We start from the raw sequence: 72,089 nt of genomic DNA on the forward strand, positions 1-72,089 counted from the left end.
TCACCTATGCAGAGCTGGACTGTGTCCTTCCGTCTCCTGCCAACTCGCTTTTTACTAATTTAAAGATATTGCCATAGCTCATGACAATGGCTTTTTAATATAGTTTATAAAACAAACACATAAAGTCAGGCCATTATCATTTAGAATGCCAATAGATACTATTACATTATTAATAGCAACGCAAACTGCTCACACTTCCCTAATGCGAGACCTATTGCATTGCAAATGCTTGTTAAGTCTTACATGTCACAGTAGGGTAAAACTCCTATCTCTGTCATTGGGTTACCTTATTACATTTAATATGTGCTAACATTTGATTGGGAACAGATAGGAAAGTCATGTTTGGACTCAAATTCCTCTTTAGTGGTATGGTCAGATTTTAAGTCACAATTCTGAAAATGACAATTCTAGAAAAGTTGGCATTTTCTTGTCCTAGCTATCTGGTGCCTGCTGCCTGTGTCCTGGGTCATATGACTGTGAATAGCTTTGCAAATGGGCTTTTTGTATTCCTCCCAGACAGTAAGACATAGGGGGACTAGGTGTTGGCAGGATGGGTGGGGCAGACCTGTTCTCTGCACCATTGACATTTCAAAGGGCTACCTCCTGCAAACACACAAAGGCACCTAAAACCAGTCTTTTGTTACCCCAGACTACCTGGAGTCTTGGCATGCGAAGGGAGGAACTTTCCAGAATCATATGTGAGTTTAGCCGGGATGTTCCCCCACTTCAAAGGCTGGCACCAGGTATAAATATTGGACCCTCCTGAGCCACTCTTGACTGCACTTCTGGGCCTGTGGACTATAGGGGAATGACTGTCTTGTTCCACAGAGGACTGGCCTGTTGCTTCAGGCCTGCCTTGTTCCTCAGAGGACTGCACTGCTACTACCAGAGGACTGCCCTGCTGCTTGAGGCCTTCCTTTTTATTCTGAGGACTGACCAGCTGCTTGAGGCATGCCCTGCTTCTTGAGAAGAAAGACTGGTCCTGCTCCCTTCTTCCCAGGCTACCTGAGTGACTCCAGTGGTCAGTTGGCTGATCTCCTGTCTGGAGCTACAGGGAAGCAACAGGCTCCAGAGGCCTCCCTGCAACTGTCCATTTGACCTGTTGCAACTGGACCTGCTGGCCCCTGCTACAGTGAGACCCTGATCCCCCAGTGGTCCCTTGATTAGCATCAGAGTGTACTCCTTTGGAAGAAATTGAGAAATCCTGAAGTTTGAGCTTTTCGTGGCTACGAACGGGCCCATTTGTGCTGAGATTCTTCCACCCATGATAACCGCCAACGCGAACCTCCAGTGAACCCGACTCTTCATGCTACAGGGACCGCCGGCGATGACCAGCAACGCGAGATCTGCACTTTGCTTTACAGCAATGACTGCCCAGGGTAATTCCCAACGCGAAGCTTAGCAACGCCTGCCTGCAACCCCTTACTGGAACTTCGAGCTACAACGGCGACCAACTGCAACACTCTCCCTGCTCCTCGCGGCCTCCTCCACTGCTAACTGGATTCCTCATTGCGGACTTTGAGACGGTAACTTTTTCAGCTGGACTAATCTGGTTTCCGTATCCGCCCCATGCTCCATCACTTTCAGCCTGAACTTGTTAAGTTTACCCCGGTGTAACATGACCAGGTGACAATGAGTAGCACTTTGTGATTTTAGGCGCTATATTTACTGGCTCTACTGATTGCGTTTTTTTCATTCTGGTATTATTTTATTTATTGAAATGTACTCTGTTTTTCTAAATTGTTGTGGGATTTTTCTTGTATTGTGTTCTCACTTTATTACAGTTTCTGTGCTGCATAAATACCTAAAACTTTGACTCTAAGTTAAGCCTGACTGCTTTTGTACCAAGGTCCCAATGGGTTAAGCCTAGAATAATTTGTTGACTTTTCTGGTTCACCCTGACAAGGATTGTGGTTGTTACTTGAGAAGGGCTCCCACTCCCCTCAAACACTATCACAACTTCTTACAAATATGAACTGGTGCCTGCAGGCAGAAGAAATGTGCACAGAGCATGGGGTGCTCGTTGAAATTTGCAAAGATTTTCAGTCCGTGGAAGGACTTTCAAGGTGATACATAAGGGGACTTGATTTGTGACTATGAGATGGATACCGGGAGAGCCCTATCCAGGCAATAAGGGGTGGGAGATGAGGAAAGGATTGGGAACGATCAGGTAGTTTAAAATTAAGCAGAGATTAATGTATGTACGTTTTAAGATTCACATCAGGGTGACATGTGCCACTGTAGACTCATGAGAGTGTACCTGGATACTGCTGCCTTCTGTTTGAAAATCAATAATATATATTTTAAAAGTCATTTGACTGTCATTTGTACTTAAACCTTAGCTACAATGTAGTGGTATGTTAAACACAAAGTAATTTCAATATATTTTTTTGAAAATGATATTAAGTAATTAAATTCTAGATTGATAAAGCATCATATAAACGTAAATATGTAAAAGATGTTCATCTTTTGTAGAGATATTCTATTTTTAGGCCTGGCGTTAGCCAAGAACTTTTGATATTACTAACATATGTACAATATACATACATTTAAAGGCTTTCAGGCACTTTCCTTCATTCATTTTTCTTTTGTTGTTTCATTCACATTTTGCTTCCGACGAACTACAGCATATACTATGGGGCAGTGGGTCAGCCTACTGAAGCCATTGGTTAACTTCACTTTGAGTGACTGCATTTTTCTCTCTAACAAAGAACACGTCCTCACTTAGGCTAGTTCCCTTCAGTGCCAGTGTTTTTGTTTTGACTTTATAATTAATTTAGTGTTGGCTTTGTGTTTAGAGCCTGATGTGATAGCACGATGCTTCTGATGCAGATTTCATCTTTATCATATCCCATCTCCTGCCAATGTTTTTGTAAACTCCTTCAAGAGTGTTTTTGCTTTTCTGACTGCTGCTATTTCAAAGCATACCAGATTGTGTCCATTTGAAACTATTCTGTAGCAAGTGACCCTCTATTTACTTTTTTCTCTGCTTATTTCTTTCTTTCCTAATTGCTTTACTTCCTTCTTTCTTTCTTTCTTTCTCCCTTGTTCCTTCTCTTTCTATATTTCCTTCTTTTTTCTATTTCCTTCTTTCTCTTTTCTTCTTGCTTTCTTTCTTTCTTTCTTTCCATCTTCCCTCGTCTCTTCCTTCCTCTTTCTTTCCTTTTCACTTTCCTTCAATTTTTATTTCCTTCTCTTTCATCCTTTACTTCTTTTTCTTGCCTTCTTTCACTTTCCTTCCTTTTCTGTTTCTTACTCTTTGCTTATTTCTTTCTTGCCTTCTTTTTTACCTGCCTGCCTTCATTCTTTCAGTCTCTTTCTTTCTTTCTTTCTTTCTTTCTTGCTTTCTTTCTTTCTCAAAGGCAAGAGGCTTGTAGCTAATGCCAGATAGATTGACTTTTTTAAATAGGTCCCGTCAATGCTAGGAAGTACTATGGAAATGTGTTCCTTTTTGAGACCAAAAATGTTTTTTGCTTTTTATACTTTCTTTCTCAAAGGCAAGAGACTTTTCAGATCCAGCAGCGGCCCATGCAGGTAAGAGCGGTGGGGCCAGGTTTGGGCGGGGAGTAATTTGTAAGACGACAACAGGTGAAAATGAATTATTTATTTAATTTTCCCTTGTGGTTGTCTGTCGAATCCCTTCCAACCTGGCCTCACCACTCTTACCTGCACAGGCCGCTCGTGGTCAGACCAATTGGTTTATAGGTCTGTGTTATCTAAGACCGTATGATTTTAGTTAAAGTATGTATAACCTAGTTACTTGCAGGGGTTTTCATCCAAACTTCATTTATTAGTCTTTGATTTTACAGACCATTAACATTTTCTACTTAGCCAATATCTTTTTTTGCCCAGAAGCTCCCTGAACAATAACGTTTTGTAAAATTTAAAAACAATGACAAAACAAAACAAGAATTTTTAAGTTCAAGAAAAGGTTTATTGGAAAGATTATTATGATCATAAAATCAATACTTCATATATGCAGTTATTTGTTAATACATAAATACATGAAGGTGTAATAAAGAATAACGATATATAATATCCATTAAAATAGTAAAAGGATAATATAGAAGATGATATGAATACAAGCAAAGGTTCACAGAAATCGTAAATAACAGTACATGTCAAAAATACACAATTAAAATTAAAAAAATAATATATATATAGATATATATAATAGAAAAAAAAAAAAACAAGAATTGCCAGGCCTATTGACTTTGCTTATGCCTGTTTAAATTGGCATAAAGAAAGCTAGATAAGTTGAAGAAATTACATAATTATTCAAATAGATATTAAAGGTCTTCTTCATTGTTATGCATTGTTATGCAGTTTTTGTGTATTACTTGAGAACAATCTTAAATTTTTATTTCTAAGGGGTGATTAATAAGTTGGCAGATGGCGATCGGCAGTTGGGGCAAGAGAGTAATTTACTACGTTGTCTTGACTGTACCTCTGCCTTCCAAATTATGAAATAACCTCCAAACTGGCGGTCAGCATTGCCAGGAACCACCGTCACAGTGGTTCCTGGCAATAAATTTAGCAGTTTGATGCACGGCTCCGTCAAGCATGATAGAGCCGTACGGCAAACTGTTTTCTTTTTTATTTGCAAAAAGAAAATCCTGAAGCGGTATTGTCTTTTTGAAAAAGAAAAAAGACAATGCTCTTCTCTCCATTGGAGTCATCTCCCATGGCAAGGGGGGCATTTCTTAGTTTTCCCTGCCCCTTACTGCTAGCGTTTTCCTGGCAGTGGTGGGCAGTGAAAGGTGACCACATATTCCGGTCATATAAATTAAATGGGCAGAATTAGAGGTCAATCTCTGATGCCCCTTCCACCATAGGGCCGTAGGAGGGTTTTAGTCACGGCAGAGATGGAATATTCTTCGCCATGATTAAACCAAATCTTCTCCCACATTAAATTCAGGCAGACCACAGGTTTGGGGGTATGGATATTTAGTCGCCGTTGCACTTGAGTATCCTTGCTGCCAAGATATAAGTCAGGCCTCAAGAGTGGAAAAATCAGAATGTAATATCAACCATTCAAAGCGCAGGGGAAGAGTGTGAATGTAGGAAGTGTATCTACATCATGGGATAAGGTTCAGCCACAGACATCAGGTTACATGCATTCAGTCATACGGTATGTAAATCCTACTGGGCATGGACAATACTATCAAATACCCTCTCGATGGCCACATATCATGAGGGCCAGTTACCTATTTTCATCCAACAATGCTGAGGCTTGTAATTTCTCTTTTCACAATCTAAGTATCTACATAGAAATCCCAATATCTTCAATGCAGTGATAGAAAGTCAAGACAGGATCAATGTCACTCTCACAAGATAGCTATTCTTGAGGTACAGTGATATACATCTTGGTTTTTTTCAAGGGCAAAGGAGTGATGTGCTTATGTAGTCTGTATCTGATGGCCTGTGTGATGATTGTTCTCTCTGTAAAGGGATCTCCGAGAGGGCCAACCAAACAGGACTAGGAGTGGGCAAACTACTCCTCCCCTGCCCTGCCCCGAGAGCAGAGCAGCCCCGCCCGCCCGCAAAGCAGCACAGACATAAAATGATAATAAGAGAAAGTTCTTATCATCTTATGCTTCTACTTCTCGCACTGCTTGAAGCAGAGGAGCCGCCTGAACCTGTGTGTAATGGAAGTGTGCCCTGCAGCAGCCTGTGCTGCGCCTACTACCTGCATGTAATAGAAGTCTGCCCTGCAGCTGCCTATGCTGTGCCTGTTACCTGTGTGTAATAGAAATCTGCCCTGCAGCTGCCTATGCTGTGCCTGTTACCTGTGTGTAATAGAAGTCTGCCCTGCAGCTGCCTATGCTGTGTCTGTTACCTGTGTGTAATAGAAGTCTGCCCTGCAGCTGCCTATGCTGTGCCTGTTACCTGTGTGTAATAGAAGTCTGCCCTGCAGCTGCCTATGCTGTGCCTGTTACCTGTGTGTAATAGAAGTCTGCCCTGCAGCTGCCTATGCTGTGCCTGTTACCTGTGTTTAATAGAAGTCTGCCCTGCAGCTGCCTATGCTGTGCCTGTTACCTGTGTGTAATAGAAGTCTGCCCTGCAGCTGCCTATGCTGTGCCTGTTACCTGTGTGTAATGGAAGCCTGCCCTGCAGCTGCCTATGCTGTGCCTGTTACCTGAGTAATGGAAGCCTGCCCTGCAGCTGCCTATGCTGTGCTTGTTACCTGCGTGTAATGGAAGTCTGCCCTGCAGCTGCCTATGCTGTGCCTGTTACCTGCGTGTAATGGAAGTCTGCCCTCCGGCTGCCTATGCTGTGCCTGTTACCTGCGTGTAATGGAAGTCTGCCCTGCAGCTGCCTATGCTGTGCTTGTTACCTGCGTGTAATGGAAGTCTGCCCTGCAGCTGCCTATGCTGTGCCTGTTACCTGCATGTAATGGAAGTCTGCCCTGCGGCTGCCTATGCTGTGCCGGTTACCTGCGTGTAATGGAAGTCTGCCCTGCAGCTGCCTATGCTGTGCCGGTTACCTGCGTGTAACAGCTCTATATCTGCCTGTTCTCTTTGTGTAGGAGACTCTGCAGCTGCATATAAGGTGCCTGATCTCTAGGTGTAAAAGCTGCTTGCATTGCAGTTGTATGAGTTGTTGCTGTTCTTGGCGTGTAAAGGAAGGAATCTATCTATGCTGAGCCTGTTACCTGTGTGTAATGGAAGCAGCTGCTGTAGCTCACTGTGTGAAAGGGAAGCTTGCACTGCAGCTGTGCTGTTCACTGTGCTGGCCCTGGTCGCAGTGTTTCAAGGCGCACAGCAGCTTTCTATGTTCTGCCTGTTTCGTATTTAAGGGAAGCTTGCACTGCAGCTGCTTGTGTTGTACTTGTTCTCTGAGTGTAAGGTAAGCTTCCATCCTGTCTCCTCTGTTGTGTTGCCTGTGTGTGAAGTCTGCACCGCTGCTGTCCATTTGGTACCTGTTCTGAGGGACTTTGTACAGCTCAGGCACACAATTCATTCTGAAAAAGAAAAACTGTTGACGTTGTCAATGCTTGTTCCTAAGGTACTGTCAAGGCGTGTGTAAGTATCTACATAGAAATCCCAATATCTTCAATGCAGTGATAGAAAGTCAAGACAGGATCAATGTCACTCTCACAAGATAGCTATTCTTGAGGTACAGTGATATACATCTTGGTTTCAAGGGCAAAGCAGTGATGTGCTAATGTAGTCTGTATCTGATGGCCTGTGTGATGATTGTTCTCTGTGTAAAGGGATCTCCGAGAGGGCCGACCAAACAGGACTAGGAGTGGGCAAACTACTCCTCCCCTGCCCTGCCCTGAGAGCAGAGCAGCCCCGCCCGCCCGCAAAGCAGCACAGACATAAAATGATAATAAGAGAAAGTTCTTATCATTTTATGAAAGGGAAGCTTGTACTGCAGCTGTGCTGTTCACTGTGCTGGCCCTGGTCGCAGTGTTTCAAGGCGCACAACAGCTTTCTATGTTGTGCCTGTTTCGTATTTAAGGGAAGCTTGCACTGCAGCTGCCTGTGTTGTACTTGTTCTCTGAGTGTAAGGTAAGCTTCCATCCTATCTGTCTCCTCTGTTGTCTTGCCTGTGTGTGAAGTCTGCACCGCTGCTGTCTATTTGGTACCTGTTCTGAGGGACTTTGTTCAGCTCAGGCACACAATTCATTCTGAAAAAGAAAAACTGTTGACGTTGTCAATGCTTGTTCCTAAGGTACTGTCAAGGCGTGTGTTTGTTTACTGTTAAGACAAGGGCACTTGGATGACCTAATGTATAATTGCCACATGCTAAAATCAGCTTTCAGTGTCTGAAGTTCAGAACAAGAGAAGAATGGAAGGGAGCGCATTTAATAACAGACCAGGTACCCATCCTGCAAACAATTGGCGGTGTAATTAGAACTATTTGTGCCTGGAGAGAGAACTTCCCCGTGTAATCCTATTTTCCACGTTGTTAGCGACGTCCACTGTATCCAAGCGAAAAGAAAGCAAACACTGCGAGGGTATATAAGACCAAGGGCCGGGGCAAGCAGCACCTCTGGAATCTCCCAGGATCCACTCAGCATGAAGGTGGTTCTCGTCTCCCTGCTGGTTGCTGCCCTCTACGTGGGGATAGGTATGAGGTGTGAGAGTAGTGGTAGGAGATGGTGTATGTGAGAGAAAGGGTGAGAGGTGGTATGAGGTGTGTGTGAAAGGAAGTGTGAGAGTAGTGGTAGGAGATGGTGTATGTGAGAGAAAGGGTGAGAGGTGGTATGAGGTGTGTAAGAGGAGGGGTGAGAGGTGGTATGAGGTGTGTGTGAGAGAAAGGATGTTTGTGAGAGGACGTGAGAGAGAGAGGTCTGGTAAGAGATGTGTATGGGGTGTTTGTGAGAGGAGAAGTGAGAGGTGTGAAGGTGGTTCTCATCTCCCTTCTGGCTGCAGCCCTCTGTGGGGATAGGTATGACGTGTGTGTGAAAGGACATGTGTGAGAGGAGTGGTAGGAGATGGTGGTATGGGATGTATGTAAGTTAACGTGTGAGAGAGGTGTGGTAGCAGATGGTGATATGGGTTGTGTGTGAGAGGAAGGGTGAGAGGTGTTTTATGAGATGGTGGTATGGGGTGTATGTGGAAGTAAGTGTGTGAGAGGAGTGGTAGGAGATGGTCGTATGGGTGTATGTGAGAGGATGTGAGAGACAGGAGTGTTAGGAAAATGGTGGTATGAAATGAGAGAGAGGTGTGGTAGGAAATATGTATGGGGTGTTTGCGAGGAGAGGGTGAGATATATGGTCGTAGATGGTGGTATGAGGTGTGTGTGAGAGGAAGGGTGAGAGGTGTGGTAGGTGAATGGTTGTATGGGGTGTATGTGAGAGGACGTGAGAGAGAGGTGTGATAGGAGATGGTAGTATGGGGTGTGTGTGAGAGGAAGGGTGATGGGTGTGGTAGGAGAATGGTGGTATGGGGTGTATGTGAGAGAGGTGTGGTTGGAGATGTGTATGGGGGTTTGCCAGAGGAGGGGTGAGAGGTGTGGTAGTAGATGGTGGTATGAGGTTAATGTGAGAGGAAGGGTGAGAGGTGTGGTAGTAGATGGTGGTATGAGGTGTGTGTGAGAGGAAGGGTGAGAGGTGTGGTAGGAGATGGTCGTATGGGGTGTATGTGAGAGGACGTGAGAGAGGTGTGGTAGGAGATGGTAGTATGGGGTGTGTGTGAGAGGAAGGGTGATGGGTGTGGTAGGAGAATGGTGGTATGGGGTGTATGTGAGAGAGAGGTGTGGTAGGAGGTGTGTATGGGGTGTTTGCTAGAGGAAGGGTGAGAGGTGTGGTAATAGATGGTAGTATGAGGTTTATGTGAGGAAGGGTAAGAGGTATGGTAGGAGAATGGTAGGAGAATGGTCGTATGGGGTGTATGTGAGAGGAAGTGAGAGAGAGGTGTGATAGCAGATGGGAGTATGGGGTATGTGAGGGGGTAGGGGTGATGGGTATGGTAGAATGGTGGTATGGGGTGTTTGTGAGAGAGAGGTGTGGTAGGAGGTGTGTATGAGGTGTTTGTGAGGGGAGGGGTGAGGGGTGTGTTAGTAGATGGTGGTTGAGGTTTATGTGAGAGGAAGGGTGAGATGTGTTGGATGATGGTAGAGGGTGTGTGTGAGAGGAAGGGTGTGAGTGAGAGGAAGGGTGTGAGAGGTGCAGTAGGAGATGGTGGTATTGGGGGTATGTGAGGATGTATGAGAGAGGTGTTGTAGGAGATGGTGGTATGGGGTGTATGTGAGGATGTATGAGAGAGGTGTTGTAGGAGATGGTGGTATGGGGTGTATGTGACAGGAAGGGTGAGAGGTGTGGTAGGAGAATGATCGTATGGGGTGTCTGAGAAGACGTGAGAGAGAGGTGTGGTAGGAGATGATAGTATGGGGTGTATGTGAGGAAGGGTGGGAGAGGTGTGGTAAGAGATGGTAGTATGAGGTGTGTGAGAGGAAGGGTGGGAGAGGTGTGGTAAGAGATGGTGGTATGAGATGCTTGGTAAGAGGTGCAGTGAAAGGAGGGCTGGGGAGGTGTCAGGATGAGGGATGAGGGAGGGATAGTGAAAAGAGGGATGAGACAAGAGCACGATAAGGCAAGAGAAGACAGAAGAGATGGCGAAGGTAGGTGTAGTGGATTGAGGGATGCTGAGAGGAGGGATGAGAAGGTGGAGAGGGTAGAGTGGTGGTAGGGGAGTATGGCGAGAGGAGGGCTGTGATGCGGGTGTTTAAAGTCCCGGTGAGTGGAAGGAACATTGAACTATGTTCATGGTTGTTCCAATTTAATACCTTCCATTCCATCACCACATTGAGTGACATTTATTAAAAGTGCAGGTCTCTAAACATGAACTTGGTGACATTCCAGACATCGTCATGAGCGAATCCAGGGAAATCAATGTAACATGTACATTGTATGGGGGCGGCAGAGCCACGTTGTAGTAAATTCGCCCCTGTACAAGAAGGCCCCGTTTGTTATGGGCGAAGTTGGAATCTGATAAGCCCCTTCCCCACGTGCACGTTGCTGCTGGAACAAAAGCAGACAAGGTGCAGGCGCTGCTGAAAGTGTCCCAGTGTCAGAAAGTTACACCGGGACGAGTTCAGCATATTCCTGTGAATTAGGAAAGGAACATTGCACTCCGCTGAAAGTGGCCAGCTTTCCAGTAGGGTAGGCAGCGTCTACCCTCTGAACACAGGCGGTAGACGGTATCTACCCTCGACTCGAGCACTGATCTACACTGAGAGGGGGAAAGTGAAATGGTGAAAGCGGATTTATTAGCCAAGACCTCGATGATGAGTAGAGGAATCCTTTTTTAAAAAAACCTTTCAAACAGGCGCGAGCCAGGACTGCACAGCTGCCAAGATTCCCAGGTCTCTGCGTAACTAGTTAGTAAGTCCCGTTTTTTTGGTAGAATTCTGGGACTTGTAGTCCTTGTTTTGTACTGGGTTAAGTAAGACTTTAGGTCCCAGAATTCTAAGAAAAAACTAGTACTGGCCTAACTAGTCACGCTGGGACCTGGGAATCTTGGCTTCTGTGGGCTGAGACAGATTAAGGGTTTCCCACTAGTTTCATACCACTGGCTTTGTGTGGATCCAGCTAAGCTTGGGTCCAGGTTGGCCCCACGTTTACCAACTTCCCCCACAGCTTCTAAGCTGCCCCATCACAAGTGTGGCAGCTGCAACCTCTACTGGCTTTATAGCCAAAAATACTTTACTTGCTGGAATTTTTGAGGCTATACTGGCAATATATATATATATATTGAACCCACTAGGCAGTTATGCCCCTCTCCGAATCAATGGATTACTACTCTTATAGGCAACACTGAGCATTGACTGAAATGGAACTATAGAAGTGCAGGTACTCCTTTACCAGAGCACCTGTGTGCTACTGAGAAGGCCCGGTTCTCTCCCATTGAATGAATGCTCTGTAGCGGATGTATGACGTAACAACGTGAGTCATTACAACGCGCGCAGTTACATTGCGGTTTTTACAACGACTGCGATGTTACTACGCTATGCCATTACAACGCAAGTCTTTACATCGACTTGCGCTAGATGGCGTGCTAACATTGGAAAAGCGTAATTTACTATTCCAACTCCAGTCCACTTAACAGTAGGGAAGGTGTTGGGATAGTAAACTACACTATTTGTAATGTTAGCACGCCATCTAGCACAAGTCGATGTAAAGACTTGCGTTGTAATGGCATTGCGTGGTAACATCGCGTTCGTTGTAACGACCGCGATGTAACAGCATCGCGGTGTACTGACTGCGATGTAAACGATGTTTCCCCTCTGTAGCAGTGCTGAGAAGTGCCGGTAGTGTCCCTTTGAAAATAAAAGAAGTGTAGGTACTGAGTACGTGTCCATTTAAAACTCTGGCACTGCCTGCAGACACACTTGAGAGTGCACTGAATCACTCAAGCCTCAACACCTCTTAGACCTCCTGCGTCATCATCCGCCATGAGAGATTTTATAAGCAACGAGTGCCCAACCACTCCTACCAGTCCATGCCAGGTTTTCAGGTTGACCCCTGGGTATGTGATTTTTATTCCATATCTCTATAGCCTGAAATTATGCGTGCATCTGAGCCTCTTGAACCCCCTTTGGACGCCCTGGTATATTGTAAAGGTAGCTATCAAGTTATTATATTGTTTTGGCAAAGTTCTGGGTTGTTTACGTACGAGAAGTAAGGTTGTGTGTCTGTTTAGATGATTTTTTTTCTTTCCAGTGCATTCCTTGCAATGTTACACATGCGAGAGTCAGAGTAGCAACAGCAACTGCATGACGACCACCACCTGCTCCTCAGACGCCAACGCGTGTCAAACGACTGTTTGGAAATATGTAGGTAAGTCCCGGCTCTACTGAGATGCGTAATCAGTCAGGTTCCCTGTGAATGACAGCATGTCAAGTGCACCCCGCAGCCTTGGTTCTACACTCTGCAATTTCCACATTACAGCCTCTATCCAGTTTCGAAGCGCTCCAATTTCATAAGACAATGGGATTTGGTGCTTTTTGAAGAATTTGCCCAGGATCACATGGTTTGGGCAGGGTGGAGGATGAGATTAGAACACGTGTATCCGTTAATATTTTTCACACCATGTCACTGCCCTGTAACTTTTCCTTCCTAAATGTTAAAGATACATCATTTCAGTGCTTTAAATGGAAAAAACTAAGTGCAGGTACTCACCAAAAGGAGCGGTGGACTGGGAGGTGGAGTGTGGGGCGGGACTAGGGGCGGAGCCAGGGGCGGGGCTAGGTTTTCAACATTTCCAGACTTCATATATAAGAAATCCAAGTGCAAAGTTAAAAAAATCTGAAGTATCTGTCCTATGGTAATGTCCCTAATAATAATAATATTGCCATCAAAGCTTTGCATGCTGGAATTTTTAGAAACCCTTACTTATATTGAGAAAGGAGAACTACGAGTCCCAGCATGCAAAAGCATTACCATCTAAAATCCATAACTGTCTGAAAGGTTAAAGCATTCCATGGAGCTGTCTGTCGCATTTGGCTTAAACATGGTTTCCCATATGAAACAAGCGGTTTAAATGCACCAAACCCCCAAAAAATTGTGTTGCCTTTAAAGTGTTTTTTTGTTTGAGGGAAATTGTAAAATTGGCAGCAAGGGCAGGGATTTACATTCAAGTAAAAATGCTTAATTTAAATTGCTGATGAACTAACATTTACAGTCATTTAAAACAATGGCATGCTGAAACGCTGTACTGCCCTAAAGAATGCGCCCCACACCATCTCCATTAGTTTTATGGTGGACTCTCAACTCCTACTGTGCCTGATCAAAGGGTAAACAGGACACCCTGCCACCTCACCCCTGCTGGAAGGGTGCAGAGAAGCAGGACAAGATTGCTGAGTCAAGGTGAGAAGAGCTGCTGTTCTGGCGTTCCTGTGCGAACTCGGCTCAGGATTGCAAAATCAGAGCTGGTCCTGTTTTAAGTGCTGCCGAGGCATGAGAATGTGAAGCGCACCACCTGTGTCAAAGCAAGGCCCCCCCATGAGTACCGCAGGGTCGGGCACTCCCAAACAAAGTGGCCCACTTTCCCAGATCGTCCCTTTCATGGATCACCATCTGGATATTCTCCTTAGACTCATTTTTTTGAGGAATGTTTGGTAAATTAAATATTTTAATGCTTCTAGAACCATTGAGATTGGCATAACTAGAAGCTCTGCATGCTGGTGAGGTGAAATAAAATAGCCTAATACCACAACACTTGATCTGGCTAGGGTTGCCACCTGGGCGGTACCAAATAGAAGAAAATCACCCAAATCTGGTATTTTTTCATTTGACAGGTATGTACTTTAAGTAGTAAATGTAAGGCGAAAGCACTTTAAAATGTGTTCTAAAGCTGGTTTAATACTCTGTGACTGATAGTTAAACTAAAAAAGAAAAGCTGAAAATGATATGTTACAATGGAATAGGGACTTTTTTTTATATAAAGAGTTCTCTTTAATTCTCATTGTCCAGCCTTTTCTGAATCTGTCTGTTTATTTCTTATTATTTTTATGCAGTGTGAACTCGGCCTGGAGTCATTAAAGTAATTTACATGACCACTAGTTACATTATTATTTTTTTTTTTTGAAAACCTTTATTGTGCACATTTATGCCATCTTACAACGCACATTCCCCGTCCATATGGCAAAGCAGTCAAATAAAGTGTACATTTCCAGAGATAAGAACACAGCCATTTAGCCGACAACCCGGAGGTCCGGCGGCATTATTCAAGATGACATGCGCGCGGAAGGGGGGGTGTGTGCGTTGTGAAGGGAGCAGGCGCGGAATGTTACGTATGTGCTTTTTAGTTTTAGAGGTGTCTCAGGTGCAGGCTATCAACGGTAGAGGATGGCGCTGTGATCTAGCCCACTCCACAGCTATGCCGGCTGCCACCCAGGCCCCAAGTCAGTGACCCAGCGGACGTCACCATGTCCCCAGAATGTAGAGGCCTCCGGGTGGACAAACGCCAGCAACGCGCTCAGAGTGCGGGCCGCAGCGCGGCAAGGATAACCCAGTATAGCTCACAGCTACACATATGGCAGCGCATAGAGTTGGCGAGCCTGGTATGCAGCATCATAGTCCTTATCTATCCCGTGTATGCATAGCAAGAGTATGTGCTAGGGTTAAGGTCATAAACTCAAACAGGGCTGAGGGGGAGTGAAGAGGGAGGGGGGGTGGAGATCGGTCTGCGGCAGAGCAGGAGGGTCATTGGCTGTCAGGTTGGGCTCGGCAGGACCGCGCGATGTGCGTGGGGGATCGCAAGTCAGGAGAGGGGAACAAAAGAGACAGAGGGCCTTCAGGGCAACATATCTCAGGGATTCAGGTTATCCCCCTATCCCGGCAAGCCCCCTGGAATGTCCCAAGGAGAGTGTCCCAGAGGTGTGCGATGGGGAACTTCCGGAGCCCTGCCGTTTCCTCGCGAAGGAGCACCGCGCTCTCCGCTTGCGCCCAATTAACAAAGGAGGCTCTCCAGTGGCGTACTTGCGGGGAAACTGCTGCTTTCCAGTGTTTGGTAATCATGCGTTTGGCCGTGATAAGACCCATGTCCCAAAAGCGTGCCTGCACCTTATTGTCTTTTGTGCGCCTGTAGAGTCCTAGAATGCAAGTTTCCCATGTGTGCGGGAGCCGCCCATCTGCACCGTGCGCGAGCAGTGACAGCACCGCGCCCCAGTAGGCCTGTATCTCCGGGCAGTGCCATAGCATGTGTAAAAGGTCCGCTCCCGGCAAGGAGCAGCGCGGGCAGGTTGCGTCTGTCCTCGCGAAATATCTGTTAATTGTATCAGGGGTGAGGTATGCGCGCTGCAGAATGTAGTACTGTATAAGCTTAAAGCGGGGGTTGCGTGGGATGTTTGTTGGGCCGGCCAGTATCATCACCCATTCCTTGTCCGTCCAGTCTCTTCCCCTGTCCGCCGCCCAGCGCTCCCTCAATGCTATTGTGGATGGCTGCGAGAGCGTCTGTAGCGCCTGCGCCAGCCAGTGTACGATGTGCGCGCCATGGCCCATAACGTGTAGGTATTGCATAAAGGTGTGTGTCGGAGGCTCATCTGTCATGTCACCCCAGGAAGCCGTGAGTGTGCGCAGAATGGAAGCATGTAGGAGGAACTGCCCCGCCGGGAGGGTCGAGTCTTCAGACAGGTTGGCGAACGTGAGCAGTGCGCCATCAGCATATAGATCGCTCAGCGTGTCCACCCCCGCTTGGTCCCAGCCAGCTAAGCGAGTCTCCGTGAGCTGCCCCGTCGGGCTGGGCATGCCCAAAAGTGGTATGCTAGGGGCATAAGGTTTCGTAGCGCGCGTGAGACGAAGGCTCCTCAGAAAGCATCTGCGCGCCACTGCCAGGTGGATCTGGGAGGGGCAGGGTGCGCGGGTTATCGGATGGAACAGCGCATTAACGCGCGTTTGTGTCCATGTAGCCATATGTGTGGCCGTGTCTTCGAGGTGTTTGCCGCTCAGCCATCCCGCCACCCATTGCATCTGCGCTGCGAGGTAGTACAGCTCCAGATTAGGAACCGCCAGACCCCCCGAGTCTGTGGGCATATATAATTTAGTCAGCGCCACTCGTGGCAGTCCCTTGTTCCAGATGAGCGAACGGAGCAGTGCCTCTAGGTCTCGAAAGAGCCTGACGGGCACATACAGAGGCATGTTCGCGAAGTAGTAGAGGAGGCGAGGTAGCACAATCATTTTGGCTAGCGCCACACGGCTGGGCACGTTCAGGGGTAGGGTATTCCAAAAGCTAATTTGCGCTCGGATAGAAGCGATCGCTCGGCAGATGTTCCCTTCCAAGACATCCGCCGGTGTGCGGTAGATTTGGATCCCGAGGTATCGGAAAGTGGTGGGATGCCACTGTAGTCTGTCTCCCCCCAGCCGGATGTCACATTCCTGTACATCAGGGTTAAAGGGGTACGCCCCCGACTTGGCCCAGTTAACCCTGAGGCCCGATATCTCTTCAAAAGTGCGGAAATCGCCAGCGAGGGAGGCAGGGATGGCGGTTATGTCCCTGACGTACAGTAGCAAATCGTCTGCATACAGTGACACAGCGTGTATTCCATCCGCCAGCGGGATTCCCCACTCCAGCCCGTGTGCTCTGAGGGTCGTGGCCAATGGCTCCATGGCCAGTGAGAACAGCAGTGGCGACAACGGGCAGCCCTGGCGGGTGCCCCTGCAGACCCGGATGGTGTCCGAGATGAGGCGACCCGTGCGAACCCGGACCGTCGGTCTGCCGTAGAGCAGGCCAATCATAGTCTGGTATCCCCCCCCCAGTCGAAATTTCTCTGTAACCGCCCGCAGGTACGGCCACTCCACAGAATCGAAGGCCTTCTCTAGATCCAATATGAGGCATCCCGCTCGCGGCCACTGCCGTGTAGCGTACTCCTGCACCCGGAAGAAGCGGCGTATGTTAAAGGAAGTGTGGCGCGTGGGGACGAAGCCGTTCTGGTCACGGTGTACTAAGGTGGGCACATGGGGGGCCAGTCGTCTAGCCAAGGTAGAAGCCAAGATTTTATAATCTGTGTTCAGGAGTGCCAATGGGCGATAAGAGCCCACCCGTGTGCCATCTTTGCCCGGTTTGAGAATAGAGACCAGCGTGGCTTCATTTAATGTGGGGTGACCACTAGTTACATTATATAAGATTATTCTAATACATTATACAAGATTAAATTCATTTTTAGGGTCGAACCTGTGAGAGCATGCCCTAGATATTGTTTACAAAAAGGGCTTGGAGCCCGGGCTTTGCTTACTATTTGTGCGTTTGATGTCGCTCTTCTTTACTGGCTCTATAAAGGGCTAGACCAGGCCAAACATAATTTCTGGTCATTTCTGTGGAGTAGGGACAGAGGTACAGATTGATTCAAGTTCATCTATACCCATCTGCTGCTCACGACTGATTGGGATACTATTTCTCTCCCCCTCCAACTTCCCCTGCCTGCTGCTCCCTCCATATCTTTTGCACTTTTTTTCTTGCTTTTCAAATTTTCTATATGGTCGAAGGTGGAGAGAGTTTTTTTTTTTAAAGTTTCAGTTGCGGCTCTGGACTTGGAAATATACGAAAACTCGGTAATAGTGTTATTCTCAAACAGTGGAAAGAAGTCCACTGACAACTTTCTCTCAGGTTTCCCCAGCGCTATAAGTGCTATAAGTGAGTACTGCTGGTGCACTCATATTTCTGGTGTAGCAATATCCCTGGACTGCTCAAGGCAGCAGAGAACAGAATCTGAAAATGTGCTAAGGGAAGCCCACCTCTGTGCCCCAATGTCTTCTTTATAAATACAAAGGGCTGATGTGTTATGTATTTGTACTTGACCTTCTCAGTGCCTCGATGTAGCCACTAATGTGTGTTGAGACTTAACAATGAGAAATCTGGATACACGTCAACACTCCCAGTTACCATTCTCTGATGTTATCCATGCCTGAACGTTCTTGAAACCCGCAAGCCTAAAAAAAGAATACATTTAAAAAAAAAACTGTACCCCACTTTTCAAGAAGTACAAATTGCACAGACCTTTCGCAAGCAATTATCACAAAGTTAGGAATACCCCTCCTTTGTTTGCATCCAATATCTTCTGAAAACACACTGGTTCGGGAAGGCCTTTCTGTGGCTGCATAACACCCTTTCTATCTGACAGTGGAGAAGTCTCTGATAATTAAATTTAGGAAGCTTGTCTTACAGGAGCTCATGGTTCACGGGTGACGCTCAGTTCATGATATAATACTCTCTTCAGTGGTCGAAGTGGGGGACAAAAAGTAGGGGAACTGTGGGCAGAGAACCAGAGGGCGGGAAAAACCCAAGGATTGGATCCCTGGGCCAAGCCAGAGGCATGGCCAGAATGCGTAAACATCCCAATTTTTTGTATTTGTTTGGCATTTCACTGCCCAGTTAAATCAATCAATGGATACAAATGATTATTTAAGGTTATAATGAGTTATTGACATTAAAATACATTCACAAAATGGGTTATGCTTCTAATCACCGAATGTCACAAATAAGGTAAAATGTGGAAGCACAAGCCATTTGTCTCCGAGCCTTGGAGTTTCTGCCTTCAGCACTTCTCCCTTTTTCCACAACAGCAGTTCAAACATGAATGGCAAAATATCCCGGCTCAATTCCCGGCTCGGCTGGGTCTTGAGTCCATAAATTGTCCATGGACTCGATAATTCTCGCTCCAGTGCATACTCGATTCATGGGTTCACACTCTGCAACTCTGGGCAATAGCTTGCTTAATCTCCACAATGGCCCCTCGCGGCGGGATGTCTGGCTTTCACCTTGTGGATGCCCTGCTGGGTTATCTCACAGGGGAATACCAGGACGGGTTCCCTAAGCAAGCGCTTAGAGACCGGTTGGTGATTTGCGCTATACAAATATCTGCACATTTACATTTACATTTACATGGCAAAATATCCTAGTTTGCAAATGTTCTCTATATAATTATGGCTCTGCCATATTTTCCTCATAATGAAAGTTCTGGTTGCATGATCTGACCATTTAAACTAATAAATTGTTTGTAACTCAAACTATCAAAAGCTAATAAAAAAAGTAACTTGTGTTGCCGCGAAGTTGAGGGCACCTTGCAAAGGTTGACTGATCACCTTTCTCACTGCTGCATGTGTATGTTACACTGGTACAAATAAGACAAAATCTTTCTAGGGACTGTTAGCATGTGTACAAATGTCATAATAAGAAAATATTAGAAAATATACTGCATTACGCTGCAGCCTTTTTTTAAATGCATAATTTAGTCAACACTGCGGCATAATTTTGTCCTCCTTTGCTGCATAATTGATTCCAGTGGCCCCACAGCAGGCAGCACATGTTAAAAGTGCTTGTGAATGAAGCAGAGAGACTGAAGTTTGCAAACTTAGTTTGGTGTGAGTGCAACTCCTGCATTACCAATCCCTGGTGAGTTGCACTCCTACTGCTGAAACCAGGCCAATGGAGGTACCTTTGGGTGAGGCAGACTGGCCCCAAGGGCAGGGCCGGCCTTAGCACTGGTGGTGCCCCGTGCATTAATGTTAGTGCCCCCCAATGACCACCTCTGCCATGGATTCCCTCACTACCACCCTTTAACAGTGCCCCTCAAGTCTCCATAACCACATTCTCTCTCAGATGCATTTAATTTGATTTACAGCACCACTCATACCATTGTAGGGTGTCAGAGCACTTTGCATCACACACATTACACAGAGACAATCAATATGTGTGTAAATCACTGTATAGAAAATGTTACATAATTCTAAGGACTACAGGGTGTTGGAGTCACATGACAACCATACTAGTAGGCCGTATAGTTTAATAGCGATTAGTCAGGAGAAACACAAACTCAGAATTTAAAACGTAATACCGTGGTTGGGGGTTCTCTTTAATAATCAGAACTGATTTCTGTCCAAAAGAACACTTTATGCAACATTAGGATAATCAAAGACTGGCGGAAAAAACATAACGCTGTAATTTATACCTTGCAGTTTGTATTCAGCTCTTAGCTGACAGTTAATAGCTCACTGTTCTATGTTAGGATTTTAACGTTTAAACTGCAAGTAACAAAAGGATCTCTCTGACAAAAGCAGTAGCCCACTGACCTATTTACATTATGTGCACTTTGTGATCTACATGGTACATGTTCTTTGCAGCAGGCACATTAACCCTCTGAGCTACCTTTCCATTAATCAAAACTTCCACTAAACAAAATTCTAGGAAGAACATTAATCACCAGAGTCATCATGACATTTTTATTGTTGCCGAAAATTGCTGGAGGCCAAGAAGGAGGCAGCAAGTGCTTTAAAATCTATAATATGCTAGCAAACATAATGCCTCCACCCAAAGTCAGCACCCAGTGCGGTCACACCGGTTGCACCGCCCTAGAGCTGGCCCTTCTCAAGGGTCCTGTGACTTAGTGACAGAGTAACTGTTGCTCTAGGGTCTGCTACTTCGTAGGCCTGCCCGCAAGACTGGAGGTGAACTTCAGTATGGATTGTGGTGGACAAGCCTTTAAGGTTAACCTACACTGGTCATGCTAGGGTCCACCTGCTGGTGCTAAAACACCAGGACTTCTAAGGTCTTGCAAAGCCTTCTAAGGTCTAGCATGGGATTGTGCTCCCTCAGGAGAGTGGTCTGGTGGACTGGTTATTAAGGCTGAACCTGGTTACCCCGTTCCAAATTCAGCAGCTCTGGCCATAGTGCCACATCCTCTCCCCCACTGAACACCATGCTGCCCCACTGAGAAAAACTCACACTGCCTTGAACTACAACCCAATTGTTGCCAGCTATAAACACCTGGATGCGGCTCAATTTAAATGACGCACTAGACAAGAGCAATATGCGGCCTACAAAAAAAAGTAACAACATCATGGAAAAAGAAAACACTCATAGGGAATGTAAAATTTTGCAAACCATGTGAAATGTAAGCAGGAACAACATGATTACCTTAACGCTTTTACACTCACTGTTCAGAAATCAGTGAGTGCTTTTGCCTGAAAAGTTTAGGACATGACTACAGAACCCTGAATGGACCCATTTCAATGTCCATTGCTTATATCCTTACAAAACGTAAGCAGTATGGTAAAAAGACCACATCCTTGGACGCAGAGCCACAGTACACATTTTGTTTTCCAATCCAGACTTTGCAGTACCTCCAGGGTTGGTGCACTAGTTGCAAGCCCAGGGAAAACAAAGACAAGAAAACAAAAATAGCGCTTCACTGGCAAACTGTAAAAGTGGCGCTAATGTGTTTGTGTGTGAATAAAATCCATCTGGCCAGTTTGCGCCCACTCTATCTTACTTTATTTAGTTATTTTTCTTATTTTTAACCTTTTATTCCTGATGCTGCACTTTGGAATTAAAATGGCGGAAAAATACGACATTTCCTGCAAAAGTGTTTTTCTTTTTTTGATTCATTTCACAGGGGAGCAAATAAAAGAAAGGAGAGGAAAGAGAGTGAGAACCCTGTCTTGAAGTCACGGTTTTCAGTAAGAGAAGAACTGCTAGACAAAAAGAGAGGGGAGAAGGAAAGAGTGGGGGGCAGGGGGCAGCTGAAGCGGCAGAGCATAAGTGGACACTGTCTTTTTCTTTTCTGGGCAAGAAGGAAAAGACAGCGTCCTGTTACTTCTCTGCCGTCCCGCCGAGCTTTATTTATAGGCGATGGCGAATTCTTGCGTCCTGGGACGCATTTTCAGAATAAAAAAGTAGGGGAACCGAATCCTTAAAATTAAAGAAGTAGGGGCACGCAGTGCCCTGCCGATCCCGCTCTCTTCGACCACTGACTTTATTCAGCTTTACTCAGTTACCTATCATCAGGGGCCCATCTGGTTTTGCCACATGTGTGCACTTGCTTTATGTTTCACTGACATCTTCCTGTACTACATTGTTCATTTAACTCTTGTAAATGTTCGTTTACAGCACTGACACTGTTCCACTCAGAGCTTTCTGTACTTTTATAGACATACATTTTGGCAAGTGCTTCAGGACTGGCCTTAATGCCATATCCAGGCTTTCAGCCCCGCACCCCCAACAAGGCCTAAAAGACACTAGGGCTGAGGTAACAACACCTGGCTGCTAGGAAGGCCGCTTCTCTTACCCCCCCTCCCAGCCCACCAAAGCCTGAGGTGATAATGGCACAAAGGCTACAAATCTTCTCCCCTCCCCCTTCACCCCCCTGCATATTCACACCCTCCCCATTGCCCCCATAACCTGAAGACCATGGCCCAGCAGGGGATGACACCTCTTCTGGACAGGCAGGCCCCACCAGGCAGGGAGCTGAGGCGAGAATGCCCTAAAGGCCAGTGCAACACCAGGCCTCCAGTCTCAAATTACAGCAGCTCAGGAGAGAGCGTGATGCTGGTGCCTCATTAGACAGCCATGGCCTGACGGGGATTAGGGAAGACTGAAAGTCTCTTGGGCCAGTTTGCAGAGGCCCTAAAAAAAGGCCCACAAGTGCCCCTGGAGCATCGGCCAATGCCCGAGTGCCCGCCTTCCTATTCCGACCTTGAGTACCGGTACTCTCCTTATCCTAGGAGAAGTTCCGGTACTCAAGAGGCGAAAATTAAAAAGTGCCGGTACTCCGTACCGGTGAGTACCGGCCCATTTAAAGCACTGCATAATTTTCATTACATTTTCAAGGAAGAAAGAATGACTTCAAGCGGGCGGATCAGCTTTACTCTTTCCCATTCAGCCTCCCACCCTGTCGTAGTTTCTCTCCTAGAATCACCTCCCCACTGGTGTTCCAACTTCTGCTTCTTGGTTCCCACCCTCCCACAGGTGGGCCCGGCGGCCCCCCAGTAAGACTACCATGACTAGAGGTTCAGTGTTGGAACAGGAAAAAATTACTCCAGGAACCTAAAAATTGGGGGTCAAAGTGTGGTAGAAGAAAGGGGAAGGAGCAACAATAGGTGGAGCTTGAAAATCAGAGTCTGACTGTCAACTTATACATTTCTTTTTTAAAAAATCTGCTGCAAGGAAATTGCAACTAGGACATATGTGAAAGGATTTCCGTCCGTTCTAATGCTCAGACCTATTACCGACTAGCAAAATAGGGTGCACGAGTCGCTATTAGTACGGGGTGTGTTAAGTGCATCCCTTCCTAATAGTGAGTCAAACTGGTATTTAGGAATGTCTTGTGCCCGGGAATCCGGTAGCAAAACATTAGCAGTTACCACCAACTTCAAGTTGGTGGTAACCCATTCGCAAACAGGAAGGGGTCTCCAAGGGACCCCTGCCCTTTTGTGAATGGGGGAGCCAACATTTTTTAAGAGCAGGCTGTGGTCCCACTGAACACTGCCTGCTCCTAAAAAATGAAAAGGTAACTTTTCATTTTCGATTTTGAGATGCATCCTGTTTTCCTTTAGAGGAAACGGGCTGCATTACAACAAAAACATTGCATTATTTAAAAAGCAGTCACAGACATGGTGGTCTGCTGACCCCAGAAGGCCACCATCGCTGTGAGTGCAGGCCATTCCCCATAGGTCACAAAGCAAGATCTACCTCATGAATATTAATGAGTTAGGTCTATTTGTGACCCACTCGCAAAATTTGTCTAAGGCACATTTGTACATGGGTATTTGTAATTTACTAATTGGGAATTGCAAAAAGTCGCAATTAGGAAATGGTAAACTGACTTTTTTGTACATTTGGCCCTAGATTACTTAATTGGTCACAAAGCGGCTGCATTTTAAAATATCTTACAGGGTTAAGATGGGAAACAGCCATAACATTGCATGCGTTACATTGCATGCTTTTACAACGCGGGCGTTACAACGATGGAGTTGTTACAATGCGAGCCATTACATCGCAAGTCGTTTCAACGACTTACTGTAGGGGGCGCACTGGTGTTGGATTTACAATCCGACACCTTCCCTGCTGTTGCGCAAACTGTAGTAGGAATAGTAAATTATACTATTCCTAAGTCCAGCGCGCCCCCTACAGCAAGTCGTTGAAACGACTTGCGACGTAATGGCTTGTGTTGTATCAACGGGGTGTTGTAATAACCGCGTTGTAATAGCATGCAATGTGACGCATGGAGAAGTAACAGTATGTATTCAGTTAAGGCACCTGCTTCAGAGATTGAGTGACCAGCAATATTGAGGGAATTCTTACAGCGGAAACATAAATCTAGTGGTTTACACAGACCTGTGTTTTGACCAGTCACCGTTTTGACTCATAAAGTAGCACAGAGGGTTAATGTCCCTGTTGCAAAGCACATCTTTTAACATGCAGATCATAGATTTGTTTTTATGTAGTCAGGTAAGCGGGTTACTGCTTTTGACACAGAGATCTTTTTGTTACTTCCAGTTCATAAGCTGCAAGTCTTCTAATATAGCACAGTGATCTATTTAACAGCATCAAGGAACTGCATGCAAACTGCAAGTTGTGGGTTTATATCCTTATTGCTTTTTTCTCAATCTGTTTTTATTGTAAGACGTTTTCCTTTGGGAAGTAATAAAGTCTTATTAGTACAGTTACCACAATCACTGTGTTAGGTTTTAAATCCTGACTTTGTTTCTCTTGACCATTTACTCTTAACGTATAATATCTACAAGTATGGATTATATGTGATTCCTACTCCTTATAAGTTGTAACCCTCGTCACCTTATGGAATGTTTTCCGTATACTGATGAACACACATATGATATACTGTGCCTCTATGTGTGGTGTGAAGCTCTCTGACACCCTGCACTGGGATGAGTGGCCCTATAAAAGAATTATATTAAAAAAATAATAGGTGCCATTTACATCAATATTTGTGTAAATACTCATTAATACAGATAATTCTTGCAGTGAAAGCACATTTCTTACATAGTGAGTTGACAAGGATTCTCCTAAGTACTTGAAAAGTGACAACATGCTGTGCACCTCTGTCTTTTTACCTCTAAGTGTTAGGCTCCAGATAGCTCCCATCCAGTAGTACACTCAGGGCCAGCCTGGCCGTAGCAGGCATCGGGCATTTACCCGGGAGGCTGGAAGGATGGGAGCCGGTTTGGGCGTGCTGGGGGCCGGTTTTGTTAAGCAGCAGTGCCCACGCGTTCTTCCATCCAACTAGCAGGGCTGCTTTGGGTTCCCAGTCTGGCCCTGATTACACTCCGACAAAACGAGGGCTGATAGCCCTTTAAATTAGGCTTTTCTTTTGGGCCTAGATGGACTTGTAAATAAGAGAGCCCCCTTGCTGCCTGCACATTTCTGCTCCGAACAGAATGCAGACAGTGTGCAGGTGTTGCTGATTTATGTCATGGTGTCAGAAAATGACACCAGGACAAATTCAGGATGTTTCCCTGCATCAGGCAGATTTCACATTCAGCCAGAAATAGCTGCCGGAACCAGGATCTAATACAATCCCTCTCCTTACCTGCAGTGGCTAGGTTGTGTCTCACTGTGGGTCTGTAAATGACTGGCCCTGATCACCCTCCCATTTAGGTTGGCAACATTCCCTGCTTTGAGGATCATTGCTTGGGAGCAGCGTGTAAATTCAGGGAATGGTTTGGGCACTGCGGGACTGAAGAGCTTCTCGACTCTAACTGAGTTAGTGGCTGCCTCCTAGAGTTTTTGAGTCATGACCAATGGAGTTGCCAGAAAATTACGATAGCCTCCACTTTGAACTAAAACACTGATGCCACCAAGCAAGTGAGCCAATCTCTTGCTAGAACAGCTTCCTTGTCTTTTCCATCCATGCATCTATCCATTCTTTCGTTCACCCTTCCATCCACCTTCTATTCACCTTTACATTCTGCCATTCATTCATTCATTCATTCTTTCATCCAACATTCAGTCTTCTCCCATTCCATCCATCAGATCTGCCATCCATCCATCCATCCATCCACTCTGTGATCCATACCTCTAGACACTCTGTCATCCATTAATCCATCCATCTATCCATCCATTCTGCCATCCATCACTGTGCCACCCATCCATCCACTCTGCCATCCACCAATCAACTCTGCGGTTCATCCATCAATTCCTCATCTCTGCCGTCCATTCATCCACCCTGCAATTCATCAATCCACTTGTCCACCCATCCACTCTGTTATCTCTCCATCCACTCTGCCACACGTCCATCCATCCACCCTTCATCTGTCTTCACTGCCATCCATTCTTCCATCCATTCATCAACTCTTCCATCCATTCACTTTGCCATCTATCCACACATCCACTCTGCTTCCCACCCACCCATTTTACACTCTATCCACCCGTCCGCTCTACCATTCACTCTGCCATTCATCCACCCATTCATCCACTCTGGCATCTATCAATCAACTTTGCCATCCATCCATTCACTCATCCACCCATCAGTACACTCTTACATCCATCCATCCATTTACTCTGCCTTCCATCGATCCAATCAGCCACCCATCCATTCTGCGATCCTTCCATTCACTTTGCCAAGCATCCATCCCCTCTGTCATTTATGCATTCACTCTGCATTCACTCTGCCATTCATCCATCCAACCATCCATTCTGTCATCCATCCACTCTGCGATCCATCCACCATTCACCCCGCCATCCAGTCGCTCATCCACTCAGTCTGCCATTTATTCATCAATCCATCCACTCTGCCATGCATCTAGCTACCATTCTGCCATCCATCCATTAGTCAACTATGCCCATATCCAACCACTCTGCCATCCACACATCCATCCATCACCTGTTCATCCACCTATACACTCTCATCCATCCATCAGTTTACTCTTTCACTTGTCCATGCACTCATCCATCCACCCATCCCTTTACTTGGCCATCCTTCTACCTCCTCATCCACCTATCATTCACTCATCCTTTCACTCACTCGTTCATCCACATTCTCATTAATCCTCCCACTCATTCATACATACTTCCTTCTTTTCACCCTTCCTTCCAATATTCCTTCTTTCTTTCCTTGTTCTATTTACCCAGCTGTCGCTTTTCCTCGCTCCTGCTGCCCTTCTATTGGCTCTCTATTCCAGCATTAAAGATGAGTGTTTGTCCGCCTCAGACAGAAGAGGCCTCGAAAGAAACCCACCCCCATTGAAGATGCTAAAGTCAGGGCTCCACGAAGCCCCTGTCCATGACCCAGGGGTGCACCTGTGTGTAGTGGGCACTTTCTGACTCCTATAGGCCAAATTCATCTTTCGAACTCTAAAATACTTTATTTCCCCTTTGTGGAAGAGACTGCACAGCTTGTTACATCTCTCCCCCTGCCAATTCTGGAATGACTTCCTTATCTACTTGTGGCCCAAGTTCAGGGTTTCCCAAGATAAGCATACGAGGAGAGGGGATACTGGTCAGACCAAATCTTGTCCCAGACTCTAAGAGGGGCCCGCATTATTGCATACCTGGACATATACTTGTGTTCAATCCATATGGGTATTGATTGGAAGTGGAAGAACATTCAGGGCAGGGTCATCACCTTCACCATAGCTTTCCTCCCTAATCAGGAAAGGGGCTAACTGCACCAGTTTTGTAAGTTGTTTCTGATCGATTGGGCTATCTGGAAAAAAATTGGCAAAAAATATGCTAGATATGGTTGGGGTTCCCTGAATTCCCCGGTATCTGATGGATGAAGTGCTAGATTTAAAGGCAGAGGGCCGAGTGAGTCCTCGCGTGTCAATCCCCTGGCAGATAGGGAGGTAGTGTTGGATTCTAGTTATTTATATTTTGTTAGAGAATCCTTGTAAGTTTTTGGGGTGGATATTTTTGGATTCTTCTAGTGATACTAGAGCCAGTCTAGATAATTGCCGGATATTTTGGACAGTGGGGGCAGGGGTGTTTTGCTTTTCTTTTTCTTGGATGTGCAAGATGTGGTCGATAATTCTGTTGACTGGCTGGACCTTGCACAGTATGCAGCTTCGGGTGGTATTGTAGCACAGGTGTAGAACAAGGTCTGGAGGTAGGAATGTCGAGTTGATCCAGTTTGCAGAGCAGTTACTTTGGTGGAAATTGTAGATGGGAGAGGTACATGTTTTAGGAATGCTTCAATGGTATTGGATGTAGGAGTGAAGAGAACATTTAGGGCCTGATTATGAAGCCGGGCGGTCCGTAACCGACTAACCTTTCATCACGGTTCGCCCGACATCTGCCCCTGCGGTCCACCCGCAGCATCGTAAAGCGACCGTCCACTGCTCTTTCAACAGGCTCCTGGAGACCGTCGGAGCATCGGTAGTCACAATCCCATAATGACAGCGGAGCCAGCCTCAGCTCCGCCGTCGAGATTATGATGTCACTTTCCGACAGCTTTTCCATGTCGGCCTTTCTGACGTGGAAAGGCTCTAGGACAGTGACTTTGGACCCACACCAAATAGATTATGCTGATGGGCAGGACCCTTGGAGGCTGTGTGACTACAGGGCTACCCATCATTACGTGACGTCCCACATGGGATGGAGTGATCAGAAATAAAAGCCTTCGCTTTTAGGTAAAGGCACAACCATCTGCCCTTATTATAAATAGTATAGGGAAATTCCTATCATTTTTTCCAGGGAGTACTACTATATTTCCCTGAAGAAAGTTCAGCACCCTCTAAGGGCGTATGCGGACTGAAACATGTTGGCACCAGGGTCCTAGGACCATAATATCCCAAAGGACCCTATTCTTTTTAATTGTAATATCCCTAGCAGATCCAAGAATAAAGGTAAACTGGGAACTGCCTGTGGATTTTTAATCTTTATTCCCCCTGGCCAAACACTTCTCTAAGAGCTTCCTGAAATACGGTTGACCCCACCCTGACATTCAGGTGTCAGGGTGACCCAATGATGAAGCATGACACCACTAGGGTGTGTGAAGATATATAAAACAAAAGGACTTGCCTCCTTTCCCACTTCCTAGTGGCATACCATTGTAGCTTCACATAGGGATTATCCATCACTGGCTAGTCAGGATCCATCCAATACATTAATCATAGACAATGATTAAGTTATCTTGTGATTAAGCCCCCCTAAACATCCCTGCTCCTTATGCCAGGCACCACTGCACCTGGCCTGATGAATGCCTAATGCCCTGCTCTGTGTGGAAAGCGCCGACACACCTGGCCCAATGAATGCCTAATGACTGTGGAACAATGGATGCTAAATAATCATCTCAAACTTAACTCTTCAAAATAGGAATACTCAGCTGTGGATCCTAGCACAATAATAATATTTATAATACTGTCCCACAAAAATGGGACAATCTCAAGCCACATTAAGCAAACTAAAAATCCTTGGAGTGATCCTAGACTCACACGTCTTACTTTAATCCCAAGTCAGCAGAGTGACAAAAGAACCTGTCGGCAGAGCATTATAGCAGCGCCAAGCCCAGAAAACCCGGCCCTAAACATTCGTTTGACAAAATGTATCCATCTCACAGATGAAAAGTTTAGGTCGTTAGGTGGCACCCGAGGAAGGCCAGCCTAGTGAACAACTAGCTGCTAGATCCATGCCCCCCGCTCCCTCTTAGAACCATTAGACTTAAATATACTGCTGCTAGTATCCGAAGGGTCTTGAAAATCAATTTCGTATTTTATGACCTTATTTCTAACTGGTTTTTCTACTATTTAAGATCTGTCTATTTTATAATATGGACTGTTTTCCCTTGTTGACATTCAACCGGCTGCACACTTGTGCTTCTGCGCCCTCTTAGACTCGTTAGATGTAATTATACTGCTGCTAGTACCTGAAGGCTCTTGAAAGCCAGTTTGGTATTTTACCTATTTGTTTATAACACGTTATTATATTACTTAAGATCTCTCTATTTTGTAATATGGATTGTTTTTTCTTGCCCATTATAAAGGTTTTAAATAACCATATACAATAAAGATAATAATGGGGTGACAAAGGACTCATTCAATGCAATAGAAGACAGCGTGTCTTCCACTACCTATCGCTCTTACACACAGTGCACACATCACTGGCCTTAGAGATGTCCTGCCTGGACTATGTAATAGGCCTCCATATGGGACTGGCAGAAATGTAATGAGCAGGCTGCAAAGCATGCAGAATGTGGCAGGAAGACAAGTCTATATTCCAAACAGATGGGATCACATTACCCCTTCTCTCAAAGGTCTCGATCAATTACCAGCGGCAAGAAGATTGTGCTTTAAAACCTTCAGGATTGCACAGGGCAATCCATGGGCTCGGCCAGACCTTACTACTGGCCAAGCTGATGTCACAAAACCAAAGGAGAAACCTCTTAATAAGAATGACCCCATGCTTGACAATCCCTCCTAATCAATATCCCCATAGGTGGAATCTGCTTCTCAGGGTAGACATGCATGCGTCCAAAGATATTCCACAAGGGTTCAGGACCTTCTCATCCATTGATAATTCAAAAGAGAAATCATGACCTGGCTTTTTGAGAAATCAAGACTCAGACACTGCTACTCTGACTGTTTTTATACACAGCGTGGGATATTATATAGTACTATATAATACAATAAGATCATGATGCATAAAATATAACATATAGAATAACACAATATAGAATAACACAATAAAACAATTCCATTGATGTTTGCACAGTGATGTGATGCAGAGCAGCCAAAGCATTTGTCTGTGTCTGAAATTGGAACATTTGGCACTAAATTCCCTGTGGGTAATATTTAATCCCATGAGAACTTGCATGAATGTATCGCTAAGCTTCCGGCATTCCTGGAGGTGTGAGGTGGTTCAGATCCGCTGTCTACATCTGGCTAAAGTTAGCAACCACAATTGTGGAAATTAGCAGTGCACATCTGGCCACGGATCCCCTGATGCTAAGGTTGGAGAAGAGGATCCGGATAAGAAATCTTAACGGGAGGTGTCTGAATCCCTCCCATGAGAGGGTCATAGCAGCACTAAGAAAGAAAGGCAACGTTCCATCCATCGACACTTGGCTGAGTAAAGTACCTGTAGCAATTGTTGTAGGACACCAACTCAATGTATGCACCAGCCAAGCGTCTGTCCACAAAGACCTGTAAAGCACTGATTGACCATCAGGAGATTGATATCACAGATCGTACCTGTCCGCAGAGACTCTGCGCACTGTACCCATGACCACATCAAGACTCTAAGCGCATACTACACACTTTATTTATTTATTTATTTTTTAAAACAATTTTATTGATGATAAACAACAACCTTCCAGGCATTACAGAATCAGCAGAGGCAAAGCAAAAATCAGTTCGAATTGACAGTACATCAATTATACAGAGTAGGAGGATACTTAACACCTTGCTTAGTGCTGTATTGAGTCTTCTTGGCGGTGGATAACATCTGAACAGTTTACAAAAACCCCTGGGAATATGTGTAAACCCTCCACATCGCGGAGCACTAGCGGCGTACACTGGTGATACAGTTTCTCCTATCCCATCCTGTAGAGCCAGTAATGTGTCCGCCTCTCCCTCCTCAACTCCACTGTAGGAGAGATGCATATATCGCCCCTATATTTGTTCCACTTCCCTCATTTACTGTCCCATTTTTTGGGGCACCCATGCCCCTTGAACACCGTCTTTTCAGCCACCATGGCATAGTCCATATCAGAAGCCCAGTCTCTCACCCGTGGCAGCACCCCCAAACCCCATTTTTGGGCGATATTGCGTTTGGCTATGATCCAACCCATTGCTACCCAAGATTGTTCCATCTGGGTGAGGTCTATTGCGTCCCAGATGTTAAGGAGGCAAGTCTTGGAGGAGGGATGAACGGATTTGCCGCAGGCCCTGGACATTTGTCGGGTAAGAGCTATCCAGTACCTTTGTATGTGGGGGCAGTCCCAGAGTATGTGTGTGAACGTGCCAGTCTGGTTGCAGTGTCTAAGGCAGAGTGCGTCCATCCTCCTACCCAACCTAAACAATAGTGAGACATCAAAGTAAACCCTGTGGAGTACCTTTAACTGGACAAGTCGTAGTCTCTGTGGAATCGCCACCTCCCGAGGGGAGGCGAGCGCATCTCTCCAATCATCCTCCTCCATCGCACCCAGGTCACGCTCCCAGCCCACTCTTAGTTTCAGCATCGGGTCAATCCGGTTAGTCACTAATTTTTTATAGGTTAAGGATATTGCTTTGCGGTCCATCGGGTCGATCCTCCAGGGGGGAGGAGTCTGGAAGGGGGCAATCTCGGGGGAGGGCTGAGTCAATCGCATGGCTGATTTGTAGATATCTAAAGGTCTCCGTGGGGGCGAGGTGGTTTTTCGCTTGCAGATTTGTGAACATGGCTTTCCTACCCTTAACCCAAAGGTCCCCAACCCTGGAGATTCCAATCATATCCCACGTGTCGAATCCCGGGCATGCACTAAGGTGTCCTAAGAGATCAGGCTCCCATAGCGGAGTAGCCTTTGTGAGACGGTTGTGCCACCCTAACTTGCGCTGTACCGCGTGCCATGCCTCGACCGTACTGGCCGTGGGGCCTGTCAGATGCAATTTACGATGATTGGTGTAGAGAGCCCTATTGTAACCCCCCTTTCCCATCAGCCAGTGGTCTGTGCGGAAATTGGGGTTGTCGTGAGATCCCATCTCTTGATGGGTGCCAGTTGCGACGCCAGGTAGTAAAGGCACATGTCGTGCAAACCTATACCCCAATCATACCACCCCATGGTGAGTTTAGTTATAGCGCCCGACCGTCCCAGAGCAACTCCCGTACCACCCCTTCGATTTGAGAAAAGTAAGAGTCAGAGATCCGATATGGGGCATTCTCCAGGGCATATTAAAAGCACGGAAGAGCAAGCATCTTAAACAGGGAGGCGCGTCCCAACAACGTCAGGGGCAGTGACCTCCAATGCATGACGTCCGATCTCAGACGTTCCAGGGGCTTCTTGAGGTTACGTTCATAGAAAAGATTCTCGTCTGGCGTGAGGAATAAGCCCAGGTATACAAAGCCCTGGTCCACCACTGGGATGTTATCCGATAACCCGAGTGCGCCCCGAATATGTGGAAGATATGAAGAGCCCGACGTATGGATCGTGCCGGTGAGGCCAGATACAATAATATATCATCCGCATAGAGCGATATACGATCTTCATGGTCGTGGGTCCATTTTAAGCCCCTAATCTCAGGGTGACCCCTTACCCAGACTGCCAGGGGCTCCAACACCATGGCAAAAAGGAGTGGTGACAGTGGGCAACCTTGTCTCGTGCCCCTCTGGAGGGGGAAAGAGGTAGAGCGGTGGTTATTAACTGAGACATGCGCCGTGGGTTGCCCACCCAATCAATTTAGGGCCCAGTCTCATACGGGCGAGTACAGCGAAAAGATATTTCCATTCAACCGAATCAAACACCATAGTGGCGTCAAGTGACAGCAAGATCGCTTCTTTTTCGAGGGTATCAACCCGTCCCAACACCCCATTAACACGACGGAGATTCCTGGCGGTATTCCTACCCGGCATGAAGCCTGACTGATCAGGGTGGATTAGGTCGGGAAGATAAGGGAGTAGGCGATTGGCCACCAGTTTAGCCAGGATTTTCGCTTCTACTGGCAACAGCGAGGTGGGGCGGTACGATTTGCATTCTTCCGCCTGCTTGCCAGGCTTATGGATCACCACAATCGCCGCATCGCGGATTTCACGCGGCAGACGGCCCTGTTCGTAGCATTCGTTATGTAGGTTCAACAAGTGGGGCCATACACAACAAGGAGCTTAGGGGGTAAATGGGCAGGTCGCCCCCCACTCATTAATTAATAACAACTAAGGACCTGCTCACAAATACATCCAGTGAAAAACTTTCATCGGTAACCCCTTCACACTTCAAAACATCTTTGTTTTAAATGATCATGAAGCGGCTATCTTTATGCCGTCCACAGATGGGGTCCGGAATCACTCAAATCTTAATAAAACAATTCGTGTCTGTGTGTAATGTCTCCCCCACTTTCTCTCTACCTACTGTGTATGAGAAAGCAGAACCATGTGCAAACAATATATAATGAAGAAGGATGGCAGTGCCTCACGAGAGTAACACCATGGGGGTTCAGCAGACAGGTACTCGCCTGCTACCTCAGGTTCTAATCATTAGCAACTGCCACCCTAAAAACAATTTCCAAAAAATGATTAAAGTGAAAACAACATATAGTGCTGTGTGTGAACACTGGGCTGTGGTAAATATATCTGAGCTCGAAAACAATGTCAACCTTCAAAGGAGTGATGGGGTCTGATCAGGACCCTCGTCCATCCACGTTAAAAACGAGCTAAACAACACTAGCTACCTAATTTTTATTTCATGCTGTGTGTCTACTCACTTAAAAACCAACATGTTTCATTGCCTCAAAGAACTTGCAGCAATTTCATCAGGGCTGGGGTCAACTGGCCATACTGCACCATTTATTGAACCGATTTACTTTTTATCAGCACCATGTGGTCGCTCTCCTTTTGCATACCTTTACCCTTCTAACTGGTGGGTACCTTTTGTGTCAGAGTGTACCCGTCCACTCTTTCGCTTGCCGCCCGATAGCTGCAAGTGTTTAAATCTGGTCGTCCCGTAACCGCGGTCTTCACTCAGCCTGGATGTATCTATGAGCAGGTCAACAAGTGGGGCGCCAACTTCACGGCCATAGGTTTGAAGAGCTCGGTGGGCAAACCATTAGGGCCCATCGCATTGCCCGACCTGACATCTACTATAGCTTTTTGGACTTCTGCCGCTGAAAGGTCAGCTTCGAGTGACTCGCAATCTTGCGGCGACAAACACGTCACATTTATAGTGGCCAGGAGGTCTGCAGCCCACCGGGCCTGAGAGTTCTGTGGGACCTGGTAGACATCTTCAAAATGCGTGGCAAACACGTCAGCAATTCGCTGGGGGTCCGTGACAAGCGTGCCATTCTGGCCCGTTATCGCCTTAACCCACCTAGCTGCCTGTTCCTTGTGCTCCAGCCACGCAAGAAGCTTACCCGTGCGCTCCCCCTGCTCATATATACGATGCAGCGTGGCCAGGGTTCGCGGAGTAACGTCTTCTAGTAGGAGTTGTTTATAGTCATGTCTCTTGAGGCCAATACTATGTTGAGTCTCCGGATTCGGGTCAGTGGCAAGGGTCGTTTCTAATTGTAGAATATCAGTTTCCAACTCAGTCACCCTCTTGTTACGTTCACGTTTATGCCCCACCATCCGCGACAATGCACTCCCTTTGATTACCGCACCAAACGCCCCCCAAAGTGTGACCACCGACTCGACTGACCCCACATTTTCAGTAAAGTAAAAGTCGGTGTCTTGGCGGAGCCCCACCCTAATGTGGGGAACCTTCAACGCCCACAGATGTATTCTAATAGTGTCAGGGCGTCCGAACTGTCGGGCACCAATGACCGCCATCACCAAGGAGTGATCAGAAATACCTCGTGCGAGTGTTGTGGGTTTCACAAAGTCTTGTATGTCCTGTGCATGTGTGAATAAGTAATCGAGCCGGGATTGACTGCCATGTACTCCCAACTGGAGTGTGTAGTGTGTGTGCGCTGAGGGTTTAACCATCTCCACACATCTACTATCCCCAAAGCGTTAGCGAACCTCTGAAGCTGGGAGCCCCGTGGTGGATCTTGTCTAGGCGGGAGTCTATCTCTGAGACCATCCATAACTAGGTTGAAGTCCCCCCCCAGTATCAAGGAGCCCAGCGGCAGTGCGAAAACCAATGTTCCAATCTCCTGCAGGGTTGGACGCTGCAAACCCGGCGGTCCATATACTTTGCCCTCCCAGAGTGCCGAGGCCGCTGCATACCTGCCCAGTGCATCAGTCCAGGTGCGCTGTATGATGTAGGGACAGCCCTTACGAAGAAGTATCCCCACTCCCCGGGAGCCTGTCGAGAACCGAGAGTGGACGCACAAGCGGTATCCCTTCTTGTTGAGTGCCATGCATGTATTGCCTATCAGGTGAGTCTCCTGCAGTAATACTATGTCAAAGGCCTGTCAATGAATATATTGTAGGACTATACCTCATTTGATTTTATCTCCCAGGCCGTTAACGTTCCATGTGGACACTCTAAGTCCCTGTCTGAGAGCCATCAAGACATAACCATCCCCCGCCTATTGACCGGAAAGGCTGGGCGACCGCACCCCAAGTGCCACCATTCACCTCCCGGGCCAGCCCAAAGCGCTCCTCAACTCTGTACCCACCTTCAAACCACTGATCATCATACTAGTGCCATATAGTATATACTCCAACCCATGAAAACACCCCCCCCTCCCTGCTTCCCTGCTTAGCGGGTCCAGAACCGCCCGCCACCCCAACATGCAGAGTGCCTGTCGCCCACCCATATACAACTTCAGGGAACGTGCGCCACCCCCCTCCCCATCCATCCACTCTAAAACAGGAAAGACAATTCCCCCCCCCCCGCCCCGGCCCGCCCCCCCCCCCCCCCCACAAAGCATTATGCAACATTGAGGCTTAAAATTGCCTCGGAGCAGTCTTTTAGTGCCCAAATCTTGGGGCTTCCACCCTTCATAACCCTGATTTCAAGTTACAGTACTTGCATATCGGGAAACCGGTGAGCTGGCCAATCAATAAGAGTCACTAGTAGGACCGTGGTTAGCCCTGATCTGTGCCCTGGGCCATGGTCCACTGCACCCCACGCTGATCACAGTGCGCCCCTCAGTTCCTATCTGAAGCAGCGCCTCCACGATCCCTCCACCCGGGGGTCAAGTCAACGTGAACATGCGTAGCAAAGTTCCAGAACACCCCAGGGGGTCAGGACCCATTTCGTACAACCTTACCATACCATGATTTAGTGTCCACCTGTCGGGCCCTGGGAATCAGCATCGCAGTTTGGAGGAGAACGTCTCTGTTGGCACCAGTCCGCTGAATCAGAGGCCGCCGATTGCCCCTTCCTTGATTTCTTTTCGGCCGCAAGCCAACCTTCCAGCCAGTCCCAAGCGTCTTCTTGGCGAGTGAAGAACCACGTTTTTCCATTCGATTCCACCCTCAGCTTAGCGGGAAATATCATGGCATATTTAACTTCATGATCCTGCAGGTCCCGCTTCACGTCCAGGAAGCTATGGCGCTGCTTCTGCACACAAAAAGTGAAATCCGGGAAGAACATGACTTTGTTATTTTCAAGAGTAAATGGTGGGGCTGCCCGCGCAGTCTGGAGTATAACATCGTGATCTCGAAAGTTGAACACTCGAGCCAGGAGGGGACGGGGGGAGGTGCCCCCGGCTTCGAACGGCCCCCCGGAACCCGATGAGCTCACTCAATCATGAAGCATTTGGAAAGGCCTCTGGGCTGAAGGTGTTTGAGGACCAGCTCCTCGACAAAAATGTCTGCCGTCTGCCCCTCCGCTCGCTCCAGAACTCCAATCATGCGGATGTTGTTGCGTCGCATTCTTCCCTCATAGTCATCCAGTTGTAGGACCATCGCCTCATGTGAGGCATGCAGTTGGGAGACCTGGGTTTTAAGCAGGGCGGTGTCACTGACTAAGTCTTTAGTAGTGCTCTCGACTTTGGCCCCCCTTTCCACCACTTTTTTCATATCTTCCCGGATCAGTCCCACATCTGTGGCTACCCTGTCAATTCTTACCTCGAGGGAGGTTCGTATCGCTGTAATTGCCTCGAGGAGATCCCTATTTGCGGGGTTCGTCACTTCTCCCGGGGTCGCCGAATCCGTCCTGTCCTCAGTCTGTTGTTTCTGCCAGGCAAATTTCTCCAGCTTAGACTGGGTCGCCGTCCGCTTATTGCGTCCTGAGGCCATGTTTCCTTTCACGGCCGCCCCACCCAAAGTCAGGGCGCAATTGCTACTCCCCGCCGCCTGCAGTGAAAATTCCACACGGCCTGTCAGTTTTTGCAAGGCGCACCCCCCTTCGAGCGGTGCAGCACAGGGCTCGTCTCTTCAGTTGAAAGACTTTGGGCATACTACACACTTGGGCATGTAGTCATATAACACATTTGGATTTCATTATTCCACCCTGTAGGCTAGTTATTTAATAATTTGGTTTAAGCTATGGATGTTCTGGGGTGGGTGGGTTGTGAACATCAACAGGTTGTATTCCCTTGTATTGATTCAAGAAGACCATTTGCTTGTCATTGTCAAAATCAGAAAACAAATATTTGAGTCGCAAAAAACCCAACAGCCAGCTAAAACGATAGAACGCATGGTAAGCCTTGAATCCCTAATTTTAATGGAGTGCGACAACCCTGTTTATTGTAAGTGCTCTGTGGCAGACGCAAACCTGGGAACAGAGACACTGTGCACTGTACATTTGAGATGTTTCGAATGCTGGTCATAGGCCCTGATTTTGAGGTGGTTGGAGGAGTAGGCGCTATTTATCATAATTAAATAAAATCCAACTTATCAGGCTTTCGGAGAGTAACATTAGGTGCTTCTGCAACCAAACCTGGATTTCGCATCAAATATTGCATTGTACTCCCATGTTACATTCTGTCAGGTGCAGGTGTGACCTGCTGAAATTGAAGGAAAGGGGAGATGTTTAATGCACCTGGTAGTTACACGGTACCATAAATACCCGCATCGGAATTTTGACCTCTGCTCGAACAGGGGTTTGCAGACTGTCAGAAAACCCCGACCAACTCAGAAACAGGGTCTTATCCTTTTATGTTTTCCCTTTTTGGTTGAATGCAAATGTGATTAAATTGATACTAGCAATTTGTGGTCCAATCCACAAAACCATTTGTGCGTCTAAATTCATCTTCATTGTACAAATACATGCATTTGTGAGAACAAACTCCCCTCCCCTCTAAGGTTCAAGACATGAGTGTCACCCAGACCTAAGCAGCCATTGCTGCACAGGGCGGGAGGCACCCTTAGGAGTCCCCAAGCAACCTTAGACATATGTATCTCTCTGAGAGGGCCAATCTCAGGGGCCCCTCACCCTATATAGCAGGGGGCCCCTATCTTCTCACATTTGACCAGGAGAAGTGTTGTTCCTCGTTACAAGCATTGCTTGGTTGCTCCAGAGCTCCCTCAGACTTGGACAGCTCACATCTCACCTGTTGCTTGTAGTGGTAAATGCGAACAGCGTCCTAGGTGCCTCTCAGGTGTAGGGATGGAAGGTAACTATGAGGCCGCGGAGCTCCGCGTCTACAGCTACTGCTCCTGAACATCCTGTTTCTCTTTGCTTGCAGTGGGGACCTCAATTACCAAGACATGTAGCTCATCCTGCAGTGCAACTAATGTTACTGTAGGTGGGGCCGGTACTACCACCAGCTGCTGCAGCGACAGCTTGTGCAATGTCAGCGGAGCGACGAGCGTGAAGACGAGCTACCTGCTTCTGGCCGCCTGCCTGGGCTTCCTTGGTCTTTTATTGAGAGACAAACTATAGGCCCAGGAAAGAAAGGTGAGATATGCTTGTATGTCAGAATAGAGACAGTATACATGTGGAGTTAAGAAAAGTAAATCTATACCTGCTTAGATATTCTTACTGTTGCAATATTGTGGCAGTGGATATTCTGGTTGCAATGTTTTGCTATATATATATATATATGTGTGTGTGTAAATTGTAAATTTACACTTATTTATTTATACTCACCTTCACAATCGTCTTGTCTGCGATATTTTACAGTTATATGTATTGCTTAGGTGTTTATATGTGGAGTTAAAAATAGTACATTTCTACCTTCTAGTATACACCTACCTTCATGATAATGTGGCACTTCATATTCTGATTACAATATTTTAGAGGATGGTATGTTTAGCATCAAACTATATATAAGTATATAGGTGGAATTAAAAATCTAAATCCATGTGCCAATTATCACCTGTGTGCACTCACCATGTCGATATTTAATATTCTGGGTACAATATTTATGCCATATGATATTAAATGCAAGATATTCTAGTAGAATAGAGTGAAATAGGAGTGCTATCCACTTGGCCTTGTTCACAATAGGTTATTTCTCATTGTTAAGTCCAAACTTGATTCTGCCAATGCCCGATTATCACACGTACTGGGTATGGGTAGTTGGGCTGTAGTCCTAATGAGGGATGTTGAGCCAACATTGCAGGTGGGCATCATTTTTCACAAATGTCTGAATGATTTACTGGCCCCTTGGGATGAGTTGTGGTGCTGATGCTGTGCAAGGAAGAGAGGATCTCTGCTCTCTATAAAAAAGGGAATTACAATCTCTACAAGAAACACCTCATCATAGAGTAACATCTGGATGCTGTACAACCCTTTCAAGTGTCTCTAGCTTGAGTCTTTCCTCCAAAGCCTCTCTACCACCCTCAGCCCTGCCGCTCCCCTTACTGGCCAACCTCCCCTTTAAACCTCAACCGTCACCAATATCCTGAACACAGTAAAGCCCTTGATGTATCCAGGCTCTGCCCTACTGTCCCTTTCCTTTGCACTACTCACTATGAACCACCTACAGTGTGCAGCGCTCTAATGCTGTGTATCTGGTACACACAGTGTGATCCCCATTCATCCATGCAAGTAGTAAATGGGTCTGGTACACTTTTCACTGGAGGTTGTGGGGTCTACCATGAAAACTTGGGGTCCACCATGAAAACTTTTGTATTACTGGGGTTAGCGTGGCGCAGGCGTGTTTAAGAATTTGTACCCAGTGGTTCATGTACCAGAAGACTAGAGCGTGTATTAGAAACTATTCACGTTTTCTCTCTAAATTGTCCTATTCTTTTCTCTCTAGAGTGGACCGAGAGCGATATACAAACGGACACATTTCGCAGAGTATTTCTAACTGATGTGCCAGTAGTGCTGAAATGGACAGCGCCCGAATGCACACTGTATAGCTGTGATTTCAGCGTTATCAAATAAAAGATTCACACACCTGAGTGAGTGCGTAATAATTTATTGTCACAATTAGTTTATTGCCATTATATGTACATCCTGGGACATAACAATGCAGAACCGCGCTTGGGGGGGTCGGATTTCCTTTACATTGTGGCCCTTTAGTTTGCAGGTAAGTGCATTTCGTATGGTCTTAAATTACCTAATCTTAATTGTGTGGTCTGTGTATATCCAAGGGCGCAGCTTGGTCAATGGGATTGGGATTGGGATGGGGAGGGGGGAGGGTGAGCTTCAGAATTTCCAAGAGTGAAGCTGGGATATCTTGATAAAACACATTACATGAGAAGCACGACATGAGGGGGGTGGGGGGAGGGGCGGCTAATGGGCAGTGGAAAGAGACAATATTTTCCAAACGAATTAACATATTTGTGGCCTTCAAAACTGAGACGAGCGAGAGTGTATCTTTGTGTGTTTTGTGTCATGTGGGCATGTAAAAATTCCAGGTGAAATCCGATTGACACTTCATCATACCAGACTGAAAGCCCTTGTATTCAACTATTTACTACAAAAGACATTTTATAGGGGTGCGTAACACCCCAAAAATCCCCTGAAGCCACACCCCTGTGTATATCTATCTTTCTATCTTTTTATAGATATATATAAATAAATAAATAAATATATACACACACACACACACACACACACACGGTTAAAGGTATTCTACATTTAGGTAAGGCAATAATATTTGAGCTTACATAAAAATACACTAGAAATTCACTGGAAAAAAAATAGGTTTAACGTGATGGTACAACTAGGTTTTCTAATAATGTAAGAACTAATATATTTAAGAACCAAAACACAGCAGTTATACTTTCCTGATTTAACTATAACTTGCCCTTACAATAGCATACTGTACGGCCAGTGGATTGAGTGTTACAATTTACACAGATATCCATTATGGTTTTGGAGTGGTCCACTGCTTTAGTCACAGACATGTTTTCCAGTGTTCTCTGGTAGTCCCATTAGAAACGGACTAAGAATTTTGGATTTGCCTCATGCCTTACACTTATCTAAGGAAGTTTTTGGTTTTGTGCAGCACATATTAGTGGAAATGACATGGTTACTTTCAGCAACAAATTTGTTGATGACGTTGCAAAATACTGTGCTCTTATGTCCAGTACATTATACCCACATGAAGAATGTAATTTTAGTAAAAGAAAGTGTAAATTGTTTCTTGTCAAAAAAAGTTCACACAAAAGAAGAGCTGAGAATTTTACAAAATATTCGACCATGGATGAAGAGGCATTTAGAAGTCACCGGATCATGAGCATGTTCTGCCAGATGGCACTTTGAGTCCTGTGGTTAGTTGCTTTCATTGAGCTACACATGGTGTATGTGATGCCACGTTGCACATTTTCAGAAAGTGCTGGTTCAATCCTCATTTCAGAGCTGTCAGTTTTGTGTTACTTGTCAGCAGTTACACTTTGGCAAAAGACTATTGACTTTAGGTAATGTTGGTCAGTTGCATGGCCCTTTACCAGAATGCAGTTAAACTTCGTCGAAATACCCCAGTTACAGTTAAAGTTACATTCTGGTGGTTGTCTGTCTGTTCTCAAGATGGGCAGAGGATTTTCTGACTAGAAGACCTGAGCTCTTACTCAGAGAGTTGATCCCAAGATTCAGCTTGCCCACTTCTTTAAAATCGGATCAAGGAACTCATTTCAAGAGTAATTGGATGAGAATTGTGTGCACCACTTTTAAAATAGATCAGCATTTCCATTGTAGTTACCGACCAGAAACATCCAGAGTGGTTGTGCTACTCTCGAATCAAAAATATTGGGTCATTGGCTGAGGGGAGTGGAAACCCTAATCAGGCAACATTTACAATCCTTACCAGGGTGAACCACTAAAGTAACCTGTGCTAGCCCTCTGGTAGCTTGTCACAGAGCAGTCAGGCTTAACTTAGAGGCAATGTGTAAAGTATTTATGCAGCACACAAAGAGTAATGAAATGAAAACACATCACATTAAAATTCCAAACCAATTTAGAAACATAGAGTGCATTTTGATAAATAAAATGATACAAGAATGAAACTAATCATATCAGGGGAACCAGAGATATGCAATTCAAAGTATTAGGTAGATATAGTGACTAAAAGCACAAAGCAGCACTTAGGTCGTGGAAGACTGAGGGGAAAGTCACAAATTCAAGCTGACCGCGATGGAACACGGGCCGGAAAGAGGGACCAGGTTAGAACCACTGAAAAAGTTAAAGTGTAAAAATCCGGCACAAAGTGTTCCAATCGAGGTGGAAGAGGCCGCGAGGAGAAGGGAGAGCATCGTAGATGATCGTCTCTGAAGCGCGAAGATCCCGTTGGATGTACCAGATGTTTGTTGATGGACCTTTGCATTAGCGTTCACCGAAGGCTGTGGTTGTGCCAGCATGAAGTGTATATCTCACATTGCTGGAGGTCTCTGTAGCACAAAGAGTCTGGTTCATCGGAGCTGTGTAATGGCAGTCGTCGTAGGCAGCCAGGGCCGAACTGGGCTTAGCGGGCACCAGGCAATCCCCTGGTGGGCTTCATAGGTTGGGGCCAGTTTTGGGCCCCAGGGGGCCGTTTTTGTTACAGGGCTATGCTGCAAAAACGGCCCTGGAAGCTCCAAGCGGTGGACCTTGGGCAGACCTCATGTCCAGTCTTGTGGCTGGTAAGGTGTTCCCTTACCAGCATGGCTCCTGATGGTTCTCTGACCTATATGACTTCTCAGAGTGGGGGGGGGGTGGGAAACAACCCCAGGTGTTAGGCACCATACCTCCATTCTTTTTCCCACCTGTCCAGGGGTGGTATTTGGAGACTGGCCGCTTAGTCCAGGGTCTGTACTCTGGGGCCAGAAAGGAGCCTGGCATGCCAGGACTTCTGGAGGGGTGGGGAACAACACCCACATCAAGGGTGATTCACTGTGTGTGTCATGCAGTAGTCTGCCTGGTGCAGGTCTCTGGCCCTCTGTCTCTGTGACAGCGCCACCAGGTCAGATGTGGCCTCACCAGGGTCAGTCTTAAGGTGCTCTGTTTTCAGAGCTGGCAATTCGTGATCCACTGGTCCTCCCACTGTAGAATGTTTCCACTGCTTGCCCTCCATTTGGGTCTCTATATTCTCCTGTTAGAAATAGTACTCCCAGAAACCAGAGCTTTCAGGGTGCCCTGGGCAGCCACCCCGCCCAGTTCCTTTAACACTCATTTTTCAGAATGCAATCAATGGGCATCTGGGGTGTAACGATCTTACGGCCCACTTCCCCACCCTATTCCAGGCACACCAGAGCCACTGGGTGGAAGAAGTATTGTCCATGTGCCTGAGTTACCCTACACATCTGTCCAGTGTATACTGCTCAGGGGCATCCAGTCTTTCCACCACCATGGGCTGACTGGCACAGATATCCCTTAGGGTAGTGGCAGGCATCCCATTAACTTTTACTTGATGGAAGTGATGACTCTCACCCTCTGGGATCACAAGTTGAGTCTTGGAATACACCTCCCAGCTAAGAAACACCAGGGCATTGGACACCCTCTGCTCCTGGGGACTACATAACCATAAGGCCACACTGGCCACCCCTGTGGAGCTCCAACCAGTAGATGGTCTGTTGGTAAAAACCACGTCCCCTTGCTTGTGCCTCAACTGGTAACAATCAAAGCACTGGGGTAGGAAATGGGGTACTCTGGACCCCCACCCACTAAAACGCCCCCTATTCTTATGAGGGGCATTGGAACCCTTTCCCCTACACTATTTTGAAACCTGTCTTTGTCACTGTCGAGCTACCAGTCACTCTATTGCGGGGAACCTCAATCACCCTCCTCAGGGACATTTCCCATGGACCTTCCCGTGACCCTGATGTTGAGCCATAGGTCCACATTCTTCGCTAGCTCCCTAAGGTCAGTGAGCTTGCTATCAATTAGGTGGAAAGCTATGACTGAACATGTGCCCTCTTTATAACAGACTCTTCACCCAGCCATCCAGTGCATTACAAAGTAGTCCATGAAATCGAACCAGGATTGCTGAGACGGCTTCTGTCTGTCCCTGAACCTCAACCTATTTCTTTCAGGGGTGAGTCCATATTATCTGACAACGGCTGCTTCCATTAGTGGATACCTTTTCCTGTTACACTTTCCTAGTGCTAGTAGTCAATCCCTCCCTTCATTGAGAATGTGCCTCTAGAAACTGTGCCCCAATCCTTCTCTGGGACCCTGTTCATTTCTGAAGCAACCTCCTAAGCCTCGAACCACTTGTCGATGTCATCTCCAACGACAAAATTAGGCACCTGATCTTTGGGTATGTAGAGCCTCCTGTCTCCATTGGACACCGTGCAGACGCTGCCACTAATACTACTGGACTCTGAGATGCTGCATATTCACGTCATGTTTAGACTCACTTCATGAGCCACAAAGTTTATTTTTCTCCAGAGCTAGCCTTCTTTCATACAGGGCTTTCTCTGCCCCAGCCCTCTCCTGGGCTCTTTCTGCCTCAGCCCTTGTCACTTTTGTTGCCAATTCCAGCTGGGACAGCTGCAGCTTGAACACCCTTCCGACTTTTCTGTCCTCCAGTTCCTCCGGGGGCAAGAGGTGCGAAGATGCACTGCTTCCTGTGCTTGATGCAGTAGGGGACCTCACTCCTGTGGGTCTTCAACTCTCCTCTGGTTCTCAAGCCAGGGGCAGACGATTCTCTCCTCCTTCTAGCTCTAGAGCTATTGCAAAGGTATCCTACTAGGCCTTCATTTAATCCTACTCCTCATCCATTGTATCACCCCTCCTCATCATCATCCTGCTCCTGTGTTGTAGATAGTATCGGGTGGGCCACTTTCAAGGCCTTGAGGGCTTTCTGGAGCTCTGGTGTCTTTGAGCTCCTAGTTACTGGTAGTCCCCTCACTCTGCAAAATCCTTTCAGCTCGACCACAGTGTAGCTTTCAATGTTACTGAAATCCAGCTCCATCTTTGGAAAAAGCAAAAGAGGCCAATCAAGGAGAACTGAAAAAATTATTGATTCTGGTATCAGGCTATCTATATGGGATTTAAGTGGTGCACACACTGAATACCAATGTAAGAAATTGGGTTATTGGTTGAGGGGGATGGAAACTGCACTCAGGCAATAACGACAATCCTTGACAGGATGAACCACAAAAGTCGCTAAAATAATCTGTGCTTAACCTTTTGGCAGCTTGTCCCAAAGCAGTCAGACTTAACTTAGAGGCAAAGTGTAAAGTATTTATGCAGCACACAAACAGTAATAGAGTAAAACCACAACACAAGAAAAATCCCAAACCAATTAATAGAACATAAAATGATACCAGTAGTACAAAAATCCAATCAGGATAACCAAAGATATGCAATATCAAAGTTTTAGTTCTGCATAACGCCTAAAGACACAAAGCGCCAATCATGGTCATCTGGAGGTGCTAGACCGGGGAAAAGTCGCAAGTTCAGACCGACTGTGATAGAACGCTGGTTAAATACCGGGACCAGGTAAGTCCCGCCCAAAATGACCTTCTTAAAGTCTGGCACAGAGAGTTCTGTTCACTGTGGTAGAGGCCGTGAGGAGCAGGGAGAGCATCTCAATGGTCATCACTGTAGCGCAAAAAGTAGTCCTTTGTGTGGAGGACAGTCGTCACAAGAAGATCCTGTTGGGTGATTCAGACAGTCATTGCTGGAGCTCCATGTTGGTGGTCACCAAAGGTTGTTGTTGCTGTAGCTGGAAGTGCAGATATCATATTAGTGGAGGTCACTGTAGCATGGAGAGTCAGGCTCTCTGGAGCTTAGCGTTAGCGGTCATCGAGGGTGGCAGAGTCTTGGCACGAATGTGCCCGTACTCAGTCACAAAGAACCCAACATTTTAGCATTTCATCTTTTTGTCACAGGAGAAGCTCAACCAATGCCAGTCAAGGGTCCAGGACCTGGGGAGGCACCTCTTGGGGTAAAGGAACTCTCACCAGCATGTCCATTTGCAGAGCCAAGTGGGTCCAGTGCAGCAGGTCAGCTGGGCAGTTGCAGGGAGGCCTCTGGAGCTTGATGTGACCCTGTAGCTCAGACAGGAGGTCAGCCAACTAACCCTTGGAGTCACTTTTGGAAGCTGGCAGTTCCAGTCTTCCTTCTCAAAGAGGAGACAGGCCTCATGCAGCAGGGCAGCCCTCTGGGGTTCAAGGCAGTCCTCAAGCAGTAGTGCAGTTCTCTGGTAGCATTAGGGCATTCCTCTGGGGAACAAGGCATTCATCAAGCAGCAGAGCAGTTCTGTGGGGAACAAGGCAGTCCTTCTTCTGGTATGTCCACAGGTCCAGGAGTGTACTGAAGAGTGGCTCTGGAGGTCCAATATGTATACCTGGTGCCAGCCTTTAAAGTGATGGGATACCCTATGATACCCACACATCTAGTTCTGGCAGTTTTGTTCTTCCGTTGTCCAGGCTCCAAGAAGTCTGGAGTGACAGAATACTAATGTCAGGTTCCTTTGTGTGTCCTGGCGGCAACCCCTTTGATGTGTAAGTGGGGCAAGGCACAGCTCCATCCCCAGCCATTCTCAAAAGATGGCTCATCCTGCCCATATTTAGTCCCCTTTTGTGTCACTGTCTGGAGGCAATATAAAAACCCCAACAGCAGAGCCATTAACCTCTTCAGTGCCCATGACGAGATAGTCTCGTCATGGAGCACGGTTGCGCTGTGCCCATGACGAGACTATCTCGTCATGAACCCCACCCACTAGTGCAACGCCCGGCACAGGAGGGGGAAAGGGCGTGGCACTGAAGGGGTTAACTGCCATGAGACCCAGGATACTGGCAGAAGGTACAAATGGTAGGGCAAGTAAATGCCAACTTTCTAAAAGTGCTATTTTCAGAATTGAAACTTAAAATACGACTTTACCACCAAAGACGGTTTTAAATTACAATTAGTTTGAGTCTAAACAGCATATTTCTATCTGCTCTCAATCCAAAGTTATGTCTTTTTAAATGTAATAAGAAAACCCAGTGTTAGCCATTGGGAGAAATAGACCTCACAACTGTGAAAAATGAATTTATCAGTTTTATACTGCCAGGGCATGTAAAATGTAAGTACCCATGTCCTACTTTTTAAATACAATGCACCCTGCCCTATGAGTCGTTAGGGTCTAACTTATGGGATGACGTATATATTAAAAAATGGAAGGTTTAGGCCTGGCAAAAGGTTTATTTTGCCAGGTCGAAATGGCAGTTTAAAACTGCACTACAGGCTGCAGTGGCAAGCCTGAGACATATTTTAAAAGACTACTTTATTGGGTGGCACAATGAGCGCTGCAGGCCCACTAGTAGTATATTTTACAGGCCCTGGGTACACGAAGAACAATTAACTGGGAACATAAATTAAGTGTGCCAATTAGGTCTGGGACAATCTTACCATATTTCCGAGAGAGAGCACCAGCACTTTAGCACTGGTTAGCAGTGGTAAACAAAACAGGTTCAACTGCAACTGCAGGTAAAACATTTGGGGAGACCTTGCAAAAATACCAAGTCCAACAGATGTCTCTGAAATAGCCAGATGTTTTGTCATTAGCATTAAGGATTGTAAGAAGCACACCTAATAAAATGACTTGAGTCTCATCACATGAATTCTCATGGGAAGAGTGATGTGAGTTCTGGTTTTCCTGCTGCAGCACTTGTGAATAATTCTAATGACCGTGTAATAGACTAATGCAATGGTTTAGCTAAAGTGGTACGCTCAATTTGTCACCATGTGAAATAAAACAACACACCATCAGCAAGTAAAGAGCCATGCCGTGACCTGGTTCTTTGTGACTGTGTTGTGGTAAAGAAACCCATGAGAAAAAGTTTCCTGGATATAAGGTGGCACAGACCCTACCAGGTTACCTTCCTGCTATAAAAAGCATAGTATCTATCTATCTATCTATCTATCTATCTATCTATCTATCTATCTATCTATCTATCTATCTATCTATCTATCTATCTATCTATCTATCTATCTATCTATCTATCTATCTATCTATCTATCTATCTATCTATCTATCTATCTATCTATCTAAAACAGTACTGTATGAGATTTTTGCACAGTAAATATGTTTACAGCTGGATTGCACTTTTACTGAGACCTATAGTGGAGACTATATGGTACTTACATCATCTTTCTAAGAATTTGTACTTTAATTCTGTAGGGATTTTGACATGTCAATGTAAAGAAATATAAATCATATTATCTGAGTATAATCTCCCCCCTTTAGAATGTAGAGTACTGTATGCGAACATTGTATATATGAGAAAATATGTTTATAATTGAATAGCGCTTTATTTATAATTTACAGGGGAGATTGCATGTAATTTAATCCATCTTCCTAAGGCTTTGCACATTATTTTTGTAATGATTTATTAAATGTCAGTATATGCAATTTATTATATTGGCATCTTTATTGACTTAAAAACTCTCATATGTAAACTATACATCCTCTTTGATTTAATATGGAATTAAATGGATTGTCAATATTGGAAGAAGAAGTTATATACAAAGGGCTCTTAGGTAAATACTGCCAACATCACTGCTATACCCTTGGATAATAGATAATTCTTTGTGTCACCAATGGTATTTATGGTAGAACAGTATTATTGACACTTACTGAAACCAAATCTTCATTTTCTATTGCTTATCTGATTGATTTTCATCAATTCTCCTCTCTAAGACAGATGCACTTCCCAATATTTTGAATTTCTTTTTTGTAAAATGTTTGTACATCATTTGAGTAATGTATGATTTATAATGGGTAATTTTGGGTACTTCACCGGAATTTGTCAAACTAGACTGAGACAAAAAAAGAAAAGAAAGAAAAAACGGAAACAAGAAAATGTATATATGTATATAAATACAAGGGACTGATCCCGGTTTGGGAAGCAACATGGAAGGTAAAATGTGCCTACTGTCATGAAATGCAGCAGCCTAGGCATTGTTTTTAATGGTGATGGGGCAAAGGGGATTGTCCCTTTAAACATACTTTCTACACATTGGAAACTCTATGACCCTATTGAAGGGTACGCCTGAAATTCGTTGGTCTCATGTCCGCAGCTGTTGGTGATATAAAATAAAAAATAAAAAGGATTTTTGTATACCTGTGCTGTGGTGCTGTTTCCATGGCCCACCTCGTATGCTGGCTGTTTCAGCTGCAGAGGTTTGAAGGTTTACATAGAGACAATTGAAGATATATAAATATTGAAAACTCTATTCCAAAACATTAAATACATTACCACACAAATAAAAAAAATAAAAAAAATGAAAAACAAAAAAGGACATTTATACAAACATTATAAAATTTTTAAACAAATAAAAAGTTTAACAAAATAACACTTATAAACAAATATTTAATAATATATTTAACCAACATGAGGAAAGATATTGGAGTCTAGAAATAGATATACTATTCTCACTTCAGTTTATGAAACAGTAGAGAAAGTGTGCGACTTCGGAGGGGTTAACTATATTATTCCCACTCCAAACTGCAACAGTAGGAAAAGTGTTGGATTTCGGAGGGATTAGATTTACAATTCCCACTGCAACTAGGACAACAGTTGGGAAAGTGTTGGGCTTTGGAGGGATTAGATTTAATATTAGCACTACAAATAGTGCAATAGTAGGGAAAGTGTTGGACTTTGGAGGGGTAATATATACTATTCCCACTCCAGTCTGAGCAACAGTAAGGAAAACATTGGACTTTGGAGCGGTGAAATATACTATTCCCACTCCAGTCTGTACAACAGAAGGGGCAGTGTTGGACTTTTCAGGGGTTAACTTTACTATTCCCACTCCTGGCTGTGCAACAGTAGGGTAAGCATTGTACTTCGAAGGGGTAAAATTTACTATTCCCCCTCCAGTCTATGGAACAATAAAAAAAACTACTTCACTTCAAACACATTACATATTTGAATGACCCGATTAATTTAGAAAAATTATAAAACTTTTAAAACTATATAAAAAAATAGAAAACGATTACCCAATTTACAAAATTCATAAACCATAAACAATGTAATAATTAATGTTCAATTAAAACCTTGCTGCCCTATACCCCTATAAACCTAGCAATCCCACCTAAAATATAACTAAAGTAAATAAGTATAACACAATTTATATAATTGATAATCAATTCCTTAATTAATTAACAATTGATAAAGATTTGTTAATTCATTATTGCTCAACTCCCCACCAGGGGCGGCTGCCCGTAGAGGGAGCTGGAGCGGCACCCCCCCTGTTTATTTTGTGCGCTTTCCTGTCTCATACTGCTGTCCCAAGTTGAGAGGAAACATGTAATGGGTATTAAAAACAAAAAGGCACATACACACACAAGCTTACAGTCTTGCACATTCATGGCTCATGGCCACAGTCACTCGTAGCAACTCTCTCTCACACACCTACGCATGCATGCACAACACTCACCATCTGTCCAGTCGGTCCCTAAAATCAACGGATGGTACGCATGCGCACTTTGCCCAGCCTACTAGTGATCAAATTACTTTGCTGATGATCTCACAGCCCTGAAGCTTGTGAGGTCACCAGCCCGGCAAAGCACCATCCACTAGTGCTGGACTCCAGCCCTTGATGACGTTTTGTAAAGGTTTGCCCCAGGCTCTTCAGGTTAAAGCCCTGCAGCGCCAGAGCTTCATGTCAGTCAAGGACTGAAGCCTCGCCACTCCACCCTTACCTAATTCGGCATTCCTCACTGACCCCACCCCACTCTGTGAGTAGTTGGGTAAGGGTGGGGCTAGAGCTTGGAAGCAAGAAGCTGCGCACGGGATTCTGCGCAGTGTATCCATTCGAGTTTCATGAAATCCACTGCGCTGTATCCAGTTCACAGCTTCCCTCGTTATCAATCAAGCTGCCTGGACAGATCTAGCTGCAAAGTTTATCTTTCAATCCAGCGTTGTACAACTCTACCCAGACACCGGGCATAAAGTTCAGGCAAGTGTCCCTGAAATAAATATTAAAGAGGCAAGGGTGAGGGTTGGCACTGGCTCTAAAAGCCATGCATTGACTCGAGTGCTTAAATTATTATGAAGCAAAGTACGCAACAAACATTATGATAGCCTGCATTCCCCCATGGGAAAGACCCTTGGGAGAGCATGAGTGGTTAATTTGCGCCGGTGCTTAGCACCGGCACTTACTTTTCAGGGGGGTCTACACAAGTCTGCGCGACTGCACGTCATATTTTACATGATGTTAGCTTACTGACTCGTCGCAAAGTGCTGTTCTAACTTCTCAGTCTCCCGAGTCCCGGTGAGTGCTTTGTTGTGACTTGTGAGCCATAGACTGCATTGAGCAAAGATTATTGCATAATTTCAGAGAGTGCATTGATCATCATCATATATGTGATTGCGTCATAGCGGCCCTTAGTTCAGTGTTGGCGGTGGTGGGCAGGAGTCAGACACTGATTGGGCTCGTCCTAGGCTGGATTTGGTTGTGCGCGCTGCGCACAGATTTAGTGACCACACCGTCATCCGCTCCACTCAACACGTATGCACAGACATCACCCAATGATTACACTGACACATTAGTTATGGGTGAAGAACTGCTGCAGGTTTATTTTCATACAACATAAGTATGACGATAGAGTGGGTTATCTTACGGGCGATCGAGGGCAAGCAGCCCCTCGCTGCTCCGCCCGCCTTGCGAGCCAGCACGCACGGTGGGTCGATGCCCGGCAGTGCGGCACATTTTTCAGATCCTCCTTTGGATCACGTGATCTGTCTAATACTCCCGCCCCTTTTAACGGGGGCGGAGCGTGTTATGGCACACCCCCGGTTGGTCAGGCCCCCCAACCGCCCGAAGGACTAACGGGGCGCCGTCGCGGTCTTCCCAGAACCTCCTTCGGCTCCCGGACCTTGGCTCGGGCACCCTTACTGTGCCGGACAGGGGTACCCTTACTGTACCGACTGTCGCAGAGGTACCCTTACTGTACCCTTCTGCCTCAAGATCGCCCTGTAACTCCGCCTGCAACACAAGAAAAAACATTATAACATTCCAGTTGCGCACTGCCTACGCCGCGCAGGGTAAGCGGAAAGGGTGGGATCTCACGTGGCCAGGGGTGTACCACAGGAAGCAGAGGGTGATCTGCGGTGGCGGGAGGCATAAATAGGGCCTGGCCCCGCCCAGCCCAGCAGCCCGCCTCCCCCAGCGAATGCCCATTGGGGCCTCCCCTCCCCAAGGCGCGGCCTCTCGAGAGAGGTGGAACGGGGGGGGGGGGGGGTGGAGGCTCCGACGGGTGGCCACTAGAGAGCTGCCCTGCTGATGTCCCCCTGCGTGGGACGCGGGCAGCGGCATTTTTCCAGTTGCCACGCCCCGGCACACCCGCACCCCATGAGTCATCAGCCCGACCACATTGAGGGCAGGCAGTGACAGCAGTGGCACCAGGTGGAATATCAGTAGTTAATAAAGGCAGTGCCCGCAGCCCCGGCCGACCTCAAGCGTAACCGTAAGTAGTACGCACGCCACTAAGCAAACATCATGCCATGCATTGCATGCCCATTCACAAACCAATGCACGCTACTTTTTTTTTTTTTGCATGGTGGCGTGTCGGGCACCACTGTAGAGACCCGTGTGTAACTTGCAGGTCACAGGTTTAATTATGACTCGGTTTTTCGGTATTCTGAGCTAATTAGAACAGGTACTGCTTAATTTTAAACTGGTATCTGTCAGGACGCCACCTTTATGCACGACATTGTATACCTATGTTTACATTAAAGTATCAGATACGATCTAGTCTTTGGCATTTTACACGCCTCCAAACGTCATCAGAAGGGCAGCTGCATTACAAGTACCGCAGCCCTCACCTTTACTGGGTTCTCTTTCAGTCTTTGAGTCCTCAAACGCTCATTCCTCGGTACTGGTTAGGCCCCCAAAGACAGCTCAGTTTTTGACGTGTGCTGTACAGACCATGATTGATCTCGTTCTATCCCTATCAGGTTCTAAACAAGCACTACCCATCTCTGCTTTACCCCGCTGCCTCTCTCTTTCAGATCACAACCCCACTTTCTGCCTTTGTTATGTATCTGGAGGCAAGATGGCGGCAGCGTGATTACTGCAGCAGCTCCTCTACCCTGCTCCGCTTCGCACTCCGTGACCCATGCTCCGTCGAGCATAACGGAGTACACTCACCTCGGGTTCGCGGACTTGCGAATTCCCGCTCAGGGTTTCGTTTGGATCTGCCTCGTTGGCGCCCAGAGCTTACACGGATGCCCTGGCTGGGACTGAGCAGGCGGTCTGAGATCACGCCCTCCATTTTCTGAAGGAAGTCCTTCCATTATAGGAAATTCTGTTCTCCATGCCTATAGAAGTGCCTTCCCAGTATGTTTTTGTGTTTTGAGTGTCTGCCATTTATTGCAGTATTATACTTGTACTTATACTTGTATTTTGAACGCTTTTGTAACATGCACACTTGTCACGTTTTCCTTTTGTAACGTATCGTTTGCTACCTCTTGTATTTTGTTTGCTCTTGATACTTGCACAATTGTCACTATTGCCTCCTGTAACGTACCGTTTGATTTTGTAACATGCTCACTTGTAATTTTTCTCCTTATGTATCATTACTGCTCCTATTGTGAAGCGCTCTGACACCTTCGGGTAAAGTCCGTGCTATATAAAAACGCATTAAATAAATAAAATCAAAAAATCTTAATGCCGGCTGAGATATCGGACTTCTCCGTGCAGAGAAGCGGTAAGGGCGGCGGTGGGAATCCGGTAGACTCGCTGGTGAGAGCAGTGAGATCATTGTGCTCCACCTGGTGGGCATTGGCGAGAATTGCAGCAAAAGTGGGACATAGGCTGTCTTCACAGAATTTCTGCATCACAACAAGCTATAATCTGGTTTTTGGGAGGATGCCACCCAAATCGGCAAATCAAGTGAAAGAAGTGGCGTTCAGAAATTCACCACAAACACATCTGCTTCAAGGTAACAGTCTGGACTCCCCCTTGAGTACCGGTGCTTTGGTAGGTAAATCCAATGAGCCTTGCAACGTTAAAAAGCAAGTAGAGAGTGGAGGGGTAGGGAGACGGAGGATTCAGACTGAGCGCACCGCCGGGTTGAAACGGATGAATATAAAAGTTTCGGAAGAAGTGGGGACTGCCTCTGATGGGGATAAGACAAACATACTCTCTATACCACCTCAACCTACTCTGACTGAATTCTTCAAAAAGACTGGAGATGGTACTTTGGAACATATAACAGAACCCCCTGGCACTTCAGACTCAGAGCTGGCTGTACATAACCTGAGCACAGATCCGGTGGTTGTTATGGGTGAAAATCTTGTAAACACGGAAGCTCAGGATGAGACTGCCAGGAATAGTAAAGATGTTCGGAAAGAAAATGAAACAGGAAAAGAAACAGAACTTGGTGATAACAGAGAGGATAACAATGGAACTATGACTGACCCTCAAACCTGTGGGCCAATAATTGACGGGGCTTCCGGGGGGCTGGGAGCTGTCATTGGTCCCGAAGAACTGCCTCTAGCAGTAGGAGATATTTTCTCTGATGGAACAGATAAGTTTTACTCCCTCACTGAGGAGTCACTATCAGGTGTAACTGACTCAGACCATAGTGAGCTCGACGACAGCTTGTCTTCATCAGGCTCCAGCACTCTGGAAGCACCGGAGACAGCACTGAAGCGACAGAAATCTCAGACGAATCCTAAGGAGGGCAAAGGCCACATCGAGATCCAGAAAAATAAAGGAAGGCGTTCAGGTGGCCCCGGTTTGAAGTGGGACAATTCACACACAAGGATAACCGGCCCAACGGTATCGACAACTAAACAGATGGTATCTCCCCCTGGTGCATCTCAGACAAAGGGAATAACAGATATGAACTCTGCATTGAGTATGATATTGGATACTATAAAAGAACATCCTGCTGAGACTCGGGCAGACGGAAAAAAGGCAAGGCAGGCTTCTAAAAAACTGGAGGGGGCAATACGGAAAGTTGGAAAAACCTGTGCAGAGATCGGGGAGCGGAAGAATTCTCTGGAAGAGAGAACAACGGTGGTTGAAAAGGAGCTTTCTGTTGTTAAAGAAGATACTAAAACCTATGATGCTCAGCTCACCGATGCTATGTGGAAGTTGGAGGACATGGAGAACCGTATGAGGAGGAATAACCTCCGCTTCTTAAGGATAAAAGAAGGCTTGGAAGGGGAGGACATTTGTTCCTTCATTGTAAATCTCCTTAAATAATCCTTCCCTGAGCTTACAGGGTGGGAATGGGAACGGGAAGAACCGAGGGCCCACAGGTTCCCCTTCACTAGATATGTAAATTCTGGTAGAGACTCAAACCAACCAATGGCCATTTTAGTCTTTTTTGGTAATTACATGCTCAGGCAAGCTTTTCTTGAAAAAGCCCGACCCGAGGCCAGACGGCAATATAAAGAGTCCCCTTTTTTTGTACGCCCAGATTATTGCCATGTTACCGTAGAGCGTAGATGGCGACTTCGGCAACTGATTAAGCCCTTTCAGGATGCTGGGTTCGAGGCCTTTTTACTCTCCCCTGCTAGGCTGAAGACGATTGTAAGAGGAGCGGTCAAGTTTTTCACCTCAGAAATCCAGGCTAGAGAGTATCTAGCTCAAATCCAGTCAGATAATAGAAATGTCTGAATTATTAATGTAATTGCGGGGTTAATTTCAATAAGATTTTTTTTATAGGTCATATATGCATACAGAGGGGTCTTTCTTACTATGTGTTCTTTTTTCCTCCCCTTTTCTTTCTTTCCTTTTTTTATATGATGCTATTGGCCTGATAATACGCTGTGGGAGCCGAGGGGGAGGGCGCTGTGATGTTCTTTCCTGTCTCCATCACTCAGACCTCCTTGGTCTGGCTGCTTCTAAGGGTAGGGGAGGGAGGGGCGTTGGAGAAGGGGTGGCGGGGGGATGGAACGGGGGGGTACAACAGTAATGAGAAGAGTAAATTGCAGCAGAAGCAAGAAGCTTATTATGGGTATTATTTTATAAGGTTACTAATGGTTAGAGACCAGTTTGGAAGGAAGACTGTACAAAACGGCTTGTAGGATCAGTACAGTATCTGTACTAATTCAGATATGGTAACACAGATGGATATAATATTTTTTGGGAATTATGGCTAAAGCTCGTATTGCGTCTATTAATATATGTGGGCTCAATGATGTGGCTAAGAGGAGGAGGATTCAGGAAGATCTCAAGGTATTAAAGGTAGATATTTATTGTCTGCAGGATACCCACATTGCCAGGAACGATAGCAACCTACTTAATTCCCCGGGGCTAAAGGTAGCAGCCAACACTACACAAGATGTGAAGACTAAGGGCCATATGTAGGTAGCAACACATTTACCGATTCATAAATACCGAATTTTACCGATTCGGTATTTATGAATCGGTAAATGTGATGTAGGTAATGAATCGGTAAATATTACCGATTCGGAAAAATTCGGTAAATATGAATCGGTATTTACCGATTCGGTAATGGGGCATAACTTCCCATTGATTCCTATGGGCCTGGAGGCCCATTGGAATCAATGGGAAGCCAGTCACCATTACAGATTCGGTAAATACCGATTCGGTAATGGGGGGAGCATATACAAGGGTGGCAGGGTGTCACATTGACACCCTGTTGCACCCCTGATTCTTGCATGTGTGCACATGTGGCGCACATACATGGTCTGCCACATGGCACTCTTACAGCTGCAAAATATTGCGTTTTGCAAGGTATTCGTTATTTATCACCAACCTGTATTTGGTGGTAAATAACGAATTCTTAATTCTAATTTGCACTCTTTAGAGTGCTCCCTACATTCAGGATTCGGTATTTACCGATTCGGTATTTTACCGAATCCTGAATTATGCCTCCTACATCCCAAATAGCTAAATACCGGTCGGTAACGGGATATTTACCGAATTTCGGCCGTTACCGACCGGTATTTAGCTACCTACATGAGGCCCTAAGGGAGTTGCAGTACTTCTAAAAGGCAGTGTTATCAACTCTAGTAGGAAAGATGTCGATAGGAATGGTAGATGGGTATTATTGGCATGTAGGCACACAACCGGTTCTTTCACACTATGTACAGTCTACGCCCCTGTTCTAGATGACCCAGGGCTAGTCTGTTTTTTGGCCAATGAACTACCATCTTGGCCAGCTCCATTTGTGGTGTGTGGGGACCTGAATCGTTTGAGTCCAGAGACACTCCGGGAACAGTAGGGACCTCCAGTAAAGGGCGAAAGCCACATTCGATGAGGGTGCTTAAAAATCTTGTATTTGATATCGGTTTGGTAGATGCTTGCCTTAAACTTAGAGCTCTTGAGCCCAGCTATACTTTTTATCCAGCTCCACATGGTAAGTTTGCTAGATTGGATTACTTCTTAACCTCGCCATCTATACTCCAAGAGGCATGAATAGAGCTCTTCCCCAGAGTTATGTCCGACCATAACCCGGTAGTCCTAGAGTTTTCAGTAAAAGGCATTAGAAAGGAATATTCTAGATGGACTTTTGAGAGGGCTCTGCTTTCAGGTCAACAATTTATTGAATATATGAAGGACAGGATCAGGGAATTCTTTGATAATAACAGTGGTAGTGCCCCCCCAGGTATGGTCTGGGATGCTTTTAACGCAGCAGGGAGAGGTGAGATCCTGCAATACTGTTTGAGTGAGCGAACAAAAGAGGCAGAACAGATTAAACCGTTTTATCAAAAGCTTGCCCGATGGGAACCAGAACTGATCAGCACTGTGTCTCCTGAGCTCTATCAACATTACTAAAGCCTGCCTGAATGATTTCAATCCTGAGAGACTCGCGGGAAAATACTTAGCTAAGAAGCAGGATTGCTATGAATATAGCGAGACTGTGGGCAGATTACTGGCAATCAGGGCCAGACAACAGGCGGCAGTAGAATATATTGACAGGATCAGAAATATGCAGGTTAAAGTCATGACAGAGCCTGCTGAGATTAGAGAGGCCTTTAGAGAATTTTATGCAAACAGGAGACCTAAGTTCAAATTACTTGCTCACATTTGGAAACTTGTGATTTTAGGCAAATAAAGGGAAATTTCTGTTTCTCATCTCCGCTTGTCAAAATACACAAATTGCTAAAAAGGGATCAGTTTGCAGGAGAACACACAATGTAAAAAACATACTTATTATAATGCTCAACGTATACTGATGCTACAGGAAGTGACATCACAGGAAGCGACAATAAAAACCCTGACTTTGATCGAAATAATTCTAGTGCCAAGTGTATGACATTCTAATAGTTTGTATATTCACTTAGGGAGCCCTCAATGTATTCTTCTACTGTGTCTCAAGCACTGCCCATGTTGTACAACCTCCTGGTAGTGCTTAATTTGAGCCAGGGGTTTCCGGTGCTGGCACCATCACTTAATTGTCAGCAATGGCACTTATAACAGCTGCCACATGGTGGCGCTGTCTGGATAATTTAGGCATGAACACAACAACAGCTGTTTATTAATTCAATTTACAATGACTAATACCTGGCTCCGAAGCCATTCTTATAGCTTTGAGGGCCTGGAATAGTTTGATTTGTCACACTTGTAAGAGTGTGACGTTAGTAGTTGTGTTGGTAGTGACACTGGCAGCGCCTGCAGAGGCAATGCATGGTGCAAGCTACAGTGGCCACCTGAGGAGAGCCCCAGCACGCATTATTTTACAAATTAAGCACTGGCATGACCCATGTACTAGGGATTAACATTTCAATGTTTCTTCAAAACAAATTACTGTCTGCCAGTTTTGTTTTGAATATGAGCAGCTGCTGCCTAAGGTTTCGCTTTAGTGCTTATGTTGTAGTAGATCCACCTGTTCCATAAACTATGGATTAATATGACAGCAAAGGAAAACAAAGGATGTGAGAGGAACAGGGGGGCTGGCAGACACATTTAACAATTCATGTGCAAACATGATCTTTGTTCCTTTTTATTGATGCAATGAGACATGAAGAAAACACAGCAAGCCTCTTTTCTTATAATGCGCATCTTTGTGCGGCTTAGCATCGTCACAAAGTCCCCATCATTAAATTAAATGCTATTTTTACACACAGTATCACTAGCTGTGTTAACTAAATTGCTTTCAGATATGAGGCACTAACCAATCGTGCATTGGAGCATATGAAATCAGTTGGTCCTCTCTGTTATACTCTATGTGTAAAAAAAAGGGATGGGAAAGCACCATCCCTGATTCACTCTCAGGATAATCATGCCAGCACAGCCAAATTCATGCTTTAATTTTACACCCGCCACTTCCAAACTTCACTAGCCGCTCATCACCCTACAAACCCAGCAGCCCATAACTAAAATATATAATTACACAATTTACATATTTATTAGTCAATTAAATATTTAATTACACATCAATAATTATTATTATTTAATTATCATTTAATTAACTTCCCATCCTATACCCCTACAAAACCTGCAAACCACAACTAAATATATAACAATACTAAATCAGTATTATATAATGTACATAAATAATATTCAATTTAATAATTAATCAGTAAATAATTAATTCATTAATACCTAATTAACCTTTCACCCTACACCCCTTCAACCCCAGCAGCCACACCTAAACTATAACTAAAATATTCGATTATTACACAATTTACATAATTATAAATCAATTAAAAAATTAATAATAAATTGTTTGTTAATTATTTGCCTAATCAATTTTCCACCCTAATACCTAAAATATAAGTAAAAAACATCATGTAAATAATCAATATCAATCACATGCCTACTTGAAAATCATTTATTCATTAATTATTTCGGAATTAACTTTCCCTATCCCCCTACATACCCAACAACCCGCTCCAACACAATAGATTATTATCAGCAATTAAAATCTAAATTACCTAAAATGTCAAACTTTGGGCATGATCACAAATTTGGCGGTCTTACTACAGGACCTCTTTCGCAGTGGTCCGAAGAAGACTGACAAGCTGCCAGCATTCCCACCCGCTGGATTACAATAGTAATCCAGGGCTGGCGGTGCGGCGGTGTTACTATGGCAGCATGCTGTGGCCCATACACGGAGCCTGCAAGACATGCCGCCGAAGTACATTGCCTTGTGCACGTCGGGTGAACTGTGTGGCATGCACCATGTAATGCATGCCTCACAGTGACCCACCACAGCGCAGGAATTGGGTGCACAACATGTGCCCCCAGCCTAATTTTGAAATGGGCTATAACGCCGGGGAGCCCTCTATGAGCCCCCTTCCTTGCTGTCCGCCAACCAATTCATGACTGGATCTCACCATTAAAAAGGTCATCTGGAAAGCAAATCGTAATTTGGACGGAAGTGCTGGCATCGGCACTGCCATCATAAGCCGCAGCTTTGGCCACCGCCGCCACGGTGGGATCAGAGATCTCAGCAGAGGCGGCGGTCTCACCGCCCTGATTGTAATCTGGCGGTGGAACCGCTGGGATGGCGGTGGTCAGACTGTCATCTGACGGTACTGCGGTCTTGCGACCGCCTGTATCATAAACTAAACAGGTCCTTTATTTAAAAAAAATTAAAACAATTATACAAGCAGTAACACATGAAAATAATATATGAACTAAAACACCTTAAAATAATAAAAAGACAATATTTTTCGCAACTATGTTAAGGAAAACGACATTAACAACAATGATATTCGTAACAATGATATTACTTACCTAAAAAAAACAATTATCTTGACAACAATATTTCTGCATTACAATATTTTTGGATCACAATATTATTTTCTGATATTTGTGTCTACCAATATTCACAACTTGATATTTTATTCGAATCCCATCCTGCTGCCTTTAATATGCTTATGCAAATGACCATATGACCTAGACCTTTAGACTTTATAATTTTTTCTCTGAAAAGAAGCCTGACAAAGAGCAATCATCAGAATATTTTCAAATGACATTATGGTGCCGATTCCGATCCGTTAAAAAAAATTACCGTACGACTCGTATCCGTATTTTTTTCCGTACGAGTCGTACAAGTACCGTACAAACGGGCAAGTACGATTCGTACGTGAAAAATATCTACGAATAGCGTCGGGAAAAGTCTACGAGAGTGCGTCGGAAAGTTTTTACGTCCGAATATATCGTCGGGAAAAGTGTACGAGAGTGAGCCGGACATTTGTACGTGCAAATCGTAAAACACAAGTCCGACCGCGCAAGTACGATCCCGACCGTCCGTCCGAATACACAATCGCACGGAAAATGGCCCGTACGGAGCTAACGCAGTAGCACACATGTACACGGGTAAACCCATGCCCGTGTACGAGCCGTACAGCCCCCCAACCCCAAATATGTCAGCACCATACACCACCCTGTCCGCACTGTACCCCAGCCCCGCAACTGTATGCGCCGTCCTCCCCCATGTACGCGCATCACCCCCTCATGTACGTGCCGTACATCCGCATGTACGCGCCGTACCCCAGGGCCGCACGTGTACGCACCGTACCACCACCGCATGTACGCACTGTACCCCCAGCCCCCCCACCGCATGTATGCAGCGTACCCCCTGCCCCCCACCGCATGTACGCACCGTACCCCCTGCCCCCCACCGCATGTACTCACCGTACCCCAGCACAGCATGTACGCACCGTACCCCCTGCACCCCCCACCGCATGTACGCACCGTACCCCCTGCCCCCACCGCATGTACGCACCATACCCCCTTCCGCATGTACGCACCGTACCCCAGCACCGCATGTACGCCCGTACCCCAGCACCGCATGTACGCACCGTACCCCAGCACCACATGTACGCACCGAACCCCCTGCCCCCCCACCGCATGTACGCACCGCACCCCCCCCATGTACGCGCCGTCCCCCCCTGTACGCACCGTACCTCCGCATGTACGCGCCATACCCCAGGGCCGCACGTGTACGCACCGTACACCCACCGCATGTACGCGCCGCACTCCAACACCGTACCCCAGCACCCTCACCCAGCATCACGTATGTACGGATCGTACCTACGCGAAAAAGACTCATACAGAACCAGGACATTGTAAAACAGCACAAGGAGGGTCAATTCGACTCGCACAACACCAAAAAACACGTCTACACGACAAAATACATCCCAATGACTGACCTGGCACATCCAAACAGGCAAACAGAGGCCCCAAATCACAACCACCTCTTATAACACACCCACCAAAATTCAAACACAGCCACACCCAAAAATGGACCAATAAAAAGGGCCCACACACCCATGAGCCTTTGCAACAGACCCACTGCTGCCAGACCCCACACACAAACAACTCCACATTACTCATACCTTCACTACACCTTCACTCACACACCTTCACACAACCTCCTCCACAAACATCCCCCTCTTCACATTCACACACACACACTCACATTCACACCCACACACCCACAACCATCCACACCCACACCCACACCATGCCCACAGACAAGATAACAAAGTTCACTACGGCGGAGCTGGACCTCCTTGTCAACGAAGTCATCAGAGTCGAGCCACAGCTGTTTGGAACATTGGTCAGACAGACCAGCATATCTAAAAAATCTGCCATGTGGCAGAGGATTGTCGATAAGGTGAATGCTGTTGCGCCCATCCGAAGGACCAGGCATGAATGCCAAGCCAGGTGGTACGATCTGCGCAGGGCGGTCAAGAGGAAAATGAATGAAGAATATGCCCAGACTAACATCACTGGAGGTGGGCCGCCCCGCAGACCCGTACACTACCATCCCTGGGAGGAGAAGGTGATGGCCCTGCTACCGCCGGTGGGAGTACACAGAGTGGAAGGAGTCGCAGAGCCTGGTGAGTACACAAACAACTTACGTAACATGGGGGCAATGGGGTCCACACCACATATACACCAAATGCACGCAACTTCCCCCAAGCACTCACCGCACACAACCACACTCAAAAACCACGCTCATGCCACTAACGTCTCCATGCACCCTTCACAAATCAAGGCAAGGCCATGTCCAAGGCTACAACTACCACAAACACAAGACTGGATGTCCGGGAGGCTGGGAGGGTGGGCCCCACACAACACATTGTGGAAATGAGACGCAGACAACGATGCCCTCAGCACATATGGCATAGGTACATACCCAAGCACAATGCACAGGGACTGGCAAATTACTGACAAGGTAGCTGTCACTGGGCCCTGCTGTATGCAGCACAAGGCCCTCCTGTGACCACTGTACACTCAAACACCAACTCCACAAGCACAGGTATCTAGTACAGGAACTCACACTCACTGTCATGCCAGCATGCACCATGAGGGGAAAGACACATCACCTGGGAGACCCAATGACAACTCACACTACACACAACAGCAGGCCCTGTCACCCCCCCCCCTAACACAAGCACACACCCCCGGGGCAGGCAACGGATTTACACACTCCCACAATAGACATGTGACACAACAAGACCAAACCAGAGCCAAATAAGCATCAGAGCCAACAATCTACAGGTCAAACACTCAGGAGAACATCCCAATCTGTCCCCCGCAACATACCAATCCCCAAGTGGACACAGAGGAATGCTAGGGACATCCAACTACCTGGAGGAACTGTGTCAACTTGAATATGTATGAAACATAGATGTCGCATGAAACACCATTAACATTGTCTCTCTCTCACACACAGGGCAACGTCATCGTTCTCCCCCCAACACTGGGGGGGAAGAATCACAGTCCCAGGCTCCGCGTGAAGACGATCCCACCGGCAGCGACGACTCTCACCACTCCGTGGATGACCCCGACCAACCTAGACCCTCTGGTGCCCAAGCCCCTGCAGCACCTGCGTCAGGTACATCTGTGCCAACCACCACCCCCATTCCTGCCACATCCCAGGACACACCCAGGAGCCCTGCTCACACTGAACAACAGAGCCAGTCTGACCAGGAGGGACAAGGTTCTCCGGGCACCCAGGAGGAGGCAGGCAACCCTGCAAATGCCATCCCTCAGGGGTCCCGTAGACCCGATGTGCCCACAACGGCAGGCCAGGCTCAAGTGGGCAGGGGTGGTGGGAGTGGAGGCAGACGGAGGCGCAAACCTGACCAGTCAGCTCAGGACACCGGTATGTCACACATACGCAACATCCTGGACTCATACCGGCGTGACACCAGAGGCATCAACCAGGTCGTGTCAAGACTCTCCGGGCTGCAGGGGACCCTCGATGAGATTAAGAACCTGCAGGTCGAACATCATGCCAGTCATCAACAACACCAAGGACGGATGGAGGCAAGACTGGCTGAGCTCCTTGCGGTGCACAGGGACGTGAGCCAATCCCTCCGTCAGATCGCCCAAAGCATGGGCAACCCTCCCTGTGCCACCAGGCGTAGACCAGCACCAGACACAGGGAGGGAGGAGGAGGAGGAGGAGGATTCGTCTGACGGAGCGTCCCAAACATCGTCAAGGCCTGCATCTGAGGGTCCCCGGAGGAAGGTGGGTCGTCCACCGAAAAGACCGTGAGAGTCAGCGGACCATCCACATCTCCCAGGTCACCTGGCCTGGCACCTGGCCCTCTGGCGCAACAGCAGCACCTCATCCAATGACATTCTCTGCCACATGGACTTGCTGGTCACAGTCTGACCAATGATGACCAACACTGTGCCCTAGACTCTGATGACTTCCAATGCCAAGGATGCCATCTCCCCCTGTGAACTTTGGATTCTATTCCCCCGGTAGAGCACCTTAGCACATCTTCCAAAAGACTCACCCCACCAAAAATAAAATCTTATTTTCTTCACATGAGATGTTGCTGTCATTTGGCATTATTCAACGACATATGTGTGTGGAAATGTCAAACTATGCCTGAGTGTTGAACTAACTCCAGCCATCCATATCCTGGGATCAGAGTCTGGTACAGGACACACATAGGTCACAAGGTATCATACAATGTCGGCATGGAGCACAACATTCACCTGTGATGGCCTCTGGCTGCTGAAGGGGTGCTTGCTAAACTGTGCGGAGAGACCTATTTGGGAGATTCCCATCAAGGTGTAGAGGTCATGGCTCATGTGGAGGTACCCGGGGAGGGAGTCCCAGGTATGTGTGGCCAGGTGGGAGAACAATGTCCTGTATGCTGGAGTACGGTGGATGTGAAGAACGGTGGCCAGGGCAAGGTTGGATGCACGGAGATGGCCCCACGGGACATAGGATGACAGACGTACAAGGTTGGTGTGGGGTCGGGTTGTGGACTGCCTCCTGAGTGTGGGTGGAGAGTGTGGAGGTCATCCTGCAGCAGACAGTGATCCATTGCAGCTATCTATGGTGGACGGTGAGGTGGCTGGGGCGCAGGGTGTTGAAGCTGAGGTGTGTAGATGCCCTCTGGAAGTGGACCAGTTTCCTGGGAGTTTGGATGTACTTGCTCCGTAGAGGGCAGGGCAGTATTTGACACGGATGTTGTCATGGACCTGGGGGATGGTCTGTCTTTACTTGGAGTGGATCTATCAGTGGATCATGTGCATAATGCAGAGGGCGTTGCAGCATGAGGTACAGATGCTGTGGACTAGCATGGCATATGTGAGCGAGCCAAACATGATGCACACCATCTTCTGTGTGTGGCCACTGGCTGCTTGTGCAGGGCTCTTGCGGGTGGAACACAGGCACTTGACCCAGCTGGAAGGGGACAATCCTCAGATGCTCACCTCAGCCCTGTCCAAGTCCAGCCTCAGGTGGCTCGTGTTCAGCCATTCATCAATGGATCTCATGCATACTTGAATGATGGAACTGGCAATGTCTGTGTCTTTGTTGAGGGTGAGGAGCACCTAGCTGTCAATGGCATACGAGCTGATGATGAGGTGCTGTGCGCATGTGATGGTGGAGAGGGGGGTCCTGGACACTCTGTAGATTGACATGCTGAGAGATGATACCTGTGCCATGTCCCAGACGATGACACCATACTACATGCTGAAGCCTTGAGTCCCACTCCCACGCCCTTGCTGGGGTACAGAGCCTGTGGTGAGTATGAGGGACGTGACCTGGTTGGTGTGACAGGGCCTGGAAGGCAGGGCAGCGCAGTGTAGGCAGTTGGAGTTGCACACTCAGCATGCAAAGGTGTCGTGTGTGTGCCCAGGGTATGTCTGACAGCAGGCGTTAGATGTGCGGATGGACATAGCTCGGAGTGTGGCTGATACATCAGACTGTAGTGTGATGTGGGTTATGCAAGGACAGGATGGTGGTGCAATGTGCACCTTGCATGTGCTGATGGTTCAGCCTTTGGCACCGAGTGGCGGCAACAGTGGCATAGACAAGCTGAGGACAGCCAAATAAATGGGTGGAGGGAGGAAGTGAGGAGCATCTTGGAGGCGTGTCTGTTGCCAAATCTGGATACTCCGTGGGCCCTTGCTGCAGGGGCCGCAGCAGCAGGCGGCATTTCCTTGCAAAATGACAGAATTTGCACACAAAGACTAGGATGTCAGAAGGACAACTGCAACAGGCGCATGTGGAAAGTAAGGAGTGTCCATTGTCACATGGCACACCCAGAGACAATGCATGCACAATCACCAAAGAAGCATGACACCGGATCATGAAACAGAAGGCCGACCTGCGCACAGGAGACACCCTCAGCAGCTGTTGATGGCCTATTGTGTGGACCGTATGTAACCAATCAATTAAGAGGGAGATAGAAGGAGACGTGAATCATTCACCTTCCAGTTACTAGTTTGTCATCAAAAGAGAAAGGATCACTTGTAACTGTTATCCAGGGTTTAGTGGTTTCTCAACTGTTCCTTAAAAAACCCTCATTCACGTTTTTAGATGGTTCGTGTGGCGGTATATCTTGATTCTCCGCCTAAATAATGTGACAGCATCATCATTGGGTTTAATATTATGCTTCCTCCACCCGGAGGGAACCACTGGATATTTGCAGTAGTGATCAGAGATAAAAATTTTGGAAAAAGTGCTTGTGTGTTGTGAATACAATGTGATTAAAAGGGATATTCCCTCATGCTACCTGGACTCTCGTTTGTATTATTGTCTGGTGCATGGGAAAAGAATAAAAAGAGAAAGTTGTGCAGAACGGACTTTAAGTGCGTCCACTGTACTCGGGCCATACACGCGTGAGTACGTGCCTATCAATATAGTTGGGGGTACCGTAGGTCCTAGTGATACGGCCCGTACTCACGCGTGTACGCCCCGTACACGCGTGAGTACGTGCCTATCACTATAGTTGGGGGTACCGTAGGTCCTAGTGATACGGCCCGTACTCACGCGTGTACGGGCCATACACGCGTGAGTACGGCCCGTATCACTATAGTTGGGGTTACCGTAGGTCCTAGTGTTACGGCCCGTACTCACGCGTATACGGGCCGTACACGCGTGAGTACGGCCCGTATCACTATAGTTAGGGTTACCGTAGGTCCTAGTGATACGGCCCGTACTCACGCGTGTATGGCCCGTACACGCGTGAGTACGGCCCGTATCACTGTAGTGATGGTGCCCTAGGGGTACGTGTGAAACGCGCCGTACCTGTGTGGGGATTTCAGAATTACAATGGAAATAAATGAGGGACAAGTATTAGGGCCTAAATGCATGCTGGTTGTCATGGATACTGAGTTTCAGGTTCAAAATTTGACATCATGTGGTCTGGAAAAATCAGTTGGCCACATTTAACATTGTTGCAAAGTGGTTGTTGACTTGACATGATGCTGCAAAATCGAAAGATGCAAAGGCTGTCACTGGTGTATGTTTAAAGGGATTGGAGGAAACGTAGGATGCAAATGAGTCTGACCAATCACTCTGTCCTCCTGTAAATGAAATAGGCCAGCAAGGCAGATATAAGGCAGCCAGAACCCATGAGAGGGCACTTGCCTGCACACCATGTTAGTCAATACCACTGCTGCTGTATTGTCTCCCTCTGGCACCATGTCAAGGACTGTGGAGAGGGCCCAGCCTTTCACCCAGGAGGAGAACCAGGCCCTGCTGGATGTGATCCTCCCACAGTACCCCATGCTGTATGGTCGACCAGGGGAGCAGGTGAGTGCTGACTCCACTCCCTTTGCCTGTGCACCTTTCTTGTGTCTGTCACTTCTGGCATTGTGGCCAGGTGTGACAGACATGCAATGTTGGTTGGAGTGGGTCCCGGGGGGGGGGGATGGCTTATGTCTCTCATGCAGGGCTTGATGTAGTTCATGTGTGCACTCCTCACTTGCATTGTGCTCACTGTGACATTCACTGCATAGTGCATGGCACATTCCGCCAGCCTAATCCTCTTGGGCATTCTTGTTCTATTGTCCTGCCGTGAATCAGTGGTCACCCCGGTGTGACAGGTGACTGCACCCACAGATGTGTGTGAGAGTTGAGTGGAGCTGTGGTGAGAGTGGTGAGAGTGTCCAAATGATGTGTACGCCCCCTGGACATTGATGTGTGTGAATGTTTCTTGTCATGTGGGTGAGTGTCTATGTGGAGTGTTGCACCACAGCTGCATGGAGGAGGCAACTGCTCAATTTATCTGATGTGTGAAGTAAGCCGTGCTGTGTGTCTGACTTGCTGAGCTAGCCCCACACCTGTGACCCCCCCTGGCAAGTGGCACATGTGCAGAGTGAGGTGTGCATCTGCAGTTGGCAATGGCAGGTGATTGATGTGTGCCAGTGTGTGTCTGTGTACTCTGCTGAGGTTCAGTCAGTGGCCTGGGTCATGTGACTGATTTTCGGTGCTGTCCATCAGCCTTGTGTTGCTTGGGATGCACAGTGTGTGCCATGATCAGGGATTGTTTCGCACCCCTCATGCCACCTGTGCACTTACTATGCCATGTTGTGCATTGGTGCGCCCACAGTGGAAAAAGTCCCTATGACTAAGGTGCTATTACTTGCCAGCATACTATGCCCTGTTCAACAGATCAAAGATGATCAAATGTGTGTCTCCGTGACATGGTGCAGGTGTAGTGATGTTGTCCCACTTTGTCATACACACAGGTATCCCCCTACCACAAGGGTAATATCTGGAAGGATGCCGTCAAGGCCGTGCAATCAGTGGAGGGTCGCAGGCGGCGCCTGCCACAAGTGAGGAAGAGATGGCAGGACATCCGGTGCTGGACCCGGAGGATCACCCGGGTCATGCTGAAGGAGGAGGAGCCTCGCAAGCATGGCGGGCGCCGGCACCTGACCCGCCAGATGCGGCGTGTCCTGGCGGTGGTCTTCCCTGACCTGGATGGGCGGATACGGGAGTTACAGCAGCAGGAAGGGGGTAGGTACATGTGTGTTTGTTGTGTGTCGCCAGCTTTTGGATCTGCTCAGTCGCCTGGATACACTGCCAGGCTATATATGTGCAGTGCATATCCTGTTCCCCCAAGTCAACCTGTGCTGTTCTTCCTCCCTTCCCCTCCTTGACATGTGTTACCTGGTCTGTGTGCCATCACTATTGCACATGGTCATCTAGGCTGCCAGTTTATCAAGGTGCACACTGCTTTCAGCATCATGTGTGGGGGTGGTCTGCCTGTGCCCTGTCCTGTTCGGTCATTTGGGGGTGCTTAATTGTTGGCACTGATGCTGAGTCTCAACATAGGAGTGTGAGGGTTCAAATGAAAAGACTTGCAGCATGCATTACCAATGTTGTGGCCTCAGACATGATGTGCATGAGTGGGACATATGCTTAGTGCCGGGACGGTTGCTCCTGTAACAGTCAGCTCATTCCAGGGCCATGGAGCAGTGTGCACACTACAGTCCCCTGACACAGCCTGCCCTCCTACTCATGTGTGTCATCCAACACTGTGCACATTCACTGTGGGTACATCACGGCTCTGCCTCTGTGGCATTGTTCCCTGGCATAGGTAGTATTTTTCACATGTGTGATACATTTGTCCAGTGGACAGGGATACACCAGTTTGCTTGTGCATACTCACACTGGGCAGTGCCTGTGTGGCTATTCACAACAATCTGTTGATGTTTGTTTCTGACCAATATGTTTTGCCAGCCCTACAAGGTGATGTCGTGTTAATGAAGCTAGTTTTCAAGCACAGTTATTGTAACCCTGAATAAGAGGTTTAACTTCTTGATCGGTATCAGTCACATTGACTCAGGTATGGGTGGGTGTGTGCGGGAGGGGCGTATATGTTCAACCCTGATGTTTCATTGCCAGTTCTGACTTGTGAGTGATGAGTCGCAGTACAGAAAGTCATCGTGCAGTTCCCCCGTGATGTTGGCCAGTGCTTAATGTTCCTACGTCATTGCCAGTGACAGTTTTTGACAATCATGTATCCTGGTTGTACATTTTTGCCACCTGTGTGTGGTTCAGATGCTACACAGTTGTGACTTTGTGTGCTGACATCTGTGGGTACATTCTGGCTTGCCATGAGGGGGAACCCACAGTACAGCTAGGCTTTTTTACAAAACAATTGCAGGCCCATTAGCTTATTCGTTGTCCTGGGTGTGGACATGTGTGCTACTCCAGATGACAGTCAGTGGGTCATATGTGTAGCCAAATGTGTAATCAGGTGACGGATAGCCATGTGACAAATGACATTATTCAAGTTGTTACTCAGAGAAAATGTCCATTGGCACTCACTGCACCTGTCAACATGTCTCAATGTTTCATATGCTTGACCGTGTTGTTTTGTTGTGAAGGACAATGATGTGCCTGCATGACAGATGTCTCCCAAGGAAGTGCACAAGACACCACCTTTACACTTTCCAGGGACACGCTGGCACATTTTAAAGTAAGGCACAGTGTGAACAAAACTTGTTTGGAGTTCATACATATACATCTTCCCACAGTGTGCTAGCAATTGGGTTGGTCCTTGGTTGTTGCTGATACCAACTTACGAGTGTCAAGTCATCCAGACCACCCTGGTGCCATGTATGTGTACTTACTGATACGCCATTTCTGCCTAACAGTGGCTGATTTGAATGAGTCTGACAGCTCAGACAATGACTGTGTAGATGTAGTTTGGTGTGCACCTCCTTGTGTGACTTCTGCTATACAGACACATGTGTGTTGTGTTGTGTTCACAGAGTGCCACATTCACACATGCTACACGTGTCCATTATGTAAAGGGTTGTGATTCTCCAGGAGTCACAATGTATTGCTTTGGGGTGTCAAAAGTACTCACAGGTCTCTGAGTGTGGGGACACCTTCTGCATTGGCATGTGGTATTTGGCCTTGGTTGCGACAATACTGTTTGTTTCACAGTGAACAAGAGGTGGCATGCCTTCATAGTCTCGCTGTGCTCAACTGATCCCAGACACTAGCGTCTCATGATCTTGTGATTTCAAGTTATTTGCTGTTGTGTCCTAATTTTCTTTTTATCCAAGTGGCATGGTGGGTCAACCAACTGGGGGGTGCAGGGCTTACATATGTGGGGAGTATCCTAGATGTTACTCATGATGCCTTTCCTGATATGCAGTGTGGCTTATTTTGTTTGGACTCATGTGTCAGATGTATACAGGTGACTGATTTTTTCCTGTCTCTTCACCTTGCTCACAGCATCATTGGAGGACACCGAGGGAGACACCGGCACGGACGTGGAGGAGGGATCGAGCAGTCGTGCCACCACTGCTGAGGAGTCGGTGGAATCTAGTGGCACGGAGGGCGAGGGGAGTGAGGCAGAGGACCTGCCCAGTACCAACACTGACTACGAGGCTGACGGGTCCGAGGCTGAGCTCCCA

At 46.7% G+C, this 72,089-nt stretch overlaps 1 protein-coding gene across 1 annotated transcript; it reads left to right on the forward strand.

Annotated features, from left to right (window-relative positions):
• The first annotated feature begins 7,957 nt into the window (after positions 1 to 7,957).
• On the forward strand, positions 7,958 to 40,553 carry LOC146830565 (lymphocyte antigen 6E-like). Its single transcript, XM_085604051.1, has 4 exons — positions 7,958 to 8,079; positions 12,176 to 12,292; positions 38,888 to 39,099; positions 40,409 to 40,553. Exons 1-3 carry the CDS (start codon positions 8,028 to 8,030, stop codon positions 39,082 to 39,084), a joined length of 366 nt encoding a protein of 121 aa, XP_085460177.1. The 5' UTR covers positions 7,958 to 8,027; the 3' UTR covers positions 39,085 to 39,099; positions 40,409 to 40,553.
• The last annotated feature ends 31,536 nt before the right edge of the window (positions 40,554 to 72,089 follow it).

The sequence above is a fragment of the Triturus cristatus genome, chromosome 5_1 (assembly GCF_964204655.1).
Source record: "Triturus cristatus chromosome 5_1, aTriCri1.1, whole genome shotgun sequence".
Classification (NCBI taxonomy): domain Eukaryota; kingdom Metazoa; phylum Chordata; class Amphibia; order Caudata; family Salamandridae; genus Triturus; species Triturus cristatus.

Excerpts from the sequence above, each read along its gene's own strand:
- LOC146830565 (XM_085604051.1), top strand. The coding sequence starts at position 8,028 with ATGAAGGTGGTTCTCGTCTCCCTGCTGGTTGCTGCCCTCTACGTGGGG. Across the intron at positions 8,080-12,175 it reads TGCCCTCTACGTGGGGATAG|TGCATTCCTTGCAATGTTAC; the intron begins GTATGAGGTGTG and ends TTTTCTTTCCAG. Across the intron at positions 12,293-38,887 it reads GACTGTTTGGAAATATGTAG|TGGGGACCTCAATTACCAAG; the intron begins GTAAGTCCCGGC and ends CTTTGCTTGCAG.